This window comes from Rutilus rutilus (genome assembly GCF_951802725.1).
Source record: "Rutilus rutilus genome assembly, chromosome: 4".
Lineage (NCBI taxonomy): Eukaryota > Metazoa > Chordata > Actinopteri > Cypriniformes > Leuciscidae > Rutilus > Rutilus rutilus.
In genome coordinates this window covers 27385686-27457774 of record NC_140212.1, presented here as the reverse complement: position 1 = coordinate 27457774, position 72089 = coordinate 27385686, and the positions used below count along the sequence as shown (strand labels likewise).

The 72089-nt window shown below is 40.7% G+C and overlaps 1 protein-coding gene across 2 annotated transcripts; it reads left to right on the top strand.

The window, feature by feature from the left end:
* Positions 1-37119: 37119 nt before the first annotated feature.
* On the top strand, positions 37120-65646 carry LOC311289189 (piggyBac transposable element-derived protein 2-like). 2 transcript variants are annotated; one of them, XM_084406993.1, is made up of 4 exons: positions 41339-41464; positions 45994-46049; positions 46236-46475; positions 46773-50072. In XM_084406993.1, the coding sequence occupies exon 4, from the start codon at positions 46779-46781 to the stop codon at positions 47769-47771; it is 993 nt and encodes a 330-aa protein (XP_084263119.1). In that variant the 5' UTR covers positions 41339-41464; positions 45994-46049; positions 46236-46475; positions 46773-46778; the 3' UTR covers positions 47772-50072. The 2 variants fall into 2 exon arrangements, with proteins under 2 accessions (XP_084263118.1, XP_084263119.1); XM_084406992.1 differs by lacking the exons at positions 45994-46049; positions 46236-46475; positions 46773-50072 and adding exons at positions 37120-37201; positions 64421-65646 and having other exon boundaries at positions 41340-41464.
* The last annotated feature ends 6443 nt before the right edge of the window (positions 65647-72089 follow it).

Genomic DNA, 72089 nt, shown 5'->3' with positions numbered 1-72089 from the left:
AGGTTCCAGCCTTCGTCACCCCGTGACACAAGTGTCAAGCTTTTTTTTAAAAGATGCAAAATAATCACAAAATGATCCCAATGCGACACCTTGTATTTTCCAAGTGTTCTTGGGATATACGATATGTAATTTAATGTATTATTTACCACAAACCCTGACCCTGAACATTGACGACTGCATGTTCATGAGACTCAACTGACGCTGCAATTCAATCTACCTCACACGAACATGCAGTCGAGCACGGTAGACCAACGGTCAAGGTCAGGGTTTTTGTTAAATAGTTCATTAAGTGTCATTTGACTCTGAGTGGGACATTTTTTTCATTTACATTTACAATTATGCATTTAGCAGACGCTTTTCAGTCCCTCCAGGATTTCACGATTTTTTTGTGTGATTTTTGCGATCAAAATGACTGATTTTGTGGTGGTAATTTCCAGAAATGTGTGAAAAAATTTGCGATTTTTATATTTTATAATTAGGACATCACATTTACCATAATAGTATTATGTCAGATGCACAATAGTCATACATGACACAAATCACAAACAAAATGCATAAAGCTTGTTTATTTTGGTCTAATCAAATTCTCAAATTAACTTTTAAAACAACCTGTGGGCAATTTTTCTACCTGACCTATTAACAGCAGGTGTAGTAATTTATACTGTAGAACTTTGTGTAAATCAAATTCATACATTTGCAAAAAATAGGTGACATTAAAATCGATCTGTAATTCACTGACCAAAACCAAAACTTTATCATAAACTCATACTACAAACAAATAAAATGCAAACATTTGCCATTCTAATATATTAACATATACAGTGAGGAAAATAAGTATTTGAACACCCTGCTATTTTGCAAGTTCTCCCACTTGGAAATCATGGAGGGGTCTGAAATTGTCATCGTAGGTGCATGTCCACTGTGAGAGACATAATCTAAAAAAAAAATCCAGAAATCACAATATATGATTTTTTAACTATTTATTTGTATGATACAGCTGCAAATAAGTATTTGAACACCTGTCTATCAGCTAGAATTCTGACCCTCAAAGACCTGTTAGTCTGCCTTTAAAATGTCCACCTCCACTCCATTTATTATCCTAAATTAGATGCACCTGTTTGAGGTCGTTAGCTGCATAAAGACACCTGTCCACCCCATACAATCAGTAAGAATCCAACTACTAACATGGCCAAGACCAAAGAGCTGTCCAAAGACACTAGAGACAAAATTGTACACCTCCACAAGGCTGGAAAGGGCTACGGGGAAATTGCCAAGCAGCTTGGTGAAAAAAGGTCCACTGTTGGAGCAATCATTAGAAAATGGAAGAAGCTAAACATGACTGTCAATCTCCCTCGGACTGGGGCAAAAAAAAATGTGACTATGGAAAAGGGAATGATCAGATTATAGGGTAAGATCCCAGTAATTCCATGGAAATAAACAAGGCTTCATTTTACTGTACAGTTGCACTTTACTTACTGAGTAAATTGTAAAAACATTTGCAAGAACATACCCAGTATTTAAGATGTGCCATGACATTAGGGAAAACTGTTCCTGCGGGGTAGTTACCAGGTAAGTGTAAGGTAAATTATTTGATAAACCCTCTATAAATGGGTGTAGCAATCTGCCCTACAAAGGCAAAAGACCTTAAGTCGCTAGAGTGTGGAACTGAGAAAAATGACTTTAAAGATTTTTAGTTGTCCCGTCAAATTAATTATAGGTAGGACACTGGAAATCTGGCAAATAGATGTTTTAGTAATGGAAATTATATACATAAAAAAAAATTGAGCTCAAACTTGACTTTTGACCACTATTTTAAAGTTACTGTACTCTGCCTTTGTATTGTCAGCAAAAAGTGAGAAGTCATGCCAAGGCAAAAGGCAGTAACTTCCACATTATCAGTATTTAGTTGCTGATCACCATTAACAAAATCATTATAGTAACACCTGTATAAAATCTAGTGATCATGGCATTTATTTTGTATGATGTACAATTATTTATAGCTATCTACTTATTGCTATCCTGTGCTTTGGTTGCATTCTGATGGCATTATTAATACATTTGACATGACAAAATACCTCCATAGATATATTAGTCCAGCATTGGCTCGACCGCGTTGGGGCGGGGCTGAAGGCGACGACGAAGTTTTGGCAATCTGCCAGCTAGATGCATGAAGTTTTGGCAATCTGCCAGCTAGATGCATGAGTGTTTCAACCAGGTCCTGTACCCGAACTGAGTGAGGCGGGGCTTTAATTCTTGGTTGCATTCATCTGATACGGCAATGCGTAACGTTTTTCTGTCAACTCTGCATAATCCTTCGCGATCGATATCGCACGTTTGTTGACGGCGGGTTCAGACCATACTAAATGTTCTGACCGCAGTTGTGCAGGACAAAGCTCTGAGGACATCAGAAGTTAGAGGGACTGATGGCAGCTGTACAAAGTACACAGGCTACACCGTAATTTTAACATTAAAACAAAGGCAGGTAACCGTACAATCTGGTAGGTAGCATTATTTGATAGAACACCGGCACAGTAACTTCATATTGACGCGCGGCTAAACAAAGGCAGAGCACCGTAACTCAATTTCGAGCGTTCCAAAACAAAGCCAAAGAGCGGTAACTGATGTTACGGTGTTCTGCCTTTGTTTCTCATGGGCTTTTGGAAGTTACTGTTAAGACAATTCATTATTTTCTCGAAAAAACAACGGAATTGATTTAAGATACTTATCCACATGATAAAGGAGGTCTTGAATGTGCCAAAAATATAAATAACTCATTTTCGACCAAAAACGAAGTTACGGTCTTTTGCCTTTGCACGGCAGCAATGAACAACAACTATGTAAGACAAGGTAATTTATTGGAAACTACCGTCTTAATTTCAAGATAGTAATAAATAAACATGGACTGTTACCAACATAACCCTAGGATAACTACAAACCTAACTTGCATTGATGGGTAATACTGGAGGTGTTTCTAAAAATTGGCTGCCTACATTCTGAGGAAGTACACAATTAAATCTGAGTTATTACCAGCCTAAACAGGTAACAAGTACACAGTACTTTGCTGAGTTGATATTTAACAGTGGTGTGTTTTTCCCCTGGTAGTTTCTCTGTAATTGCATACTAATCACCTTAAGTAATTACACACTAAAATACTATAATTTACCATATGCTTACCCGGTAAATACCTAGTAATTAGTTTGTAGTTTCTCTGCATTTACATGCTTGTTACCTGTGGTAATTACCAATAACCAACTATACATTTACCATACCAGAACGGGGTGGTTCGGTTCTGATTAATTCAGTTCGGGAGTATAGATAAAAGCCCGCCCGCACTGACAATTGATTGGTTGGGTCCTTACATGCGCTTCGTGAGGAACACACGCACACTAGCACACACACGCAAGGTCTCTCGCTCCCTCTCTCTGCCATGTATGCGCGCTCTTGCTCGCTCGCTCGCTCTAGATTCCGGGAGATTTTAACTAATTTGCGGGCATCAGGGAGCCGCGATCAACATGCGGGAGACTCCCGAAACTTCCGGGAGACTTGGGATGTCTGTGATCAATTAAAATAAATATACAAAAATAAATATACAAATCACATCACATTACAAGTTAAAATTTTAATAAAAAAAATAAATATATTACCTTCAATCTCAAAGTTGTGCGCTTTTTTTGTAATGTGTTTTTCTCTGTCTTGCTCAAGCCATCAGGGTATGTCCCATGGCACTTGTAGGAAAGCATTTCTTTGTAAATCCCAGGATCCATTGGACAAAAAACAACGTGATAATTCAAAGTGTGCAAACAGGTTAAATCAGGATGCTGATGAGTCTCTGACCGACGCACTGCAAAACTTGCATAAGAGAAATGAAGCCTAGCGCAAGTTCTGCCAGGAAGACTCAATCGTTCACGTCATGTATTACCTTCTCATCTATCCAATCATATCCTAATAGTCAGTATAAAAGGGTGGTACTTACACATGTCTGAGTTCGCAGATGCTGTCGCTTCAACCACCTCCATCCTCCCCACCCACCACCAAGACGGGACTTTTCCTTCATCTCCCTAACATTTCTATGCTGGGTCCTCCCCCCTGAAGACGAAGGCAGGGGCGCAGCTCACCCCCTGCGAAGTAAGGAAGGGGGCCATCTGGTGGTGGTGGGGTGGAAGGAGGAGAGGACATCCTGGCCTCTTCTGGGTAGAGGGGAGAGCCCGTGAGAGCCCGTACCCTCGGAATGCGAGTTACGGAATTCTACGCCAAAGAATTTGATTGTTTGCTGAGCTCTTAAATAAATGTTCATTGTCACAGTATTAATTCTCCCGAGTCTTTCTGGTAGAACTGCTTCCTGGTGTTACGTAGTCTCTTCTGTTTACAAACTGCATCTATGTTAAGTTCCTCACAGAGATCTTTTGTAGTTGATTGTGCTGCTGCAAAGCCAGAGGCCATATACTGTGAGAGTGCTGCGTTGGCGGAAGTAATCAGGTTTGAAGCAACATCCAATTGCACTGGAAAAGCTTATTGACCAGGGCCCGTATGTATAAAACTAAGAAATGCTCTTAAGAATAGTCTTAAGCTTTGACTTAACCCTCTGGGGACCAAGCTGTTTTTGGGGCCCTTGAGATGTTCTGACATGCTCTGACATTTGTGCTTTTTTCAGTTATTTATAAACATGTTAATGGCAAAGGTGTAAATTCACTCTATATAGCACAAACAGGCCTACCATAATATGCGAGCAACATGTATGTAGATGTTTGTATTTTTAAGAGAATAATGTTTATGCGTGGTTATTTAAAAAAATAAAAATGAAAGTTGCTGAAATAAGACCACAAAACTCATACAAAATATGTGCCCACAAGACTTTTGACTAATGGATGTTGTCTCTTCGAGTTCTAGCTTCAAAATTATGTGAAAATAGTCTTGCTTTATCGTTCACAAAAAAAAATACATTGATTTAAATGGTGTAAAACAGGTTTTGCTTGGAAAGCCAATATGCGAGGGGGAGGAGTAGTTTACACCTTAGTCCCACCCACTCTGCATAATGACTCTGCATAATTAGCCATTCATTCAGGTGTGACACTGACTGAACCACAATGCAAGGACAAAATATATATTTTGAAGAAGACTTATATTGACCATTTAAGATTTTGCTTACATCTATCTTGTAAATATGTTTTGCTATTTTATTAAAAAGGTTACAATTACAACAATAATTACAATTTCAGCAATATTTCTGCAAAAAAGTACTCTTTCTTTGTAAAAAAAAAAAAAAGATTATAGGCCTACATTTTATCATATGTATTCATTAGTTTGAATATAGCCAACATTGGAACATCTTAGTCAATGACTTTATTTTTGACAAAATAGTATTTTATATATATGAGCAGAAAAGCTTATTTGATGTGACAGTATATTCTACAGTAAAAACTGTACCCAAATCTAGTCAACAAAATATTGTCTTTCATACTTCGCCTGACTGTAACGTTGTTTTTATGAAATATTAGGGCATAGCCTATAAATGTTAATTTGCAGTTTAATACGTTGCTTATACAAATACATTTTATTTCAACATATTTCAGTCGATTTTTACTCATCTCAGTAGGCTATAGCAAAGCAGTTTATTCTTTCACACACAGACGCGCGATTCATATTTAGGCTAAACAGTCTTTACAAATATGTACCCTTCATTCATCTCACAGAAACGCGATTCATATTTAGGCTAAACAGTCTTTACAAATATGTACCCTTCATTCATCTCACAGAAACGCGATTCATATTATAGAAACGCGATTCATCTTTTTGTTTACATAGGCCTACACTAACGTTATATTATTCCACATTAACACTTGAGAAAGGATAACTTAGCCTACCTCACTCCTCAGCGGGATCTGCTCCTCATATTGCTCCTCATATCAGCACGGAAACTTTTCTCCATAAGGTAGGCTTACTAGGCTATATTATGCCTCTTTGTTTACAGCTGATGTGGGGGCGTTTCACAGACTGAAATGGTTCTCAGAATTTGCGTTTGAATAGCACGCGCTCTCCGGGGCGTGGTCAAATTACTTTTGAATGGCTCGTAATGAGCTCGACTGGAGTCGCTCTCTTTTTATACAGATTACAGAAGCTGATAATATTTGTTTTTTATATAAATTACTTCATTTAAAAGCTGCGATCTCAAGCTTTATGCCCGTGGGTCTGTTTGCCTGTTTGACTGAATTTTCGCGGAGTTATAGATCATTTTCGAACGCGTTTCAAATGGGAGTTTACTGACAGAGAGAAGGCAGAAATAGCATCATGTTAGTTTTTCTTTATTTGTCAAAAAGCAAAACACTTTATTTTTATTGTGAGTATACAGAAAAAAATAGAAACTGAACAGGATCGATTGATGTATTACACGAAAATGAAAGATCAAAATTAACAGAGCATTTTGTGTTTATTTTTCATTGCTAAAAAAAAAACGAGCAAAACGCGCGGGCGCGTTTTTGGTCCCCAGAGGGTTAAAGGAACACTCCACTGTTTTTTGAAATAGGGCTTATTCACCGTCTTTCCTACATCAGTGCATGCATTGTTTTAGTTTGGCAGCGCCGCCGCTAGCTTAGCTTAGCATAATGAATGGAATCCTTTGTTGCCAGCTAGCATGTCGTGAGTAAAAGTGATCAAAACATAAAAAAAAAAAAAAAAAAACGAATTACTTCTTGTGGTCTTCATTTTCACAATGAGTACAAATAGCAGTGCAGATTAAAGGGCACCTATAATGAAAGGGTGTGAGAGAGAGTTTATGGATAAGACTTTAATGCTCACTTCTTATACTGTGTTTATTCAGCTCTTACTGTGATTCTCTGGAGTAAAACTAACGCTTCATCTTTTGTGTGATGTACAATAAACTTCATTGAACTCATCAGTATATTTTGGTCATCATTCGGACAGGGTCTGCTACAGCAGGCTTGTATTAATAGTGGATAAAAGCAGATGACAAATAAGTTATAACCATAATTAAACTAAACTATACCTGTTCTATCTCCATATAGCATATATTCTCTGGCTCTGTAGGCATTATTGTCCGACTCCAAGTCGAAATGAACACCACAACTGAGAGTTTCTGTTCTGATATTATCAGATGAGATTGTCCTGGCTCTGAGCGCGAGCTCGTGATGCTCCGCCCCCTGTGCCGTGCAGCAGCAGCTTATTTGCATTTAAAGGGCACACAATAAAACAGCGTGTTTTTCTGAGCCCCAAAAAATGACAATTTATACATGCTGTAAAAAATTATCTGTTGGGTATTTTGAGCTAAAACTTCACATACACACTCTGGGGACATCAGAGACTTATTTTACATCTTGTGAAAAGAGTCATAAGAGGTGCCCTTTAAGACTAGGCGATTTCCTAGGCAGATATTTACTTGGGACTATATAGGCCTATGTCACACTTCCTGCTTCCGGAACGCGGAGTAGGGATTCAGAACTTCCGGTCAACAGTATTTCTCCATAAGGATTTAGATTATCAGCCATAATGTCTAAACCATCCGAGGTAGACTGACCACGAGCTATGAGGTTGTGAAACGAATGTTTTTGCTCCTGTAGAAGCTATACGTTCGTATGAAATCAACCCTGTTTTAAGAAAAACATGTTTTATCCGCGATCTTATGAAAAAAAACTACACTACCCACAATCCTAAGCGTAGCAGCAACGTCTGCTGATTGGTCCAACTCGCTGTTACCATAGAAACGTTTACCTTACTGACGAACAGCCCGCCGCTGTTGTTGTAGTGTACCGGGTTGCTCTGCGTCAGGACGTAGACAGCCATTCCTCAGCTTTCACGCTTTTCCACTTGAGAGTTTTCATTTACCATCCGAACCACATCGTCATATGTGACTTCAGGCAGGTTGCGGAGATATTTGGTCCAGCAGTATCTATCGGACTCCGCCATTGTAAAAAGCTAACCGGAAGAGCCGTATCCCTACTAAAAGACGTACTTCCGGTCTTCAATTTTTTCGTGACATAGGCCTATTGGGGTGAAGCACAGGCAAAGCACTGCTACTTGGGCGCAGAGATATCACTCCCTGGATAGTTTTTGGCTCCGTTAAACAGCAGAGGCGGCGTAGGAAGAGGAAGCAGAAGCGGGGCTGCAGAGTCGGACTACTGGCCAGGCTACGGAAACAACCGTACAAGCCACCGCTACCAAGAATATTTCTCTCCAACGCTGGGTGCTTGGTCAACAAAATGGACGAGATGGAACTACAGCTGGCGAAAAACAACTGTTTGCGGGACTGCTGTGTGCTAGTGATAGCGAAAACCTGGCTCCACCCGGCTATCCCCGACGCTGCGGTACAGTTAGCGGGCCGCACAACGCACCGACAGGACCGCAGCAAAGACTCCGGTAAGACAAGTGGAGGAGGACTGTGTGTATACGTGCACAACGCTTAGGGTTCGAGCAGCAGAATCATACATAGCTATTGTTCCCCTGACATAGAGGCTCTGTCAGTCATGTGTAGACCGTTTTATCTACCTAGAGAGCTGACGGTTGTGATTGTCACGGCTGTATACATACCCCCAGATGCTAATGTTAGCTCAGCACTAGTCCACCTGCACTCCACTATAAATAGACAGCTGCAGGCTCACCCTGACGGTGTCCACATCATAGCTGGAGACTTTAACCAGGCACGTTTAGGGACTGTACTACCAGAATTCACCCAGTATGTGAAATGTGCCACCAGAGGCATTCAAATATTAAGCATGCATACAGTGCAGTTCCCTTGCCACACTTAGGACTCTCAGACCATATTTCACTGCTCCTTATCCCAGCATATACATCCCTTAGGAAGAGAGCTAGGCCTGACGTAAAGTCTATTAAAACCTGGCCAGAGGGGGCTCTTGCACAGCTACAAGACTGCTTCGAGCACACTGTGTGGGACATATTTGGACAACCAGACTTGGATGAATACACCCAAACTGTGCTGTTCTACATCACAGCTTTGTTGGACACAGTCACTGTGAACAAGAAAGTCAGCGTTTTTCCTAACTGTAACCCCTCCTACCCCAGCAACACCATCATAAAGTTTGCCGACGACACCACACTTGTCGGACTCATTTCAGGGGGAGATGAGCCGGCCTACAGAGCAGAGGTCCATAGACTGGTCACATGGTGCACAGAAAACAACTTGACTCTCAACATCGGGAAAACCAAATAACTAATTATAGACTTCAGGAAGTGCCGTGCCGACCACCTCCCTCTTTCCATCAATGGGTACCTAGTGGAGAGGGTTCACAATTTTAAATTCCTGGGAACCCTCATCTCGGACCGACTCACACGGACGGACAATACCACAGCAGTGGTAAAGGAGGCACAACAGCGTTTGTATTTTCTCAGACTTCTTAAAAAAACAAACATCTGTCTGAGAAGCTGTTGGTGCTTTTCTACCGTTCCTCCATAGAGAGCATCCTGGTGTACTGTGTGACTGTGTGGTACGCTGGATGCTCTGCAGCAGACAAGAAAAGAATACAGAGAGTGATCAACACAGCACAGAAGATCATCGGTTGTCCTCTTCCCTCACTAGAGGAAATTGCCAATTCAAGACTGCTTTCAAAAGCCACCCAATTTTTTTTTTTACTTTAATGATGCAGTTTGCACAGTTACTCAGCACTTTATCATATTGGGTAAATTGTGTTTTTTATGTTTTGTGTTATGGTTAGGGTGTGCTTGAGATGTACTCGGTGTGTGTGTTGTGAAATTAGTTTTTATATACTGTATATGTGTTATAATGATGCACCTTACTAGAGTGGCTCTATAATCTCGTTGTATTTAAATGCAATGACAATAAAGGCATTCATTAAGAGTTGCTGTCTGTTTGTCAAATGCTGAATGTCATCTTGTAGAATGGCTCGTAACTCTAGCACACGCTAGTATTTTAAAATGTTTAACCAAATTGTTTTCATCTGATGTGCATTTTCTACGAGGCCAATAATCTATAAAAGCACAAACCTACGGGTGGAGATACCAGCAAAATGGCTGAACCAAAAAAAACAAAGAAAAGACATTTCTCCAAAAGAGGAGATTAATGTATTTTTAGAGGAGGTGGAGCTATACAAACATATTATGGGCAGTCATACAAATAAACAAAAACTAAAAATCTCTGAGTCACTGGGAAGAGTCACTGGGAGGATTTTGCTAGAAAACTGGTTGCAACTATGGGCATTAAAATATCAGGGAAGGAGGTCAGGAAGAAGTTGCAGGACTTTGCCAGCCTTGCTAAAAGGAAAAGGGCTCTGCAGAGGACACAATTTAATAAAACAGGTGGTGAGCCCAATGATTCCCCCATTCTCACAGCAGAGGAAGAAAAGGCCTTGTCACTACTTGGCACAAGTGCTTCAGATGACATTTGTGGTGGTATTGACATCCATGGAGGAGTAGGGGTAACTCAACCTGAGTCTGAGTCAGATTCCTTCATGCTCAGAAGTACTATCAGTTTCATCTGCCATCTCTCAGCACCTACCATCTAATAGTCCTCTAAACAACCTTCCCAGGCCTCAGCCTCCATCTTCTGTTGTCCAGACTGCAGCCACAACACCTCAGCAGTTTGAGAATGTTTGTAGTTGTAGTCAGGACATATGAGAGTGTCCTTACTAAACAGGGAGGAAGATGAAGAGGTGGTGGAGGAGGAGGAGGAAGACAAAGATGACATGGGACTACATGATGGCCAACCAAGAAATGCCCAAAACATGGCTGGTTTTCGTGCACATCAGAATTTTTTTTTAGTTCATCCCTATTTTACCCACTCTTTGAAGCAGATTAGATATTTTATTTTATTTTTGTTCATTAATTTAATTAAAATTATTAGATAAAATTATTTCTATTTTGTCTTTTTAATTATTTCATTTATATATTCATTTAACCAAAAATCAAGTAATAAAGTGTACAATAAAGTACAATCAAAACCTTATATTATAATCACATTGCACTTGAATAAAGTTAAAGGTGTAATCTGCCGGTCAAATGTCCTGGAGGTGACCTCATAACTCTGTCTTCTTACAATGCACTTGGGGATTTACAATTACTCCAGAGCACTCGTAGATCTACAATGATTTTCAAGTGCTACTTAAGTTATGATGCTTTTGGGAAACAGACCGTAATATTAAGATCAGTTGTAGGATCGTTTTCACAATCTACTTAGGCTTACGATGCTTTTGGGAAACGCAACCCTGGTTGACAAGTGTCAGAATGTCACACCACACAACAGAACAAATCAAAAAGTGATAAGACCCCAATTCTTCAGCAAGAGCTTGGGCCTCCACTTAAGAAACGGGGTCAGACAAACTCTGCTCTCCCACCTTGTGTCACTCCATGATTTAACATGGAATGCAATCGTACAATCGCACTGGTGTGATCAGTCTTGGCTGGTCCCTGGAGCGTACGATCACACCGGTGTGATTAGAACGTTCAGTGCGTCATGTGATAAAATGCTAAATTCAAAATGTCAAATCTGCTTTCGCGCTTTGACTGGGACTGAGCCAGAGATGGACGCGCTCAGCGCTTGTCATTTATCATAACTGTTCAGTGTATTTTAATGTTTATTTTAGGTTTCATACACTTTAAATGACATTACACAATAACAAAGATACTTGTAAGAAATATAGTTTGTTATTGCACACTAATATCTATAACAGTGTAACGAATGTGCAAGAATCATGATTCTTTTTTCCCTGCACACAAAACTCCAGAAGCCTTGTCATTATAAATTTTGGGAAAACTTTTAACATTTAACCTGTAAATGTAACTCATATCCTTGGAGTCGCTAGGTCTGCCTTGTGGCAACTTTTACGGCTCCCCCGACACTTTATGGCACATTACCAGAACAACATACACACACACACGCAAGCCTCAAAGAGATAAGGACTCTCTCTCTCTATGTGACATTCCAGACACAGAGCATTCCACACACACACACACACACACACACACACACACACACAAACGTTTCTTTACATTCATCATGTAAGTCATTACTAAGATGATGTATTAAGGCCTGCATGTTTGGTTAGCCCTTTCATGCCATAGTTATGATTTTCTGATTTGTAACTCGGAAGTGTTTCTCCTAAGTAATGTTCTCAAATAGAAACATGGTCTTGTAACCTGACCCCCCTGCTATAGGATAACAGTCTACAACACCCCCGGGAGACTGAGGAGTCATCCCACACACACACACACACACACACACACACACACCTTTGTGTGTAACTTAGGATAGAAATACCCTTTTAATATATGTACAATTCCATTATGCATGTGTGATTAGTTTTTGCTTTATAATAGAGGTGTAGTTTTCTAATGTGTAATCTTGAATCAAAAGTATTTTAGTTTAAGAATGTCACCAACATTCTCTGGCAATTGCCTTCCCCCCACTTTGTTTTCATTGCCCTAACGGAATGTCAAGCAAGCTGAGATTCTAGGAGAGGAGTAGGAATAAAGTGTTAATCCTACATTTTCTATAGGTGTAACCACTTAAGAAATGTATAAACAAGGATTTGATTTTCCCATATCAAATTTGTGTATCTGCAATTTTATCGTGTGTTAATCAAAACTTTAAATGTGTGTAATTCTGCATATGAATGTAACTTTATGTTTCTTCTACCTTTACCTGCCATTCTTGGTCTCTCTTTAACCGTCTTGTTTTGACTGAACCACTCATACATAGGAGATTACAGTAAAATGTATTGTTCTATGTGTACAATCTTTCTGGGTAGAAATGACGAAATTTTATACCATCATAAACTATGCAAAGAAGTTCTTCTGACAAGACAAAGAAAAAATCTTCCCGCCCGAGATGCTCTAAGATGATTGGTCCGCGTACGCAGAGTAGGCGTGAACCCATCTTCTCCATAAGAGACTGACACCGAAGTTTCTCGGTGAGCACTTTTCCTGTGAGAGGTTTTCAAGATCCATGGCTCCTTCGGGAGCTTTTCTCCGTTTCTCTTTTATTTTTATTTAAGTCTTTTCTTTATTTTCGTCTTTGCACTCTCCCTACGTTCAGTGAAGCGAACGCAGCCGGCAACTTCAACTCAAAGAAAAGAACTATATTTGCCTCTCCCTCCCCGAGGGAGATGAACTCTGAATTGTTTCGTTGGTAACTTCACGTTCAGTGAACCTTTAAATCTTCCCGCGAGTCTGCTCGCCCTAAAGACACGATGGAACACGCCCAGCTCTAAAAGCCACCACACAAGCTTTCTTTCCTCAGCAAATACAAAGAGAACCATACGCAAGTATTGATTTTGATTTGATGGATGTGATTTCTTGTTGTCTCTCTTAAAGGTTACCTGGTCGGTGATTTTTGCCATACTGCGATCTCTGATCGCACATTTTGCTTTCACTTTCTCTCTCTCTCATCTCTCTCATTTTCGGATCTCTCTCTCTCTCATTTTCGTGATTCGTTTAGTCTTGTATTTGTTTACGTGTTCTGTATATACATACATATATTCTGTGTGAATTGTAGTTCGATGTATTATTAGTTCAATTACTAAAATTCCATATATCCTTGATTGCATCTGTCTTAAATGCCCATATTACGAGTCAATGAAATGTTCGATCTTAAGCTACAAAGCTGATTTGTTACTTTTCAGTAACCTAAATTTTATAAGGACAGGATAATAGTTTCATGGCCAGAAACTATTCTTCCTGAAATTATAAGAAGTGATAACTTTATTGAGAAGTTGATAAGTTAATCTTACGGCCGTTTTGCTGGACAAACAACTGTTTGATAATTACATTAATTTCCATTAAGGGTTATCTCATAAAATCGATCTGAAATAAGGCTATTGATATATGAATAAGGAATTATAATTCGTTGTGATTGATTATTCATACATACAATCGATCTATTTTCAACTTCGATAATTTAATGTAACTGTAATATGCAATATATTAATCACATTCATGATTAATTATTAAAATTCCCTATAGATCATTTGAGCTAATGTTAATGTGCTACCCAGTGCGGTTACAACAGCAAGATAACCTTTTAAACATCACGTAATATTATTTTAGTCTTTATTCGAAAAAGTCTTTTTTCCCCGCTGACAAGTGATGTAAAGCTAACGTCATGGTTACCTCACACTCGCCTTTGTTCTAATTTGAGACACAACTTTACTAAAATTCACCAGTTTTGAACTTCTTCAGAGAAAATGACAGACAATTTATTTAAAAGAAGACAATTAACAAATGAGGAAATTGTGGAAACTGTTTAAAATTCTGATGAGGAGAATTTTGATGGCGAGGCAGAGAGTGACAGCGATGAGGACCTTCCCCCAAACCTTGAAGCTCTTGACAGCATTGAAGGTGAATAGACTTCATCCATAACACCAGTCCATGTTTTACCCATGTCAAGTAAGGCATATGAGGTAAACTCGTCATCATGGAAGGTAACCAACCTTTTTAATCCTCCTAGCCCACGCATATTTGACAATCAACTGTGTGGTGTGCAAAATCCCCCAGTGAGGTCAATTGAAGAGTTCGGTTGCAAAACGCGATAAACGCCATTTTTTGACATTTGGATTTTATTATTGGAAATCACTGTTCAGATGTACCTTAATCTATGTGTGAATTGCTGCCATTAATAAGATTTAAAAATGTACATTTTAAGCCTACTACAAAATGTATTTTTTCACAAAACGCGATATCCGCCAGCCCAGTTTCTTTACAAAGTGCGATATAACGGTTTAGGCTATAGAACGTTCAGGATGCTGCGCGAGCTCAGGATGTCACGCGAGGAGAGAGTCACCGCCGGTGAAGTGCTCCGAGTTTGCTCAGTGATTTAACGATAATATCAAAACAAAAAACATATATTTTTTAAAAGAGGATTCAATAGGCTAACTAAAAAACGTTTACCATTTAATTGTTTATACTGTAGGCGAGCTGTCAGTCACGTAGGCTACGTCACTGATCAACAGCTGTCTGTCAGTCAGAATCAAAGCTTCAGAGTCAAGCTAACGTTATGGATTTCGATGACGGATTGTAGCCGGTCATTCCAGCTGCTGTTGGGAGAAAGAGGAAGGCATCTAAAGAAAATCATCAAAGGGAGAAGACCAAACGGGCAAGGCATTCAGGGGAGGGAAAACATCCAAAGATTAATTGTGGTCATCGTGCGACTGCGAGTAATGTTGGTCTGTGTCATGCCGACAAACTGTCAGATGAAGATGTAGCCTTCAACTTCACAAAAATTTATAAAAACGCTACAAAAGTGGACCAGGATAAAATACTCCTGCGTCTGTCAACAATAAACAAATGCAGCAGGGAACGAGTCTCCGCTGATGTCAAGAAGAAAGCCAGGGAGGTTACAGTGAAATACTGCCTTTTGTCCTGCGCTCCTCCCCATCACAAGATACCTGTCTGCAAGGCTACATTTCTAAGTGTCCTTGGTAAGTTTATTTTTTAAATAATTTCTTACATGTAGCTGAGTAGCCTATCAGAAGATTTATTTATGCGGTTGCACCTATTATTTATAGCCTAAAACCTCACGTTAATTCTTGTTGTTGTTGATTTATTATAAGGGATAATACAGGGTTCCCGTGGGGTCTTAAAAAGTCTTAAAATGTCTTAAATTCTGAACTTTAAATTTAAGGCCTTAAAACGTCTTAAAACCAGCCAGATTTTCGTCCGCGGTCTTAAATTTCATTTAGTCAGGTCTTAAAAAAGATTTTACCCTCGTTCATTTCCAGAAACGCTGGCCGCAGAAAGTTATTACAAAGTAGCTCGCCAAGAGGCAGTTCACATATCGCGTCTTTTTCGCGCTCAAGTTCATTCAAATGTAGGCGCGCGGAAAGCGCGCTTATAATTGAAGCGACGCGCTCGTTTTTTTTCCAGGCGCAGCAACATGAAAAAAGACATGAAGGATGGGGGTGCACCCAAACACTACGGGTGTTTTTCTCTTCTCCGTAAATAAATCTTGTAACAGAGCTACAGCAAGCGTTTTTCGGTGGTGGAAATCCATTAGCCACTAAAACTTTAAACTTTGTTTTTTAAACAACCAATAAACTCTATAAGCTATTATTATTATTATTACAGTGAAATAATTAATTAAATATGACGGGGCGAGGCGAGCAATTGTGTCACGGACTCGGTGCAACAGAGACAAGAACTGTGACATCGCGGCTCCGCCCGCTCTTATCATACAGGTTTGGTTTTCAGCAGCGGTGTGGAAGGAGCCTCCACTCTTTCTGTAACAAGCTACAAGTCGTTTATCTAACTAACTTAATCTTACTTATCTAAATTGTAACTAATCACAAATAGTCCGAAGCTGTTTAAGGATGGTTGAAACGATAAACATCCTGCAGTTTGTTTGCTCTGACAGCTCAGCTAGCCAGGCAGCGCAACGGTGCCTTTTTTTTTTTTTTTTTTTTTTTTTTTAATGCCCACTGTCCCTATGTGAAGCACAAGCACACAGACGTCCGTACGTTGTTATCTGACCTTTTCATTCAGGGACTGCCCTGGATTACTGGCACATGCCATAGTCACGTTTATTATGGCATTATGTTTTTGAATATTATGAATATTTACGATTAATTGATAAATTATTGTTAATTTTCCCACTGATGATCCAAAAGATTTCTTCAAATGCCCATCCTTAACCCAGGTGCTATAAACATAGTCTAAGATGGCCTGTTCAATCTTGGGTAAGCCAGAGGTGTAGCCTTTTATTCAATTAATTTATGATTTTCAGGTTCCAGAAAAAAACACAGACAACCTTATTAATACCTTTTCTGTACTCCACAGGTGTTAGTAAAGACAGAGTCTCCAGAGTGGTGAAATACTTCAGTCAACATGGTGAAGCCAGACCAGAGTGCAGGGGTGGAACCAGAAATGTTGATGTGAAGATGGAGAACAGGCAGGCAGTAGTTCAGCATGTGTCCTCATTCATGTGCAAGGCCAGCCACTACGCTCGTCGTGGTGCACCTGGACGGAAGTACCTCCCAAGTGACATGTCAGTAACCAAAATGCACCAGCTGTTCCAGGAGCAGAACCACAGGGACATCAGCTACTCCCTGTATTACAATGTTTTCTGCACCTCATTCAACTTGGGATTTGGGCATCCAGCAAAGGACTGCTGTGCCACCTGTATGAGCTCGAGACTCCGTATGAAAGATCCTCACCTTACTGAGGAAGAGAGGAAGGCAGAGATCGTGTCTGTCATGCTCCACCGACGCAGAGCCCGGGTGTTCTACACATTGCTAAATGCAGTGGAGGACACAGTTACTGTCTGCTTTGACATGATGCAGAACCTCTCTCTGCCCAAGTCTTCCATTGGCCAGACCTACTACTCTAGGCAGCTTTACATGTATGTGTTTGGTGTTGTGGTCCACCATGGAGAGAGGAGTCTGCAGGCACTGAGTGACCGTCATCTCTACGTGTGGCTTGAAAATCAAAATAGAAAAGACAGCAACATGACCGCCTCTGCCCTGGACCACTGCCTGAGAACCAGTCTAGCCGAAGATGTCCAACAGGCTGGCCATTTGAGGCTCTTCAGCGATTCCTGCTATGGACAGAACAAGAACAGTACAATGGTGGGAATGCTGTCCAGCCTACGAAGCACTATCTTTAAAGATGTGAAAATGGAGTGCTTCTTCCCTGTCCGTGGCCATAGTTTTCTCCCTGTTGACAGAGTTTTTGGAAGAATTGAGCAGGATATTCGTAAGCAGGACACCATCCTCCTGCCAGACAAATACACCAACATCCTGAAGAAGCATGGCTCTGTGTATGTGTACGGGAAGGACTGGGAGAGCTTTGACCACAAAGCTGCAGCCAAGGCTCTCATGCAGTCCACGCGGTCTTACAAGATCAGCGAAGCCCGGGTGCTGGAGATCGATGGCAAAGGGTTGGGGATGAGAACCACCTTCAGCGGTCCCACCTACCAGCACACTCTCCTGAAGAGAGGCAACAACTGGGGCCAGTATAAAGCAGATCCCCTGCCCATGATGACCACAGTGAAGGCTGTGAAGAAGAAGGACATCATCAGCCTGCTTAAAGCCATTGGTGCCCCAGCAAATGTCGAGGCCTTCAACAATCACGCTTTGGCTGTGACCAGTGATGTCCACAGGGGGGAAGAGTAGACTAAAAGGCACACACTGGCATCTGAAGCCCATGTGACACTCAAGAAAATACACACACACACACAAAACATTGATTCACTAGCTTTTCTTAATGGTATTACAGTAGTAGAATATAGCCTAAGGTGGATATGTAGCGTTTTGCAAAAATAAATAAAAATAAATGTTATGTTGTGTATTTTCTGGCCAAAATTAACTCAGAATCTTATTATTATTAATCAATCTTTGTATATACTATTCCATATATTTATGATGTATTGTTTTTTTAACCAATTTAAGATGTTTGACAATGTTAAGATAAATATGTTGCATTTTGGCATGGTTTTTGAACTATATATGGACATAAAATTAAATAAAAAATATCCTGGATTTGAAGAATATTGTGTCCCTGGCCTTCACTGAGCTCAAGTAATAGTTTAATGTACAAAAAATTGTGAATGAACTTGACTGTTGATGTCTTAAATAATAATGTCAAATAACCAACATTTCTCAAAATGGATATATCTCGTTTTGCAACGAAACTCTTCAATTGTTTTAAATTGTTCCTCATAGAAGTCATTGGAGAAATGACTCTGACCTGCAAGAAGGAGAAATGAAAGGAAAACTGGTTAAATGGGTTCCAACAAATATCCATGAAATGTACACATTTTTAGTGTCAGTTCTCCTAATGGGGGTGATCAAAAAAGCATCACTTCGTGATTACTGGAGCACAGACCCCATGCTCTTGACAACATTTTTCGGGTCTTTGTTTTCACAGGACCGCTTCCTTCTGCTCCTCCACTGTCTTCACTTCGCAAACAATGTGACAGCAGTTTTCAACGACTTGCTGAAAAGAAACTGAAATGTATTCACTGCTCTCACCTCCTCCTTTTGTCGCATTTTTCTGTTTTGTGTGAAGTGCTCACTGGTTATGTGCAGGAAATTATCATTTATCACATACTATTCCAGGGGTGGCGAACCTGTTCAGCATGATGAGGCAAAACAAATCCCTCATCACTGCAAAGAGCCACACAACAGATGTGTCTCACAATAACATTACCATTACAATTTATTACTTATTACAATTACTAATTACATAACACACAATAGTTCCCTTTCAAGGGAACTCGAGCTGCGTCGAGATGCGGTGGGAACGCCCTGCGTGATTGCGTCGTGAAGCACGTGTATAATCAGTCCAATGGAAAGACAAGACGTCATAGGCGGGTGACGTCATCGACCAGGAAACTATAAGGCAGCCCCACTGACACAGATCGCGTTAGCTTCTGTGCCTTCAGCAAGCGCTCTCTGTATATCTGTCCCTGTCATATTTATTGTTGTCTGTCAAGTTGCAATATATATATATATTATGGCAAAAAAAGGAGAGCAAGCAAGCGTTGTGTTGTTCCCTGCCCACGTTATATCATGGGTGGGGACACACACTCCAGAGTAAAAGCTTTGTGTTGCTTGTTTGGGAGTGGAGCATGCCAACAGTCAGTTCTCGAGGGGGCTGACTGTGAGCATTGCGAGAAGCTGTCCGTGAGGACGCTCCGCTCCCGCCGGCTGTTCTTCGAGGAGGACGGTTCGGTGCGCGCCCCCCGAGGCGCGGGTCCCGCTGCTGCCGAGGCACGGCGTCGACGCGCATCTTGGGGATCGCAAATGGTTAAACTAACAAACACCTGTTGGATCCAGTGCTTTATCTCGGGGAGAAGCACGCTCTGCGGTTTCTTCTCCCCGGGAGTAGGCATTCATCCTGCGATTTCCAGTTCCGAGGAATTGGTATCGTTAGTGTTTTTGTTTAAAAAATAATTAAATAAATAAAAGAAAAATAAAGCAGATGTTTATGAGTTTTCAATAAATAAATAAAGTCAGCTCATAACTCTGTTGAATAAAGAGGAGCTTATAAAAGGAGGTTTTATCTAGTGCTGTTGCCAAGTTAAATATTACTGGCCAGCCGAACATATATGAGAGTGAAAATATAAGGAAAACTCTATATTTCAAGCCTCCTCGTCGGGGAGTGCCGTTTTTCCCTATCTCCACACTGAGGTGTCGAGATCGTGGAATAAACCGGTTTCTATTTGTGTTTAATCCCTAAACTTTTACTATTGTAATGCTATGGGTATTAAGTATCTTGGTATGACAGTGCCTCGGGTTAAAGAGACGCTTGCGAGCTATCTCTCTCCTGGGTCGGCGTCATCATAACCCCGACGTTACCCACCAGCCATCATAAAATAATAGATAAATATTATTAGGCAGCACTGGTGGGTAAAGTATATAAGGACATGGATGAATGTGAGGATGTCAGCACTGACGCTATTCGAGAATTGCGTTGCGCAACAGATAAACTATACCGGGGAGGGACGGTTTCGAGAAATCGTTTCTCCTCGGCGTCCTCTAAAAAAAAAAAAAAAAAGGGGGGGGCGACTCTCCGAGGAGGGTCGCAGCGCTGCCAGTTCGGTTGTTTCCTGCTGGTGGCCACGGAGTGTTATATTTATAAATATATATATACACATATATATAGTTTTTCTGGTGTAAAGAAAATATAATAAAATATGTCTGTTCTTCTGGATGCCTCGCTTTCAAAATAACGAAGAAATAAAATCTTCAGGGGCGTTCCAGAGGTTTCTTCCTCACCGATATAATGTTCCTGAGACTGCTGGGCGGGAGCAGTCTCAGCCTACTAAAGCTCCTCGCAGCATAGAGTGCGGTTTTGAGAAATCGTTTCTCCTCGGCGCCCTCTGGGGTGCGACTCTCTGAGGAGGGTCGCAGCGCTGCCAGTTCGGTTTCCCTGCCGGTTCGCCGTTTCAGGGCACCGAGGTGTCAGCGTCCCCATACGATCCTCCGAGGAAGGTCGTAGAACGGTCAGTTCGGTTGTTCCCTGCCGGTTCACCGTTTCAGGGCACCGAAATGTCTGTTCAACCAAATCCAGAGGCCAGTCTGGTTCCCCATAGTGGTGGACTCATGGCAGCTGCGTCCAACGTAATTACTTTTGTCCTTCTGTACATGAGACCTCTGCTGTTGTGGCTCAGGACCAAGGGGTTTTCTCCGAGGGGAAATCCGTTTCACATGATTAAGGTCACGCGGCGATGCCTTCGTGCTTTGTTTATGTGGAAGAAACCTTGGTTCCTCGCCCAGTGTTGGGGGGCTTCTTGTCGACGCGTTACGCTTTCGACAGACGCTTCCCTCATGGGGTGGCTCTCTGAGGAGTGTCGCAGCGCTGCCACATCGGTTGTTCCCTGCCGGTTCGCCGCTTCAGGGCACCGAGGTGTCAGCGTCCCCATACGATCCTCCGAGGAGGGTCGTAGAACCGTCAGTTCGGTTGTTCCCTGCCGGTTCGCCGTTTCAGGGCACCGAGATGTCTGTTCAACCAAATCCAGAGGCCAGTCTCGAGAGACTGGTTCCCCTAGTAGAATTTCTGGCAGCGTGGAAACTACTGCCACATATTTCTCAGTGGGTCCTTCACACAATAGAAAAGGGTTTCAGAATTCAGTTCGGTTCTAGTCCGCCCAGATATCTAGGGGTCCTCCCCACAGTGGTGGACCCCGAGCAGGCTCTGCTTATGGAGCAGGAAGTACTGACACTTCTGCAAAAGGAGCTATAGAAGGGGTCCTCCTCCCAGCAGACAGTCAGGGTTTTACAGCCGTTACTTCATTGTTCCGAAAGAGGATGAGGGGATGCGTCCTATTCTAGACCTGCGTCAAATAAACAGCAGGTTTCAGAATCTCAAGTTCAAAGTATGCTTAAGCTAATATGATTGTGTCACAGATTCAGTCCGAGGACTGGTTTGTCACAATAGACTTAAAGGACGCTTACTTATCTATCCATCCTCATCACAGGAGGTTCCTGAGGTTTGCTTTCCGGGTCAAAGCATACCAGTATCGGGTTCTTCCATTCGGCCTTTTTATCACCCCGCACCTTTACAATATGCGTGAATGCAGCTCTGGCTCCTCTGAGACTCCAGGGCATTCACGTATTATACTTTATCGATGATAGGTTGATCCTAGCTCAATCTGAGCAGATGGCAGTTCGGCATCGAGATGTCGTTCTGTCTCATTTAAAGATGTTGGGGTTGCAGCTTCGCGTAACTGGGGTAAAACTAGGCCAGTCACTCACTATGGAACAGTTTCAGACTGTTGGGGCTCATGGCAGCTGCGTCCAACGTAATTACTTTTGGCCTTCTGTACATGAGACCTCTGCACTGGTGGCTCAGGACCAAGGGGTTTTCTCCGAGGGGAAATCCATTTCGCACGATCAAGGTCACGCGGCGATGCCTTCGTGCCTTGGTCATGTGGAAGAAACCTTGGTTCCTCACCCAAGGCCCAGTGCTGGGGGCTTCTTGTCGACGCGTAACGCTTTCAACGGATGCTTCCCTCACGGAATGGCGGGCGGTCATGAGTGGCCGCTCGGCGAAAGGTCTTTGGTAGGACCATTAACGTTCTGGCATATAAATCGGCTAGAAATGATGGCGGTATTTCGAGTTCTCAAATACTTCCTCCCAGACCTGAGAGGTCACCATGTGCTTGTCCTTCCGGACAACACACTGATGGTCTCGTATATCAGAGCAGATATCCTGTTGAGGCAGGGGCTGAGGCCTGGGGAATGGAGATTTCACCCCGAGGTGGTGGAGCTCCTTTGGGAGAACTTCGGTCAAGACTCAAGTCTATCTTTCGCATCGTTTATACAACACTTTGCCCTATGTGATTCTCCCTGACGCATCCAGCTCTGTTTGAACTGGATGCAACGTATGAGGTGTGGTTGAGGCTACACCTGTACGCATTTCTCGAATATCTTTGCTCCTGGGAATTACTCTTATCCGGAGTTATGGATACTGTGGGCTCGGCCTCTGAGGGGGCCCAGCTCATAGATTCAGGTCTCTCGACTGAGGTCGTGGAGACCATACTCCAGTCTAGAGCTCCCTTCACGAGAAGACTGAATATGCATTGAATGGAAACTGTTCTCTGCTTGGTGCGGAGAACGCCTTCAGAATCTTGTTATCTGCCCTATGGTACAGTACTTGATTTCTGCAATGAATGTTTCTTTGCTGGGTTATCTCTGAGGAGAGATCATTATTTCGTCTTCTCCGTGGTACATAGAGGCTAAGGCCTGCATGTACTTGGATTTGCACCTGGTATGGTGATAGTCTTTCTTCACCCCTTGCCGGGTTGTATTCCTAGGTCCCTACTAAATTTGCGGGTCATTTGTGCTGCGGGTCTTCTGTCCTCCACCTTTATACCCCAGATCAGGAAAAACTTAATCTGTTATGCCCTGTCCGGGCTTTGGGTGCTTATATCCACAGAGCTGCCCTGTGGCGTATATATAAAAGCGTATAAAAGCAATTATTTGTCTGCTTCGGGTTACCTACATGTGAGATAGGTTGCCCTGCATCTAAACAGATAATGAGCAAGTGAGTAGTTGAGGCTATCTCACTTGCTTATGAAGTGGCCGGACAGCCTTCACCTTTGACTGTTCGGGCCCATTCTAAGAGGAGTATGGCTGCCTCTACGGCTTTAATTTCGGGAGTTTCCCTTTTTTGACATTTGTAATGCGGCAGGATGGTCTTCTCCGCATACATTTGTGAGATTTTATGACTTGGACCTCTCCACTCCTGGGGTCAAGTTGCTTGCTTCTTAGTATGCGCATGGTACTTCATACAGAACAGGCACATCGTCATTATGGCATAGTGGGTATGGGGTTCCCACCGCGTCTCGACGCAGCTCGAGTTCCCTTGAAAGGGAACGTCTCAGGTTACGTATGTAACCCTGGTTCCCTGAGAGGGAACGAGACGCTGCGTCGCCTTGCCATACTTCCTGCATGCCCTGACCGACATGCTTCAGGCTTTTTCAGAAGCTAACGCGATCTGTGTCAGTGGGGCTGCCTTATAGTTTCCTGGTCGATGACGTCACCCGCCTATGACGTCTTGTCTTTCCATTGGACTGATTATACACGTGCTTCACGACGCAATCACGCAGGGCGTTCCCACCGCGTCTCGAAGCAGCGTCTCGTTCCCTCTCAGGGAACCAGGGTTACATACGTAACCTGAGACGTTTTCATGGATTTTAATGTTTGTCAATGTTTGCCATAGTATCAGCCTACCTAAAAGGTTACATGACTCAGTGGGATACCTGGCACTCCTTGGTTTCCACAATCTTTGTTAAGTCTGGCTTGTATTCAGTTGTGGCTACTCGTAGTAACTCTTTCACATGCGTGTCAGTCAGGACAGAGCGATGCTTTTATTTCACTTGTTTCAGTGTTGAAAAAAGTGATTCACACATGTAAGTTGACCCAAACATTGACAATAGTTTGACTGCAGCCTGTTTGACATTGGGATATCTCTCATTCGGCATAATCTTCCAAAACTCCACGGTTCCTTCCCTCAGAACACTTTTAAGTCTGTCATCCTCAGAAAGTTCAATCATTTCAAGCTGAGATGCTGCTTCATCTTCCACTAAAGGGGCTTTTAAACAGTCTGATTCAGCAGTGAATGGGTTGATAATAAATTAAATTTGTGGTCTTTTTTGGCGTAGGCCGGAGAATCTGTCCTCAAAACTCTTTTCGAGATTTTCAAGCAGTGTTGCATATCGTGCAGTACTCACATTTACAACCTCTGCTGCATGTCCACTTGCCTTTAACAAGGATGATGGCTTTTGTAGATGAGTCTTGAACAGCTTGAGTTTGTTGACAAATGTGAAAATACTCTGCACCAGGTCAGACACCATCTTTGACTTCCCTTGCAGATCCACATTGAGGCCATTCAGATAATGCAGCATGTCGACCAAAAAAGCCAAGTCCGAAATCCACTGGGGATCACGTAGCTCAGGATAGTCCTTATGTTTCTATGCGAGGAACAGCTTCACTGGATTTAAAAGCTCAAAAAAAACGAGAAAGCACATTACCTCTTGAAAGCCATCTTACAGCACAGTGAAGAAGCAGTTCAGATGGAAGATCTTCATCAAGCTCAGCAATGAGATTTTTGAACTGCCTGTGATTGAGAGCATGTGTGCGTATAAAATTGACAATTTCCAGCACAGGTTTCATGATGTGATCCAAGTTCAGCTTTTTAAACACCAAGTGCTCTAGGTGGATAATACAGTGAAATGTCCAAAATTCAGGAAAACGGTCATCGGCTTTACACAGCCCTACAAGGCCTTTCCCAGATCCCAACATGGCTGGTGCTCCGTCAGTGGCTATTGCTGTTAGCTTTGATAACTGCAGATCTGCTTTCTCAATAACAGCCATCAGTGTCTCTTTCAGGTCGATGCCACGGGTTCTGTCTTTCAGTGGCACAATGTCAAGCAGCTCTTCCTTAATTGTGCAGTCTTCTGACACAAATCGTACAAATATTGCCAACTGTGGCTTATCTTGAACGTCACAAGACTCATTCAAAGCAATGCTGAAATACCGGCACTTCTGAAGATCTGAATATAAATGTGTTTCAACTGAGTCATTAATGTCCGAAATTCTCTCTTCAACTGTGTGCTGTGATAGCTGAAGGTCCTTTACTGAACGTTTCAAATTTTCATTTTCGGGACAAAGAATAGCAACAACATCACTAAGGCATTAAGACTCCCCTTCACAATATGTTTTTTTTGCACGAGCAATGTTCCATGCCAGCTGATATGACGCTAATGTCACTGTCTCTGAATGCTTGGTGAATTTCCGAAAAAGCTGACTTTGCATCTCTGACTGACGTTTCAAAGTGTTTACCTTGTGCTTGCGAAGTTCACTGCCTTTGGGAAATTCCCGGGCCACCGTAGAATGGAGGGATGTGAAATGGCCTCAAGATTTGAAGCCTTAAAATGCGATAACGACATCTGGCATATCAAGCAGAATGGTTTTCCATTTTGTTCAACAAAAAAATATAAATCCTCCCATTCAGATAAAAATGTTCTGTGCTCATCTTCATATTTGCACTTAGCTGTATGCTTTGATTCTGCCATGATAATTCTGTCAGGATTCCATCTCCACCACGTTCATCATCACCGCCCTCTCATTCTTGGACGGTCGCATTTGAAGGCCGATTGCGTCACCGCGGCGCGATGAAGGCTGTCCCAATTCAGTTCTGCATCCTCCGAAGGCCGTATTCGAAGGCCGGTTGCGTCATCGCGACGCAACGAAGGCTACCCTGATTCAAAAGCGACGCCAAATGTGCCCTTCGTTTCCCCGTGAAAGGAAGGATACATAAATGGACACTTAGCGGCCTATCCTACCCTATTCTACCCCATAAGTAATAGCATGTCGGTGACGACAGCATTTTTTATTTATTTTTAAAGGCGGCCGAGACTAGAGATCGGTGGTGGACAGCAAATTCACATTTAAATATAAGTAATATTTACTCAAATAGCTAGCGAAACCAGAGTTAAAGTTTCTAATAAACTTCATCTTAACTCCTTCGTCACATTGATTTGATTCGATTGCGTGGCTTCATTTGTCAGGTAGTTTTAGGCAAAACTTGTGCTAATATTAGTTTAACGACCTATTTGTAATATTTGCACTAGTCTATCTCACTTGTGTATTAAAAGAAATATCACTCACCCTATAAAGCCCACAACAATAAGAAAAGCAGTTGATAAGGGAATGGGGTTTCACTTTTATGTGTTTTTGTAGTGCTGTCATGAAAGCTATGTGGTTTTAACCAAATTTGAGTATATACAAATATGATTTCTTAAGTATTTTGTATGCATGTCTTGATGTGTCATATTTTGCAGTGTTAACAATGCACTTAAGATTGCACCCCTGTGTTAAGCTTTTTTAGAGCAATTCAGGAGAAAAAAAATACAAAGTAAGAAAGTTAATACACACGTCTGCTGAAATGTATTGTGCTGTTGTTGTTAACAAGCCATGGTTCATTTGCTCTGCCTTTAGGATTGCAAGTGTCCTGGGACAGGTGAGGGTGTGAGTGGGAAACCCACTGCTGAAACTTGGCCCTGGTTTGTCCTCAGGGCCGAGTTCAGCAGTGGGTGCCCACTGTGAGGAGGAGCCAGCACCAGCACGAAGGCAGAGGCGAGCAGAGTAGGGAGAGGATGGACAGACTGTTTTCTCTTCTTGAAAGAATGATTGAAAATATATATATTTTTTTCTACATATTCTTGTTTAACTTTTTTCACTTTTATTTTTTTTAAAGGAAAGAAAAAATCTGTACATTATTTTTATGCAACTTTAAATGTGTAAATAAAAGAGAATGAATTGTTCTGGACATTGTTTATTTTTTTGACAGTCATAATTTCTACATGAAACAAATTCTTGTATACTTTTTTTTTTCAAATAAAATTGGTAAATGAAAATCATTTGTTCCACGGGCTACATTAAAGTACTTTTTCCAACTATTAACAACATACGTTAAACATATCAAAATCAACAAACATTTACAGTACATAAAATAAGAAAAAAATGATGTAGACTTTTATTCAGCTGAGCAGGGAGACCCTGGAGCTGCTGGACTGGAATGGGCTGCCCCTGGTAAGGCCTCTCTGCTGGTGGGACATCATCTGGGATGGTCTCCAGAGTGTTTGAGTGCTTATTTCCACTATCCACTAAGTTCTCTACCAACAGGTTTGCAGGGCTGACTCAATCAATGGCTGCCATGTCATGCCATGTTTTTTTTTTAAGAGTAATTTCTGAAAAAAGTACTTTTAATAACAAGTTTTTAGTATCAAGAGTAAAACTAGAGGTATGTATTCTGCAGGGGAAAAAACTCCTTGTCAGGGTTTTTTATTATAGTTTTGTATTTATATTATGCTACTACTGCATTTTACTTCTGAATATTTTCAAGGTTGTTACATTATACTTCAGGAGGTTACTTCACATTTGTACGTGAATACTTAAAGAAATATGCAGTTCCGAAAATTAAAGTAACAAAATGTAGGTCTACTGTCACAATATTAACAAATTGTTGCTAACTACAGCTGCGTCCCATATCAAAGGCCGCATCTGAAGTGTTCGGACTGGTCTAGCCACCGGAGGATTGTTCTTGTCGCCTGGCAACTGTGACAGCTGCCGATGACGAGCGCGAGAAATACTGGACTTTATTTATATTCAATTGGGTTTTATATTCAAACAGGGCTAAACCGAAAATACATGATCCGGCAGCGCCGGGGCTGAAACATCCTCATCATGTCCTCCAGTAAAATATAAAACATAAAAATGACAATAGCCAATTCTGGCTCCATAGCTGTTTACTCAAATAGGCTATATCAAATGAATTATCAGGATGGCAGCTGTCCTCTCGCACCGTTGCTTGGCACCAGGAGCGGTGATCAGAAACACCTGGTTGCGCAATTAGGAAATCCTATGAAGGCTACATGGTGCGTCCTTCGAAGGACGCATAGGCTGCATCCTTGAAGTCTTCAGTCCTTCGAAGGATGCAGCCTTCACATTGGGACACAGCTACAGACTCCCTGAACACTTACCTGTTCACTTACCTGAGACGCGATCTTCTTCCATCCGCCTGCCAACCATCTTCACCGATCTTCCATCATCATCTGCAAGAAAGAGAGAAAGAAAGACACTATTACTATTCAGCTAAGCATCTCTGATTATCTGTGTTGTTGTTACTCACCATTTGTCTCCGACTCCGATTCATTCTGCAATTAAAGCATTGAACTTACCATCTTGTCTGTATCATCTGTGATTCCTGACAAATTCCTACTAACGTACTTCACGTTAATCAGACAGCAGCAGCTCCTGTCAGTCAATAATAGGCTAGTCACGTTAAATTGCGTGAGAGTTGAGGTTCTGTTAAAAATTATTTAAAAAATATGAATAATATGTTATTTAAAAAAAGTAAAATTACATTCAGAAAATACATTTAAATTCATTCCTATTTATTTTTAAATAAAATTTAGAAATTCAAAAAAAGTTGAATGAATTGCGATTGTATAGCAGCCTACACAGAACATGTGGAGACTGAACCGAGCCGCAAAAAAAGCAGTCAAAGAGCCGCACGCCACCCCTGTACTATTCTATCCTTTTCCTCACTCCCTGTTATTGTTAGGGCTGGGTAAAAAAATTGATTTCTCGATTTTAATCGATTCTCATGTAGCGTATGGACAAACTCACGATGACTTGTCATTTTAAAATTCAGGAAAAGCTTTTAACCTTTTACTTCGTAGATGTAAATTACAGCTTAGCGCCGTTGAGTCTGGACTGAATTGATCTCTTTTGACATGTCGTTGCCTAGTAAAATTGAACAGAACCCTCTTTACTCCCCTATCTCACACCTTCAAAAAGATTCGTTATCTGTTCTCTCTCTCTCTCTCTCTGTGAGGAAGAACTCCAGGTGGCCCCAGAAGACCTCCGGAATGCCACACACACATACACACACACAAACATTCCTTGCATTTAATTCAGAATATAAGTGATTCAAAATCTGTATATGATGTATTAAAGTATGCATGTATGATTTGCCCTTATATGGACATAGTTGTGTTATTCCTAGTTGTTAGTTGGATTTTTAAACACCTATTTTAAAGAATAAGAATATATCTCTATGTTGTATCTTCCAGATATATCGATTTTGGTCTCTAATTAAACCTCTCGGTGTGCTTAGGCTAAATATATGTATTAGGTTATGATAAAAATTTACCATCATTTGGAGTAGAACTGACAAAATCCTAACACTGCCATAAAACATGCAAATTAACCCTTTCATGCATGAATTATGATATCCTCAGTCAGGATTTTTTTTCATGTGTTTTTATTGTTCTTAGGGCATGAAAAACAATATTTGAACTTTGTTAATTTTTTACACATATTTTTCAAAAAGATATTCAGGTGTCCACTTGAGTGGACTGTATGCATTTAACAAACCAATTTAACATGCATTTAATTTGAGTTAAATTTTAAACATTTAACAAACCAATGAATTAAATGATATGAAATCATTTGAAAACAACATATAAATGTAATGGCTTAAATTATTGCACACACAATTGAGGAACACTATTTCCCTCTCCTGTAGATTCAAACGTCTCTCAACCCATCACTCCCCCAGCACTAGAACACACGCTGAATGATGTTGCTTAGCTTTACTGCAAACACTTCAACTTCTAAACACAACACAACTTCTTCATTTAAACAAGAATTATGTAATGGCTGTGGAATGACAGTTTTCCACCCAAGCAAGCCCATTGACTGTCAAGGCACTCTGGAGAAGACTATTTCGCATGAAACCTGGAGAAGCACCCAGGGCACAAAGCCACAGAACACTGCATGCAGATGTACTTTGTTTTTTGGGTGCATGCAGCATCATGGCACCTGTTTGCATTTTTGGCCTCTGTGAGCTGGGGCCAATGGTTCCCAGGACCAAACCGGATCTCGGAGGGTACCTTGGACACTGCTCGGCGCTTCACCGGAGGTGGGGTGGCATTGGGTCTTCCTCTTGTGCGTATCTTGGTGGAACCTGCATTCAGTAGTGCACGAGCTACCGATGCTTTGAAGTGCAGAAGGTCCTTCTTTTCTAAGCCAGACATTCTGTAGAGGTGCCAGGCATTGATAATGGCAACATCCAAGAAGTGGAAGAACACTCGGATGTACCATCGGTTGTTCTTGCGTCTGTGGGGGTACATTGCCACACACTGATCCATGAGGTCCACTCCGCCCATGTGCTGATTGTACAGATTTACAGAATATGGCCTCTCGATGTTGAGCATCCTCTTTTCTTTTTTGCTCCATCTCTGGGCCACATCCATTGGGGGCTTGCCAGTGCAGGACGAGGCCATGTGGATCACTGAACTATCTAGCCAACGTGTGATGGTGATGTTTTTGACCATTGGTGACGACAGAGCAGGCTCCACTTCCTTCTTTCTTGAGTTGCTTTTCACTCTTTAGTTTCTCTTGTGCTCCATGGAGCCTGTTGATCCTGATTGTGCCGGTGCCATAGATGCCCCAATGTTGCAATGCCACGAGGAGAGGAATGGTGGAAAAGAAGTTGTCAAAAAACACCTTGTGGTTCTTGTGCTGTATGTCATTACAGAGGCGCAAAACTACGTCTGCAGCCATTCCTAGTTGACTGATCTGTCCTCGTCCAGCTAAACCCTGGTAGACTTCAAACCTGTACATGTATCCTGAGGATCCTGCTCTCACCCACACTTTCAAACCCCAGGGTTTGGGTTTTTTGGGAATGTACTGCTTCAAAGACAGTCGGCCCTTGAAGGGAATGATTTGCTCATCTATCGATTGAAATTCTTCAGGATCAACTGCTGAATTGAAGGTTTTCTTGAGTGCATCCAACACTGGTCTAATTTTGAACAGCTTATCAGCATTTACGGCCTCCTGTGAATAGTTATCAACAAAGTGGATGTACCTCAGAATCTCCTCAAATCGGTTCACTGCCATGGCATTTGCTATCAAATCTAGACGAAGACCTTCCTCTGATGACCAGTACATTCTTGATCTTGGGTATCTGAGGTATGACATGACCATATTTATTCCTAGGAACGTCTTCGTTTCAACATTTGTCAAGGCCAGATTTTCCTTTCCTTTTTGGAGTGCATACAGGTTTGTATTGTGCACAATCTCATCAATCAGATATTCTGGAAATAGGTGAATAAAGAAATCTATTGGTTCTGTTCCCTGGACATTCACTTTCCACTCTCCTAAAAAAGGAGGCAACTCTCCCTCAAACTGGTTGTCTTTGGCTTTCCAGATAAGTCTGCTTTTGTTTTCTGCCTTTCTCCCTTGACCTCTGTTAAGTGACACATAATTGGCTCCATCCTTGGCTCCTTCATCCTCATCTCCCTCATCCTCAGATCCCTCAGTATCCTCGTCTCCACTGTCACTACTGCTAGCATTAGCTAATCCTCCTCTTTTTGGATGCCATTCCTCTTCACTACCACTAGAATCATCCTCACTTGAATCACTTGATGGTATTTCCTCTACTATCCTGTAGGTCTTTCTATCATGCCCTGCTCTTGAGCTCTACACATGCAAAAAATAATTGCAAATTATGTTCTAATGTCACAAAAACATTTATTTATATCCACAAAAAAAGTTACTAAAGATTGTATTTTCAAAAACAACAGTCACAGTAATAGTATGAATTTGAGCTGAAATATAGCTAGTGATGCATGATGTCCAATTTAGTGGACAGATGATTAATTTGAGTTTCCTCACAATCTAAAATCAAAACTTGGAAAATGTTACCATGACATGACTCTTTAGATGTTACTTGATGTTGCAATATTTTTTTTACCTGCATGAGTTTCCTAGAATAGTAGGATCTGACCGTTATTCCAGAGGAACTTGGCATTTCTGGCTGGCTGTCAGCCATCTTGGTTTGGAGTAAAAAAAAATCCACATACAAGGGCTTGCCACTGGGTTGCAATGTATAGGATGATGCACAAGAGTCTACTCTAGAGGTTGATGTACAACTTTGGCAAAAAAATCCATGCATTTGAAAAAAAAATGCTTTTTGAATAGCTGTCCACTGTAGTGACCACTATGTGTGAAAGGGTTAAGCTGCGAGCTGAGACAAAGAAACTTTTTCCTGCTCAGAATGTCTTGTTCCGATTGGTCTGACTCCACAGGAAAGGAGTGGACTTTGAAACTCTTTAAAGAAGGAGACACACACCGGAATCTTTGCTTTAGCCTTTTTGTCCATGTATGAGTCTCGTCTCTTCTTCTCTCCGTTTTGTTTTGTGTTTTACTTTGTTTTTGTATTAGTCGTATCTCCGACTTCTTGCCTCATTTAGTCTTGTGCTCATTCAGTTCCAACTACGAGTGAAACGAACTTTAAACTAAGTTTCTAGCAACTCTTACAAGCAGACTGTTTGAACTTCCCGCAACTGCACGAGTTCCGGAAGAACCGCAAGGACACTTCCAGCTAAACGGACACGCACCGAGAAGGACACGCACATGTTCAGATGCAAAGAGCCATGCAAGGATTCTTTTACCAAGATTTAAATGCGTGAATGTTATCTGCCTCTGTTTAAGGTGATTGTGGTTTCTTTGCTGGTTCTCCAAGGTTCATTATTCGTTATTTGTTTGCCACGCTGTGATCTGTTTTCTTTCTTTCTTTATGTACTTTCGTTATTATCATATATGTATTCTTTGTTAGATGTAGTTATACATTTATAGTTTCATTTATTAAAACCCCATTATACGCTTGATTGTCTCTGTTTGCTGCTCACGGAACAAAAGCCTCTTAAATGTGTACGATCTTAGCTACAAGCTGTATGTATTGTGATTAGCCTGCAAGTTAGTAATCTTATGGAACAGGAAAGTTATTTTTTTATGGCCAGAAGAATAACCTTTCTTGACAGTTTATAAGAAGAATCCTCCTTGAGAGTCGATAAGAAATCGCATGATTCGTTTGGCGGACAAACAAATTATTCGATGTAATATTAGGAATTCACAAATTTGATATATAGCCCATCTGTATATTCATAATTAATTGTAATTCGTTGTGGTTAATTGTTTATATATAGAGATACAAATATAGGGGCTTTGTATTCCCTTTTTGGGCAATTTAAAGTGTGTAAGTGATAACCAGTATTATTGGTTATTGATTATTAATAATTAATAATTGATAATTACTAATCAATAATTGTCCATTCCCCTCATTTGAGCTGGTGTCGCTACACTCATTTTTACGAACCGATATCGATTCTTAAATCCCAAGAATTGATTAGTCATCCTGTTTTCAGCTGATGAATGAATATAACATTGTAGCGCACATCCCATCCAATAAATCACAACAATCTTTGTGCTTTGTTACTACTGATATGAAACAAAGTCTCAGATTTCAAATGACGTCCAATTTCTTATGAAATTCAAAAACATAAATACCGTTTTGGCGCTGTGGCGTGAGATCGCTCTGGCGCAGCTCAGCTCGAGCAGCAGCAGCGCGGAGCACACATGATCTTCTCTTCCGCCTTAATAATACCAGTTACCGTGCGAAATAAACATGAATGAGCATCTGAAAGTATGTTAAAAGGTAGAGTACAACTTATCGAAATTCGTATCATGTGACATAGAATCGCTCAGTGTTTCAACCGTGGAAAGACGTCAGTAAATCAGCTTGTGAACAATGTCATGTAAAGTCACATTTACCTCAGAAAAACCATATCCCGTGACCATAAACTCGTTAGTCAGCTAGAAAAAAATCGAAATCTCGCCCGGTCGAAATCTCTCTTCATTTCGGCGGATAGTGCGTCGAATGAGGCGCAGCATCGGTCTTGGTTCTCCCACACCGCCGTTCCCCACAATGCCGATCGCCCCATGAGCAGAGTAAGCACGAATGCCACATTGGATTCCTCCGTCTCGAACGTCTGGTAAGAAAGGCCCTGCAGAATTTCAGCTCACCAGCGTAGCTCTCTGGAACGGGTAGATGTGGCTCAGGTCGATGATTCGGCTCCGGTGCTCGGGGGGGGGGAACAGGCGGTGTGGGCGGCGCAGTGGGAATACTCAGGAGTTGGATCTGCTGGGTGAGCTCGGACGCCTGCGTCACGAACGCTTGCACTGCGCGTCCTGTGTTGGAAATGCTCTCCTGCTGCTGGTCCATACGGGAGACGCTGTGATTAATAAACTCCGTCAGCGATACCGATCTTGCTGCTTCCATGATTGGTCAGATCGTTCTGTAACGTTAAAATACAGACGGAACCAATTGCAAGTAAAATGATGGTTTATTAGAACAAAGTTCACTCAGGAAGAAACTCAGGAAGGTAAATGTTCACTCAGGAGGAAACTCAGGAAACCACGGACATCAGGTGGTAGATAGTCGATCACATGTAGCAGACAGCAGAAGAGCGGTGACGCAGGGACTGAGATGGACGATCCTGAAGAGTGCTGAGTGAAGTGAAGTGGTGAGACCGTGAGTGAAGCAATCCAGTGCATACGGGAAACACGAGGAACACAGGAACAGGCACAGACACAGGAAGCTAGACAACGATCTGACAAACACAAGACGAAAGACAAGGCATTAAGTAGGCTGGCTAGATGGTATGCAGCTTCCGCTGATGAGGATCAATCAGCGGTAATGTCCACATGAAACAATCAGCAGCGCAAACGAGACAAACCCACATATATACATAGACATGAGTGAGATAACAGATCTAACAACCGTGACACATATTACATATTCATTATAATTTTTAATGTTCTTAAATGCATGTTTGAATAAATCTGGCAGGTTTTTATGACAGCCACGATTTAAATGTTTATATTTCATATAACTTTATTATTATAAAAATAAATAAAAGTGTAATTTAAGTGTTTGTATACAAATCAGTTAATTTTTACCTTCAATATTATAGTAGGCTAATGAAGCCTATAGGCTACAACTGACTCCCATAGTTTACAGCATTAGTTAAGAGATTTGTTTTCCTTGAGAAAATTTGCCATGTATTGTACCTGATATATCCAAAATAATCAATATTGAATAGAATCGGATTGGAATCGAAATCGAATCGAATTGCAAGCTTGTGAATCGAAATCGAATCGAAATTTGTTTCAATACCCAGCCCTAGTTATTGTGCTCTGCTATGAGTAGGAAAGGAAATCACCTCGCTGCAATTCAGGACGAACCTGATGAGAGGGCTGTTAGAGGATTACAGCACATTGCGGTGTCCAACCAAAGGAGGGCGTCCTGCCTTAGGCACTCCTCTGCGCCTTACAGCCAGGCATTTCCCATATCAAAGTAACTCATTCTGACAGACTGTTGTTTAACTGTCATCCACTTGCTATAACTCTGCCATTTCATGATTACTACATGCCTGCATACTTGCGTCTTGTGAGATAAATGTCTTGTGTTTTGAGTTCTCTAACATCCTCATGTCTGAGTCTCTGTAGCAATAGTCGCACGTTTTTTCAATAAAAATTCCAAATTCTATACAAATGATCTCTGTTGCAGTCACAGCTGTGTCTATTTGTGTGTGTGTGTGTGTGTGTGTGTGTGTGTGTGTGTGTGTGTGTGTGAGTGAGCGAGTGAGCATGTTTGTTTCATATTGCATTTGTGCTCTAGAACCAGGCATTAATTTTTGTGTGGAAATTCAGATTTCAAATTTCAGATACTTAAAGTGTGACAAAATCTCATGCCATTGATATGTGAGGAACCATGTTTTTTATTTAAGGTGAGTTAAAATGCAGGGTTTAACTGACCCCAAATACTTCACTTACTTTTGCTTAACTTTTATGTAAACATCCTCTAAAAAGTGTGAAACAAGTGCAATTAAATGTGTGCAATTAATATTTAATGTTGACAGTATCTACAGTTTCTCACTTCTTTTTACATCTCTTGTTTCTCACCTGCTGGTTTATATAAATACAAAAATATCAACGAGTTGTTTCATGTTGTACCCACATAGTGTATGATGAGTTGTTCTTATTATAAGCTTTTTAAAGTTTAATTCTTCTCTCAAGCTATACCCACCCTGCCTTTCCATTAACATTTTTGTAAATTTCGCGGAAGTCGATTATTTCTTGCTTTGAACATTACTTGTGCCGCCTTCAGTTTAACCATATCAATGAACTTCAATATATGTGACTTTAAGAATAATAAATTGGTCTGTTCCTGATATCCAACATTATAATGATTCTGATTGCTCTCTTTTGTAATGTGCATAATGACTGTAGGCTGGTTTTGTAATTGTTTCCCAGATTTCCACACAGTAACTCAAATATGGTAGTATAAGTGTATTATACAGAATATGCATTGATTTATTATCCAAAATATATCTTGATTTATTCAATATTGCTATGGTCTTTGCCAGTTTTGCTTTAACGTGTTTTATGTGTGGTTTCCAGCAGATTTTTAATTAAATTGAACTCTATTCATATTTTTTTCATATTGAATTACATTTATATTTATACTGGTTCTTTGAAGATCATATTTTTTTCTAAATGTTCTACTTAACACACCTACTCTTATATGCACTTAAATGTTGACACTTGTATAACATTCTTTATGAACTTCTACACTATTTGTAATACATTTTTGTATTTTAAAATTGGCCAAGATGTAGTCTCACTGTCTTTTATTAGTAGTTTTACATTTTCCCATCACATCATGGACAACAATAATTTAAATAGTTATTTCACCAAGAATTCTCCATTCGCGCTTTAGGATTACAGGACTTTAATTTTAGTTTGGAGATATGACGTCATAAGACCGTGCCGCGCTCCTGCCTCTGTTGTGATTCGGCTGAATAAAGGTTTGTAATTTTTAAACGTTTTAAAGTATATAAATCAATTCTAGCTGTCCAGACAATTGTATACTTTTTGCAAGTGATTTAGAAATGATTCATTATTATTAAAAGTAACATTTGAATGATTTATCTACATTAATGTTCACCCACACATCAGTAACAGAAAAGGTGCGTCTCATTTCGCTCCCTATATCGTCAATAAGTTTATTGTAAAATCGATTTCGGCCTCTGACGAGTGCAGATGGAGAAATGGAGCTTTTGAAACCCCGAGTCAATCGAATCAAATGTTTAGCGAAATGATTCAGTGATTTGAATCGCCGCCCGCTGATCAAAACCATAGATTTAATAAATACATACTCCCATCGGCCGCTTTGGACCTTTGCTGCGATACGTCAACGAGTCCGCCATATTGATCAGGGCAAGACCGCTCTATAAACAACTACAAGTAAACGGGGAGCTGCGGCTTTTCTGGACAAAAAGCACAATAACGTTTAGATTTCTCAGCCGATGTCAATGGTTTAGGACCTGCGTGTACAATACAAGAAAGGTTTTGTCTCCAGTTATATTTATCAATTATATAATTTATTTATAGTTTTCCTCCTAACCTATCTTGCAGTTTAACACACAGGTTTTTGTTTTATCATTCATACCTAAACAATATATCTTTATATACATTTTATAATACAGGGAAAAAGAAATAAAATGTGTCTTTTATTTAAAAATAACAAATTTGAAAATGTGTTAAAAATGTGTGAATGCAGTGGGAGTAATGGAGGTCACAGCTCTTGGAAATAAGCAGATTCTCAGTCTGTGTGTGTTTTTTTTCATAGCCCTGTACATTTAATTATCTATAAGCGTTTTACTGATTTTTAATGTCAGTAATATGTCAGTGTTATACAACTACACCCCGTTTCACACATACTCCGTTTACGCGCTATAATGCTTTCACATATGCTGCGTTTGCAGTGCGTAACTGATCCACGGCTGTACCACAAACACATTTACTCACTATTTGTATTTCAAATCTAGAAGTTATCAGCAACTTTTATTTAAAAAAAGTTTTGTCACCAGTGCGATTCTCTTTGTACACATACACTCTTTAATAGACGTTTTCAAGTTTAAACACAATTTAAAAAACGTATTATTCAATGCATTACTTCTATATATAGATTATATATTAAGTTGCTCAAGCAATTGGTAACATATTTAACCATGTAGGCTACTTATATTCAAATTGCAAACATTTTAAATTAAAACTTAAAATTGACAAAACCAGCAGACTCATACCTTTTCTTTTGCATAATTTAAATCTGTATACATTAAATCTTGCATGTCACAAAGAACTTGTTTCTCCACCTCCACGAATGAGACGAGTGTCGTTGATCGCCTTGTTGAAGTAAATGTTGTTTTCCTTGCTTTACCCAGGTCTTAAAGTCAAAAGATGACTGTGAAAAATAGTAGTATTTAATTAAATGCATTTATGGTGGGATTACATTGTAGTAATTTGTAATATTAAAATATAAAAAATGTAGAATATTACAAAGTAATACCGCATCCGTGTGCAGTGTGAACGCTCTAACCTGTTAACATTGGTACGGAAAAAATACGCACCGCATACGCACTGCAAACGGAGTATGTGTGAAAAGGGCACTACTGTCATGGTTATACAAATTAACTAAATGCATTTATTTCCATTCAAATGGATGTAAACCTATAGAAAAGGATTGGGCTTAAACGATTCTTTATCATGTGGCTTCCTCTAGTGGGCAACATTAAAGGTGCTATAAGCGATCTCGGTTGGCGTAACCCTTTTGTTGATGTTTGAATTATTATCAAACAAAACGGAGGCTAGCTAGACCCTCCCTCCTCCTCATCAACGCACTAACCCCCGAACCCCACCCCCACATCATTCTTGTTGGTTATTGGCTGGAACAGTTTGTTATGTTTCGTGGTGCGGGTCGCTCTGTTTGTTTTTGCTGCAGTTTGTGGAGCGTGGGCTGTCTGCAGAGACGTGTTTTTTTACAGTGTGTTCAGGGGACAGGCAGCTAGCGGATAGTGAGGAGATGTTTGTGAAAAAAAATGTTTTAGCCTAAAAAACGCGTGAGATCGCTTATAGCACCTTTAATATCACAGCTTGAACCCCTAATTATAAGATTGTCCTTATGGATCCAGTAAAACATGCTACAACCATATAACATGTATGTGATATATAAATAAAGAATAGTACAACTACGCTACAGTATACATTTCATGAGATATAAGTGTAATATAAGATCAGATGTAATAGTTTGCATATTATTATTACTATTGTTAGCCTTAAAATACAATTGAGTATATTAAATTCATATTTTTCTCACACCATCGCATGGTTTCGCTTCAGAAGGCCTTTATTAACCCCCCGGAGCCGTGGAGCACTTTAATCATGGATAGATGAACAGAAACAGCCATTCACTGCCATTACAAAGCTTGGAAGAGCCAGGAATTTTTTTTATTTAACTCCGACTGTATTCGTATGATAGAAGAAAGTCATATACACCTAGGATGACTTGAGGGTGAGTAAATCATGGGCTAATTTTCATTTTCGGGTGAACTATCCCTTTAAGTATGATATAGGCCTAGAAGTTATATAACTGAATAAAATAGTATAGCTTAAATTGTAAAATAATATAGTCAGTAAAATAAAAATAGTAAATAAAATAGTGAGTTGTGATTTGTACAATAATATACAAGTATAAGTGGTAAAGTAATAATAGGCAGCAGAAGTCTCTTGAGCCCCTTTCACACAGCGCGATGATCCCGGCAAATTGCCAGAACGCCTTCTGTGTGAACGCAAACACAACTCGGGATTGATGCCGGCCTCGATGCGGACCTAGTAACATTGCTGTGTTCAGTCCCGGAAAGCGCTGTGTGAATAAAAGCCGTTATAATGCCGTGTCGTAGTGATGACGCTGAAGCCGGGATCGTTCGCCAGCTAGTGAAACGGTACGTAATGCGCAAGTTTATGATCGAATCAGAGGAAAAAAATGCCCAAGCATGGTTTCTCACATCGATGTCACGTGTCTTTACGGGATTTTTACGGGTTGTGTGTGAACGCACTCTCTGATTCCGGAAAATCACTGGCAGTGGGAATGAACCAAAATCAAACGAACCCGGGTCACTTTATCCGTGTATTTTCCGGAATCTCTGTGTGAAAGGGGCTTTGGAAATGCAGAGAACAGTCTTTCTCCAGCCTTCCTTGAGGTTTGTGTTGTCCTGGTTCCACTGGCTAAAATGGGGGAAATATATAAATGAGCCACGATTAGATGACAAGCAATCAAAACACCTCACTCTTTGGAGAGATGAGTCGGTTTAGCTCTATCTGTAATTCTGTCCTGTCAGTCATCTGATCACTGGATTGCACTGAAGACTTGCCATTTACATTAGTTCATAATATAAACAATAAAATAAGCTCAGACTTCAATAGAATTGTGTGAACATTATATTATCGCTTATAAAGTCTAATTTTTCATAACTAAATAGCGTTATTGCTAGCTATTAATAGACTTTGGTGGCCAACTAGCTGTCATCATAATGTTATAATGAACAAATACATCAAAACAACTGTTCAGTCTGACCTGTGAAAGCTAATTCCCCGAGATCTGGTCTGGATAGTAGGACGGTTTGTAAAACCTCAAAATAGTCAGGCACCTTTTCTTCAGTCTACTTATGAGAGTTATGACAAGTTGCCCGGCAAATATGGCGGCGCCGTTGACGTACGATCCAGCAGCCAATGGGGATTCTAGATATATTTATTATGTCTATGGTCAAAAAAGTGTTGATGCAAGGAGAACATAAACATGTAATGACAACTTTAACAAACCAATTTGTATGAAAGTTTCTAGAATCTACAAGACAGTAAATACCACATGTAAATACTAAATGCCTTAATATTAAGTATCTGTATAGTGTGTGTTCTTTTATTAACATCATTTTTTATTAAGTTATTTTTTATTGTTTGTCTAATCAGGTGATTTAAGTCCATTAACTCACTCTGACTGACTCTCTTAACACTGAACTAGAGCTGATTGAGACGCACCCAGAGATTTAGTTTGGATTTATTTTTCCTTTCTGTTAATTATTCTCATCTTATCGTCCAAACACACAGAAAAAGACACTATTGTAAATAGTGACACACTATTATAAAGATGGCGTTTATTAAAGAGGAGAGTGAAGACATGAAGATTGAAGAAACATTCAGTGTGAAACAAGAAGATACTGAGGAACAAACAGGTTGGTGTCATTCTCAAAGCTGAACTCAGTCATTTGATCCTTATTAAAATGTCTACAGACACTACAGAAATTAATGATATTTTTGAAGAATGTCATATTAGTGTGTAACATTAAACCCAATATCTGAACTGGAACAAGGAAAACCATTTATGCCTATCACTAAATTATGCAACATTAACAAAGCATGGACGTAACAGTAACTAAAATCCAGAGGGTCAAAACATTTTACACATTACCATAATAAATATATTAACCCCTTAAAGGGGTCATATAATGCCATTTTTGTACAAGCTAATATGATTCTTTAGGGTCTAAATTAAAAGTTTGTAATATACTTTAATTAAAAATTATTAAACAGTATTGTAAGAAAACACTCATTTTACCTGGTCAAAAACAGCTGTTTTCAGCACGCCGTTTAAGTGCATGTGTCTTTAAATGATAATGAGCTTTGCTCACCCCGCCCCTCTGTTCTGTGGGGCGTTTTGCCACAACAACACAGAGTGTTGCCTTGACAACAGTTGAGGGTAACGTTATATTTTGAAGAATGGCAGCGGGAGTCTCTGAGGACACTGTGCAACCGTATCAATTTGAACCCGAGTTGGAAAACAGGACGTTTCTGAATGGTTGGTTAACGTAATGTCACTTTGATCTATCTTTGTATGTACTGGCAGGGTAGAGTAGTGAGATACGAACGCTATGTGTTTACTGATGTATACGTTAGTTCATTGACAGATTGATGTTACAGCTAATGGTCATGAAAAACTTTTTTTCGGTAAATGTAGGCTTATCCGTGATGCGTAACGTTATCTATGCAGTGTTGTTAGGCACAACTGTCAGGGCTGAAGCACTAACATTTTACTGATCTGTTAAAAAAATAACCAGTCTGTGAGACTATGACAGTCATTAGGCACATAAACAACACATACTCAGACAGGAGCTAATACCTTTTTCAATGTTCTCGTTTATGAAGCAGTCTGGTGTATGAAATGATTCGCGCAAACATGAAAGCATTGATGTTGATCGTGGGGAATATTCCATTCGAAAACAAACTCAGCAACTGCGTCTTCAGCGGTTCGGATTTAGGAACATCAAAATGACTGCTGTGTTCCTTATTACTAGGGTTGGGTATTGGTTGGGTTTTATCCAATACCAGTACCTACTCGATATTTTTTAAACGGTTCCAGTGCTTAAACGGTTCTTGAACCGGTACTTAAGAAAACGAAACCGCACACAGTTTATCAAAAAAATAATACCTCTCTGTGTGTGTGTGTGTGTGTGTGTCCGTGTCCAAACTGGACACAATATTAAAGATTTTCTGATTAAATGAAAAATTGCGCCGTTTAATAGGCTACTGTATGTAGCCTAAAACACTTAAGTTAAGATAAAAAATTTGTCTTCTCATATTCTGACTTTTATTTTAAAACAGAGAAATATCTGACACTGAGCATATCTATATGCAAGATTTGCAGTTGGCATTAAAATACTAGACTTACCATGTCCACAACGACACTGGCAGCTGAACTTGAACTTTGGTCAGGCGTGTCAGAGGTTTTGGGTTCTAATCCGCATTCGTACTCGTACAGTTTTTTTTTTTTTTTTTGATTATGCTCATCAGTGGTTGTATATCAAGCAGGGACACGTTTGTGTGCATTATGTTTTGTGTTTTCACCAGAACGAATAGAGTCTCCGCAACGTATTGAAGCGCGCGTCCGAGCGGTGTGCGCGAGCCACAAAAGAAAACACTGTATCCGCGTCACTGATCGCAGCGGCAACGAGCACTTTGATCACTTGATTTAGAAAACACATTTCAGCGCTAGATCGTCTCTTATCTAACAAACGAACGAAATGAATGCTCTGCTGGTTAACTGGAGATGTTTTATTATTGGAACATTCGTGCCGTGAGATGTTTTATAGGGGGCGGTAAAAAAAAGTCAGGCACCGAAATCAGGCACCGAAAGTTTCGTTCTTATTCGGTCTCGTTACTACCATTTACGTTGGAACCGGTTCCCTATTGGAACCGGGTTTCGGTACCCAACCCTACTTATTACACCCAAGAACAGAACACCACAATCGCTTAGATGCCATTCTGCTCATAGACAGTGCTCCAGCATATCAACAATGACGCGCGGACTATGATGACAGACAGCTCGCTCATGAGCGAGGGCGGGTCTGTGTTGAAACGCTGCTGTCAATCAACATGCATGTACCATTATACCAGTATATGACCCCTTTAACGCTGACTATCGCGAATTCGCATCAAACCCCTTCCATTCAGACTGCAGGCGAGATGGCGTGTGTATTCCCCCAATGCCTGTTTGTGCACATTCAATACATACCTAGGAACCTTTTGCACGCACTGGCATGGTTGCCACAGTAGCGGTTTTCCCGCACAATTGGGCTATTTTAAAAAAGGAGTCGCGGGAAAAATTACGGAGTCACGGGTTGCGTTTTTTTGGGCTACATTTATAATGTACCGTGGCCAAAAAAAAAAAAAAAAAATTGTAGACAAAGATAAAATGAAAAGGGAACCTTTTATTAGTGGGTGTTGATCCCGGGAATGAATACTTGGCAACAACCGCTGCTACTCGCGAGACGCGAGTAAGCGTGTCACATGTGCTTTTGACTCAACATCACAAATCAAGCATCATCACGAACAATGAACAAGCAGCATTCTAAAATGTCGGGTAAATGGGGAAAGTATGGAAAGAAGTATCGCAAAGAATGGGAATCAGAGAAAGGATTAAAGGAGTGGATTCGAAGTGTTCCAAATGATGATAGAAAAGCGTTCTGCAAATATTGCAAATGTGAAGTAAGAGCTCACCACAGTGATAATTCTTTGCTAAATATGAGGATTCGAGCTTACATGCAAAGAAGAAACATATGCTGCCATGAATTTAAACCATCACCACGGATGCTTTCTCTCTCTTTACTGCTGAAATCTATTCAGCACCACCTGAGAAGGGTGGGGAAGAGAGCACAAATGTCTAAAATAAAACAGCCCTGAGATTGTATATAGTTCTGTTCAAAGCTGTAATCAAAATGAGGCTGCACAGTTAGACCATCTAAGAAGAAAATGTTGTGAAAAGTTTTGGAAAAAGAGAAGACAAACAACAAAAAAAAAAAAAGGGACAAGTGTTCAAGTTCACCCAGTAAGCATTTTGGTAATAATATTGATAAAAGTTTAGTTTTACAGCGTGTTAATTAGGGGCCAAGCACCAAAGGTGCGGAGGCACCTATTGTATCTGTTCCCATTCTTATTCTTCTTTTTCTTCCGACTGGGAGTCTATGGCAGCCCATAGAACCGCTTGCGGGAAAGTTATGAAATTTGCCACATTGATAAAGGACAGTCTGAAAAGTCACCATAGCAAATTTGGAGTCTCCAATTCAATCCCTCTAGCGCCACCAACTGTCCAAAGTTTTACTCATGTTTATGCTAATAACTTTTGAACTGTAAAGGTGATGATACACAGGGCAACTTTTTGAGCAATGTTGCTGGGCAATCTTGCCGAGCGATTGTTGCTTGGGCACTTTCCCATTGAAAATGGGCAATAAATATCTAGCTGGATAATTTAGATTGGTCGTGGGCCCTGTGTCTCATCTGGTTGCCCGTTGATGGCAACATTGCCCAGCAACATTGCTCAAAAAGTTGCCCTGTGTATCATCACCTTAATGGCTAGAAACAAAGCCGAGGGGCAACATGCCGAGTCGACTGATATCCAATTTTACCATATCGGCCATTTTGGCTGTCGGCCATTTTGAATTTTGTGCTAAAATGCTGTATTTTAAGAACGCATGAACGGATCGTTACGAAACTTGGTATGGGTCATCAGCGCGATGCCCTGAAGGAGCATGAGAAGGAGATTCGGACCAGCGCCACCTTGTGGTCAAAAGTTATAACAAAATTCCCAAAACTGCTAATAACTTTTGAATAAATCTGCCTATCGTTATGACACTGTTCTTAATAGATTCCTTGGGTCAAGCCAATAATATAGATACCAAGTTTTCCTTATATGGCCTAACTTCCTGTCCGCCATCTTGATTTTCATTCAATGCATACTTTTTCGAACTCCTCCTAGACCGTTTGTCTGATTTCCACCAAAATCGAATCGTATCATCTCCAGACTGTGCTTACTAAAAGTTATGGATTTCGTGTCGATAGACAAAACCATTTTCATATACCGCAGCAGCAAAGCATTATTCAGGCTTTATCTCTGCAATGCCTTGACATATTGACACCAAACTTTGTATGTGTCATTGTTACTTCACTCTGACCACATCACATCAGTTTTGTAACTGCGCCACCTATTGGTCGAAAGTGATAATCATATTAAATCATATTTTTTATTACTGTTTTTATGATTTTTCAGCCATTTCGCCTAAAATCCTCTTTAAATGTCTTTAATTGCTCATTGTTGTAGTTGGTCTGACACTTTCAGCAATGTTGGCATGTCTTGTCGTCTTATTCTGCTTGGCCCCGGTAATTGCTGCTTGCAGCTATATTTTTTATATTGATGCTTGTGTGTAAACAGAACAACCGGAGATCTGGAGAGAAAAGCATCAGAGAGAAGTGCTGAGAAGAGAAAAAGTACGTACAAGTTAGTACTTCTGACTAGGAGGGTCAGAAAATATCAGAGAGGACATATTCTTATTTGACCTTTATTGTATGAGATTGTGTATAAAAAAAAAAACAGTGTGTGATTTTATGAATTTGGGTAAGACAAAAGGCCAAAACTTTAAACTTAAACTTATACATATATACATTTATTTTAAGGCCCTTTGTGGGAATCCAGCCGTTGTCTAATCTGATTGGACACTGGAAAATTGGGCTGGATTTCATTCCATTTGGGCGGGTTTTGAGTTGTCATTGGGCTGGAAATATTTCTGGGACCTGGCAACCCTTCTCGTAGGACCGTTCGGAGTGGGAACTACATCCGGTTCACGGAAGCTAATATTTTGGTTAGCAAAATCCACATATCAAGGCCGCAAATGTGGAGAAATTGCCCAAAATGAGGTAAGTTGTGCTAAGATAAAAATATGTACCAGCTTATTGATTGCTTCTATAGCTATGTTATTCAAATAGACTTCATGTGACGAATATTTTTTACGTACTTTGTAGATTTCTGTTTGTAGCGAATTCGCGACATTCGTCCATAACGGCTGGATTCGGCTATAATGGCTACCTATAATAATGCTGTATTTAGATGGCTTTCAGCACTATGCATTTTATTTAGGCAGATTATTTCTATAATCATTACAAAAATAGCATGTTAGGATATAAAAGCAATTCCTGTCCTTTGTTTTAACACAGAACATAATGAATGCAACAACGTTCTATGGGAAGCGACCAAGCGGACTTAAAATCAGGATTCCATCAGTCGAAAGTGACGACAGCTGTCTCAGTGACAGTGGTGATAGTGATGAAGACTACACTCCTACACCAGGTGATGAAAGCAGCGATGAAAGCAGCGATGGTGAGAGTACCGACAACAACAATGATGAAGACTCTGATGGAAATCGTGATGTACATCCTAGCACCAGTGCTACTGCTGCAAGAGGGAAATCAGCTACCACTACAAAAAGAAAAAGACAAAAGGTAGTATGGAAGACAGTGAAGCAAAATAAGTCTGCAAAAGACATTCCAATTTGTCAAGGTGCTCTTCCAGATGCTGATGCAATCAGATTGCCCATTCAATACTTCAGAGACTTTTTTGATTCTGATCTTTTGGATACTATTGTGGAACAAAGCAATCTTTATTGCACACAACAAAATCCAAATGATGCCCTCAAATTGGATCAGAATGAACTGGAGCAGTTTATTGGCACTGTAGTGTACATGAGTGTTTTCCATTTACCGAGGTCAAGAATGTACTGGTCCAGTGCATGTCGAGTACCGCATGTTGCTGATGTGATGTCCCGAGACAGATGGGAAGAAATAAAACATTTCATTCATTTCAATGACAACATGGCACCCAACAACAGTGATAGACTTTTCAAAGTCAGGTCACTTATTGATTCACTCCTCCCCAAATTTCAGGCTCTCCCTCAAGACCAAATGTTGTCTATTGATGAACAAATGGTGCCATTCAAAGGAAAAGAAAAAGGTCTCAAACAATATATCCCCAATAAGCCATACAAATATGGATACAAGATCTTTGTGCTTTGTGACACAAAAGGCCTGGTGCATTCATTTGACATCTTTGCAGGGAAAATTGAGCCTGTACCACGACTACCAGACATTGGGGCAAGTGGAAACATTGTGCTAAAGCTTGCACAAGTTATCCATGGTGATGTCAATTATCTGGTGTAATTTGACAACTGGTTTTCCTCCTTGGATTTGTTTGTTGCTCTTGCAAACAATGGGATACCAGCTCTTGGGACTGTACGGCAGTGTCGCCTGCGAGGGTGCACTTTCAGTGCAGACACAGAAATGAAGAAGAAGGGAAGAGGCACATTTGAAGAGCAACAGGTTGTTGTTGACAATGTGGAAATAAGAGCAGTCAAATGGTTTGACAACAGAGGGATGATCGTTGCAAGCACTTTTGCCAGTGCACAGCCTGTTTCCAACATTGAAAGATGGGATAAAAATCTGAAACAGAAAGTGACTGTGGAATGCCCAAGCATCATCAGCCTGTACAACAAGTTCATGGGCGGCGTTGATGCTCTTGATGCACTGATTGCATATTACCGCATCCACATAAGGTAAAAAAAAGTACTACCATAGACTCTTTTTTCACTTTGTGGACATGGTCATTGTCAACAGCTGGTTGTTGTATCGGCGGGGCTGTGAGTCACTAACAGTCCCAAGAAAGAAGCAGAAGGATTTGCTTGCTTTCTGAACATCTATTGCACAGGCACTCTGCATGCAAGGCAAGGATCTGTCAAAGAAGAAGAGGGGGCGGCCTTCATTGGATGTTGAAAGGGAGTTTGAGAAGAAGAAACATCGAGGTCCAGCTACGGTTATGCCGACACAGGAAGTCCGTTCAGATGCTGTGGGTCACTGGCCAGTGGTTGAAAGTGAGCGACAACGCTGCAAACTCCCACATTGCAAGGGCCAGACTGTAATCAAATGTGCAAAGTGCACCGTTCACCTGTGCCTTAACAAAAACAAGGGCTGCTTTCGTGAATTCCACAAGTAAGACTGTTTTATGCAAAGACACTTCAAGTGACATGGTCACTTTCCACATGACCCAGTTTCACATGACAGATGAAAAGTTCAGTAATTGTTTGTATCCTGAGAACTTTGAAATCTAAAAGCAGGCCAGTAAAGTTTGACAAACCCTGCCCAGGTGACTCATACATACACTAACTGTTTCATGTATCTGCTAAACATATCAATCTCACAATAAGCACATTAGGCAATCTGAACGTGCACATTAGGCAACACTTTAAATCATCCACCCTCTCTCTAGAGCTGTTAATTTACATATTAAATAGTGTGTTCTTTTGTTCACTATGCACAGGAGAAACAAGGACAGAGTTAAGGCCTGTCCGCCAACGTTTAACGCCTCGTGACTAAACAAAGGGCGCCAATGTGAGTGTGCACACCGATGCGAAAAACGCCACGCGTAAAAGCGTCATTTTTTAAAAAACGCCTCTGGTTCGTCTTTTTGGTTTGACGCACCGCGTCAAAAACTATCCGACCAATGAGATTGGCACTTTTGCTCACGTGTCTGGAGCTTCTGAAGTTACAGTAAAACACAACTTGGGGGCGCTCAAACACAAAATGGTCTTGCCGAGCACACATACGTAACGGCGAAGAAGATATACGCCAAGTAGCGTCTACACTGCCGGGAAGAAATAAGACGAGGAAGATGCAAGGCAAGATGAATGTAGAGCTGCTGGTCTCGTTGGTGTCGGAACATAAAGAACTATATGACAAACGCGACAGCGGGGTATTTCTGTTTTACATTAAGCGCCATCTAATGTCAGGGAATGAATTTGCATGTTCACTCGGCTCATCGTCAGCGAAAATCGCTTGGGTGTGAACACAAAAAACATGTTGAAAAACGCTGGCGAATAACGCGCGCCGATATTCGTCCCGGTGTGTACTGGGTGACCTTTAAACTGACAGAGTGTAATTTACTTATTATAGTGTGTTTTTTTGTTCACTTGTGCACTGGAGAAACAAGGACAGAGTTAAACAGAGTGTAACATGGAATGTATAAAAACTACTGTCAATGTTAGGGAGTAGGAGAGTGTTTTGTTTCTTGCTATTGTCAAGATTCATTAATTTGTCAAGTCAAGTTTAGAAGTTCTAACAACTTTGTGACATGAATAAAATCTACATACCTGAGATGGGAAAATGTGTTTTATTAATTGTACCATTTTGGAATTTTTTTTTACCATAAATGCCTGTTGTCGCTAATTTGCATCATACCTAAATTTTTAGCTATTCTATATGCTATAGACAAATGAACAATCTCAACTTAATTTAGCATCAGCTTGGAGCCAGAAACACACATAATACATTTTTTTTTATATAATTGTAAATAAATTCAGGCGTCAAGGGGTTAACATACCTGAACATAATAGCAATATTTGATGACTCAAACCATAAGCCATTTTTTTTTTTCAACTCCTCTCAAAAGAGCTCACTATACAACTAGTGACCTGTAAAAAAAAAAAAAAAAAAAAAAAAAAAACTTACCTGTCCTAGAAGAAAATATTTTTTTCCAGCCAGTTTGATTGAAAACCTGGAGGCATCAATATTTAACATTGACATAATACTTACTAGGAAATATTTGGGTGGCAGTGGAAGATTCAACTATAAATGTTGGTAACACTTTACAATAAGGTTCATTAGTTAGCAATAGTTAACTACATTAATTGGCACAAACTAATAATGAACTGCACTTATACAGCATTTATTAATCTTTGTTAATGTTAATTTCAACATTTACTAATACATTATTAAAATCTTGTTAACATTAGTTAATGCACTGTGAACTAACTCGAAAAAAACAATGAACAGCTGTATTTTTATTAGCTAGCGTTAAAGATTAACAGATACAGTAACAAATGTATTGCTCATGGTTAGTTCATGTTAGTTAATACATTAACTAATATGCACCTTATTGTAAAGTGTTACCTAAATGTTTATTTAGAAAGAAATGCAATGAATGCTATTTTTTTCTCCTTTTGTGTGATGATGCACATGGAAGAGTATAATATTTAGATCCTCTTAAAATTCAGAGGGCCAAAAAATGCTTAATTTACAACCAGCAAATAAGTTAACAAAATACAAACAAAACATTTGTACATTTGTATTTTTTACAAGGTTTGATGAGCAAATATAACAGCTAGTTATTTTATAACAAACTAACAATAGATGTCTTAAAACTGTTAAAATATTTGTAGTTAAGCCATGGTAAATAAACAAATGTTTTCTGTAAACTGTAGACTGATTTAAAGGGCATATTGCAGTTTTTTATTTTTTATTAATATATAACATAGGCCTACATTATATGAAAATACCATATGAGAAGTTAATGCCGGATTTAAAATAGTTTTGCAAGACATAAGGACACAAATTTTGTAGAAAATGTGACAAGTTTCCGTGTTGAAAAAACGCTTCTTTTTTTCATCATTACGTCATATTACGTCACGAGAGGGAGTCGTTTGCCGGGCTCTGCGTTTGCTCAGTGCAGAGTATGTTGGTATTCAGTAGGAGCGGTTGTGATTCAGTGTGTTTTGGTGATTATTGTATTTCAATTAATCATCGTCATGGTAAATCATTGTGAATTATGGCCTGTCAGGACATCGAGTCCACAGCTTCCCGAACAAGAACAAAGACGGTGCCTGGGTGCGTTATGTGCAGGGTAAGAGACGTACCCGGTGAGAGGGTTCAACACCCACACTTTTTCTGCAGTTTTTCCGCAGTTTTGCACAAACGCCTTACTACAGTTGCTCCTCCGTTTCTCTGGCCGCTCTGTGTCTACGCTCGCTGCGGCTGCCTCCTCTCCCCCTCCCTCTTAAACATCACACCGGCTTTGAGTGTGACCGGCTGATGATTGGCTGTTCTGCCTTAAGTCCCGCCTCTCTTGGTGTGTTAGATTTATCCATAGACAGTAAAATAAATGGACACAGTGACCCCATTGGATTCAACGGAGAAAAGTGAGGTCAATTAGAAGCACTCTTTTCCTGGTGGCTGAGCGTACTACGCAGACTCAAACTGTGCTTGACGACGTAGATGTGACGTGAGCAACCCGTCTGTCTTCTAGTAGCTGTGCCAAGAGAAATCTGAATCATTCCCTTCCGAAACTTGCAGAGACGGAGAGTGTGAGTAGGAGGTGTCCATGAGCTAGGAGCAGGAGAAACTTTTGCTAAGTATTCTGATTAATTATTTTGTCATTTTGCCTCCACGTCCCCCCGATTGCCCGCAAGCTTCTCCTCCTGTCCATACGGTAATTTCTCTACTGTGCGACAGAGAGTCGCGTGGTTATGATGCAATCGTTAGCCTATTTTTACAAAAACGGCATAACGTAAGATACAAGGTAATGGAGGTAATATACAGGTAATATACATTTTCGTGTTTCTTTAGAAATAAATAATGAACAAATGGAGTCTTTAAACGCCTCAGATGTAAAGTTATTCGCTGTCAAAGTGACGCCAAAATTAATGGGAGTCAATGGAATGCTAACAGCAGGTGATGGTCTGCTAATCAATGGCGGCGCCCGGGGAAGCTTCAATGTTTTCCGAAACATTGGCCCCCTGGATTTATCGGTCAGCTCGTGCTGAGGAGGCGGGAACTTATGGTTATGGTTATTTACATCTCCCTTTTCCAGGTACTTTGATTGAGTGTTTATGCTTTCGAGGTTTTTAAATAAGCTTGGTATGTGTTTGGGAAGATGTTGTTTTGTTGACATGTCGAGTGTTTTCGGTATTATATTTAGTTTTTTAGACTAATGCTAATTGCTAATTGGGATATTGTTCAACAGATAGCTAAATTCGGCTATGTATGTGGCATGCAATGTATAAAGTAACTGTGATGAAGAAGGCAGGGAATTGATGAGGAGGAGGGATAAATTGGGCCCGCCGGCCCAAAGTTGCAAGGGTGATTTTTCGGCTCACAGGCGCTTGGGGGGTGCGAGACGACCACCATTCAACCCGAAAAAAGTCACATAACTATTACAATGACTCCGAAGCTGTTCGGTTAAGGTAAAAAAGTTACTTAGCTCACCTTTAAGATGCAGAAAAGAAAGAGGCAGGAGAAGATTGACACCTTTTTCAAGAGAAATCCTGTAAGTGAAGTTGAAAGCTGAAAGATGAAAAATGTTGACATTAAATAACAGTAGCCTATTGCCATTAGATATTGTTTGCATTTATTTCATGATATTATTTTTCAGTATTCACTGAGGTTTGCTAGTGCCACATCTGTAACTGTTTGACCCTATTCCTTTACCACTGCACCCTTGTTTAGGAAAGGAAGTTGCTGGAGGCATCAGTTTCAGAGAGAGCACAGGAAGGTTCACAGGTGAGCAATGAAATGAATGTTACAGTTTGTGAAAGAGGTCTATGAAGGAAGAGAGGCCATGTGTGTGTGTTTGTGTCATGGGTGGTGCTTATTTCCATCCCAGGTGCACACGTGTGTCTGGTGTGTTCAAATTCACAATTTAATTTCAAACGTTTTGATTAGGGTGTATGTGAGGATGTGGCCAGGAGTGATGAAGAGGGAGGAAAAGGCAGACACGGATCTCAACCAGATCCAAAATTAATTGCTAAACAGTCCTTGCCCAAATATACTCTGAGTTTTCAAACTCCGTGGTACCAGAAATTTCCATGGCTCCATGTGAGTCCTGGTGTTGAGGGTGTATTGTGCTTTTACTGCTCCAAAGCCTTTAACTCTGAGACATCACCTCTTGCCAAGAATGCTGATTCATCTGGGTTTACAATTTGAAAAAAAGCCCTTGAGCGATTTACTGTGCATGAGAGATCTGATAGTCATAAGACAGCCATGACAACGCACATCTATGAAGATCGATCAGTACAGGTTCAGCTATCTAGTGTGAGTGTGAAACAGCAAGAGGAAGCAAGGGGATTTTTTAGACTATGTCTTCTCAAAATCATTGGTGCTGTGCAGATGTTGGCTAGGCAGGGCTTACCTTTTAGGGGCCATGAATGTGGTGAGGGAAATTTTGAACAGGTTCTGAAGTACAAATCAGAGGATGACCCCTCTCTAACCAAGTGGTTGACAGGTGGTAGAAAGGATGTATATACTTCAGCTATGGTTCAAAATGAAATCCTGACTTTGTTCAGCAGCGTGATCATACGCGAAATTGATGAAAACATCAGATCACTTCCACACCTGCAGTACTCTGTGATGATGGATGGGACACAAGACATGTCTGGAAAAGAGCAAGAGGCAGTGTGTTTGAGATATGTTGACAAGGATTTAGTCCCTCATGAAGAATTTATTGGTCTTTATTAGGGATGCACTAATCCGATACTCAGTATCGGTATCTGCTCCGATACTGCCATTTTTGCCGGATCGGGTATCGGTCAGACGAGGCCGATCCAAATCCAATATTGTGCGTATACTATTCTGTGTTATTGTTAAGCCCCACAAAAGGCACACAAACATTATAAAGCACCATAAGTTTTCGTACACAATATTATAAGTGTTCTGATGCCATTATATTCGCTAGTTGCATAACAACGGAAATAGAATTTCCGGGTTATCTGCGGTGAGCTGGACCACTTCCGGTCACTGCTTCCGTCAATAGCGCTCGCTTACTTAACCGACCGTCCAGCGTAGTGTAAAAACAAGTCTTTTTGGTATTAAAGCCGGTAAACATTTGAAACTTCAGCACCAAGAAGACTTCTCTTCTCTGCTGTGTACCGCTGTGTAACAATTCATCGCGGTATAATTCCATCCTGAGTTTCCATCGTTTCCCTGTGGATGAGGAGGTGAACTCTGTGTGGAAAGCAAAGATTCGGCGGGAGAACTTCTCCCCGACTGACAGTACTCGAGTTTGTAGTGTTCATTTTCTACCTGGGGATTTTGAGGGACCGAGATGTTTAAAGAAGGGTGCACTCCCATGTCTGTTCGCCTGGAACAGTTTTTCTCTTCCGGCACCCAGGCTCAATGTCTGGCAACGTCGCCCGAGACCTCCGACCCCAGAGTTACTGCCGGCGGACATGTCTGAAGAAGAGGACAGCGTTCAGCCTATGAAAGTAACCGTTGCCGACCATGATTACTGTCACTTCCAACACCTTCGTGGTAATTTATGAGCTGATGAGGAAAAACGAAAAACTCAGGGGGAGGGTTGAGGAGCTTGAACACCAGCTAGAGACTATGCAGCTGCGGTCTACTTTTGGAATCCAACGCATCGCCGGATCCGACGAGAATATTAGCTTTTATACAAGGTATGTTTATTATACTGACTGCCCCCTGTGTGTGTGTGGGTGTGTCCACAGATCTGTTAATGTTATTTTCTGTTTATTATTATCATTGTTTATTATAACCCAAATGTGTTAAAGTCTTGTTGTTATTCAATTTTATTTCAGATTTGCATCTTACAAATCTTTCCTGGCCTTTTGGAAACAAGTGGAGCCAGCTGCAAACACAAAATTTGTCAGAATCTCCTCAGCAAATGCTGCCTCTGCCAATGCTGCCTCAGGTATCACCCCACACCGAGCTACAAAACTGCTACTCATTGATGAATTGCTGCTATTTCTGATGCATCTTTCTGTGGGTCTGCCTATGAGGGATCTGGCCAATCGCTTTTCGATTCACTGGACCAACGTCAGCAGCATAATAACATCATGGACTCACTTTTTGTATCATCTGCTGGGTTCCATTCGCCTGTGGATACCACCAGAGGGTATCAAAGCATACCTCCCACCAGAATTTGCTGCATTTCCTGACACACAAGTGATCCTGGACTGCACAGAGATATTTTGTCAGACCCCCTCCTCTCTCCTGCAAAGCGAGGTTTATTCTTCATATAAATCTCATACTACCTTCAAAGCTATGATTGGCATCGCACCCCATGGTCCCATCACCTTTGTTTCCCCGCTGTATGCAGTCTCATGAGTGACAGAGAATTTTTTTTAATTGACTAGGATAACCAAATGCCTCACACCAGAAATGGCCATTATGGTGGACGAAAGGTTTACCGACCTGGCTTCCTGGTAAAGGACACCCAGATGTCCAAAGAGGATGTCCAGCGCACTCAGTCCATTGCCTGCCTCAGAGTCCACGTTGAAAGATGCATCAGGAGGGTCAAGGAGAACAAACTGTTTGGAAAGGTCATACCTTTGTCCATGTCTGGGTCTATTGACCAGCTGTTTTCAGTTGCTTGCCTAAATTACCAGTATGGGCCCCTTGTCAAGGCATGGGCAACCCAACAGTGATACGTCTCTATTCAGACTGGCACATCTGTTTGGACTTTTCTTTTTGTGCCTTGACACACTGTATTAATTGTAATTTGTACTGTTTTGTAACCTGTGATATACCTTTAAAAAAATAATCAGATGTTTACTTGATGTTTACCTTGAATTTTATTGCCTCTTATACAGTGGCTGGGCCACAAATACATCAGTCATCATTTTTATAAATAAATAGTTGCATTTGTAAATGAGCTAAACATACAACAGTAACATAAGGCACGATACAGTATATAGGGTTGTACTGATAACTATATGCAGCGGTTAAAGTGGGATTTGGCAGGTGGGGGAACCCTCAAATTTTGTGCTGGTGCAACAGGGAAAAAAGACTCACCGTGGGACAACTTATTGAGTATTGTGGTATACCAATACTTTTTGGGACAGGAGTGTCACTGTGTATTACAATACTTATTTACTTGATATTTTAATGGTTTTATTTTGGTCCATCTACAGCTACACTGATATGATGACGATACTATGTTAAAATTGCAGAACACCACAATATGGAACACAACCTTGTTTTTCACAATGTAAATTCAAACATAAAAATGGCTGAAGACAACTTTAACAGAAATAAATCACAACCACAATTATGTAAATTTTGACATTAGCCTACTTCACCGTTGACTTTTAACTCCACTGCAACATCCACTTGCTCTGGCTAGAATCGCAACTGTCAGGGGCGGACTGGGACATGAATTCAGCCCTGGCACTATAGCCACACCAGCCCACATTACCACTGATAGTCTTTTCATTTTCATCTGTCAGTGAAGATTTTTTGTCTGTGTCAGTGAAGAAAGTAAACATAGGCTCAACTGATATTTATGTTTTATGAATAAAAGCATTCTCAGGTATAAATAGCATTAACGCACGTTGGTAATTTTGAATGAATATTTCATGTCGATATACAATGGTTACATAATGTTAAAACTAATCCTGCTATTGATATCTTTGTAAGACTGCCGACCCTATAGAACAGTGGCAAGGGAAAACAAATGTCCTGCGAATATCGAACCTAAAACTAACTTTACCACGCTCAACCACCATGAGTGCCTTTCACGCATTAGTAATCATTCAGCGGGGAGGGGAGGAAGGACTTTGTCTGCATGCGTGAACCGGCGTAGATGCACTCAAAACAGACAGGAGAACCATGACTGAGAACATAACGTTGGGAAGCGTGTTTGTGAAGGCATTTGTGATATTACGTTTTGATTTGATGCGGAAGGACTCCTTCAAAAGGAGCACCAGGCTGGCTGCAATTTGACGGTGCATGCAACATTTTTTTTTTAAATAAAAACCTACCATCGCGCTATCATTGATATTAATGAATCTAGTTTTTTTTATTTATCTGAGGTGCCGGAACGCAGTTCTGGACCGTTCCGGCCCACTTTAACCCCTGATTATATGCACAAGCATGCTACAGCCATGTATATTTTAGTTATGTTTGTACATACACAACTGTATGTCAGTACTAGATGAACATCATGGGTTTGTAGAGAACTGTTGACATTTAACTGCACAAATCATTGAAATAGAAAATAGCAGCATCTGTTTTTGAGCTGAACACATAACAATAACAAAAGGCACCTTGTATAGGTTTGTACTGATAAATATGTACATAAAGGCACCTTGTATAGGTTTGTACTGATAAATATGTACATAAACAAAGGCACCTTGTATAGGTTTGTAATGATAAATATGTACATAAAGGCACCTTGTATAGGTTTGTAATAGACCTGTAATAGATCTTGGACCTGCCAGTAGTAGCTGTGCTGCTTTTTCAGCTTCATTGAATCATTGTGGAGCTTCAGGTATTTGCAGTCAACATAACTCTTGACATTGGGGCATTTTACCTCCAACAGGCCAAAGGGTGGGTGGTCTGTGGGGTCAAAAACAACACCATCAGGAGAAGATCCTAACCAGGGGGCATCAGGGTGTATGACGAAGCCACAAGGCCAGTAGCTGTTGTTCTTCACTTTACAGTACTCTTGAATAGCCCGTGGCTCCAATGTCAGATCTCTTTTCATGACCGATGTTTGGGTCACACCCCTGAGCATTCTTTCAGCGAGATGTTCTGCTGATGTCTGACCACGAACATGACAAACCTCCCTTAAGTGAGATGATGTTACTCTCATCTTTCTGACCCGATGCCACACCACAGACATACTCTGGTCCCTTGTTGCCACTTCTATTCCCCTTGCCATTTCCAAGTTGGTCTGTAGAGATTGCAGATGCAGTTGCTGGTGGAGACTGCAGACAAACTGGCAACAAGTGGGCTTCAATCTGTAGCCATCCAAGGGCAGAGGTGGGGGTGGAGGAGCTCCAGTGTGTGGAGTGATATGATGCGGCTGACTGGCACTGGCTGCTGATAAGAGATCAGGCTGCCCTCCTGAACTTTGCCCAAAGCTGACTCGACCAGCGGGACATCAGCACTGATGGACATGGTAGTAATAAGGGGTGACATGTCAGGTGAAAAGCCTTCATATGCTTCTGTCACTTTCAATACATCAGGATCAGGCATATCCCCCCGCATCGCCTTGTAGAGAGTGCTCCTATGTAGAATTTTATATCACAATTTAAATTAGTATACATATCTGTGTGACAGATAACCACATTTTCATGATAATTTTTTTAATTACAAGACATAACCTACCTGACACCACTGGCTACTGTCCTTTGTTTGGGCTTGGCAGACAACACAACGATATCTCTGACCCGGCCTGGTTTTACACCCTATCAATCAATGATTAAAGTAAAAAGAAATGGCATCTCAGAGGTGGTTAAATGTAACGTGTCGAAAATGTTGTATTTTATACACAGACAAACTATACCTGTCATATGTGGCTACTGATAATAATAATGCTCTGAAAAATACCATAGTCCTTGGCTTGTGCCAGCGTTGCTCTGTCTCGGTGCAGCTAAGGACTGGGGGTACAGCAAGGAGGCGGAGCTGAGAGTAGGTCGCCGTCTGAAAAAGGAGAGCCACAGTATGGTTGCAAAGTGCTTTGCCAGCAGCACACGAGCACACCGTCTCAAACAGCTGCACTGGGGACGAGTCTTCGAGGACAATCTAGGAAGAAAACAGAAGAAAAAGTTACTACACACACATAACAAACATTAATCCTAGCCAGTGCAGTAAAATGTGATGTGAACTATATCATACTCTCAAGTTGTGAGGTCTCTCCTTTTTCCTCAGGGACCTGTGGCACATAGCTCGCACACTGACTCTCCCTGTGCCTGACACTTTGTTTGATACTGAGTTAGGGATAACATCACATTGATTATCATTTAAGTAACGCATCAAGATCTTTTAGGAATAATTACATGGTACAATCACTCAAAAGTGATATGGCAAGATTTGCTCCAACATGGTGTTAAAGTATAGCCACTTACAGCTATGCACGTGACAGGCAAAATGGCTTTTTAATGCAGAAGTTTTTTTGTTTTTTTTTACAGAATAGCCCTGTTTACATGACACCTTTTTATTTTAAAACCAATTATGATGGGGTCCGATCAAACATCCATTTCTTAACCAGATTGATAGAGGTAGTATGTGTATGTACACATCTATTTGATACGCTATTCCAATCAAGCAGGAAAGTCAGAGCATTATCTGTTCTTCACGTGCACAGTAACTGAAATTTAAAACTGTTAAAAGAAAATGCTGAATAAACTATTGCATAGATAGATACTGTATAATACACTACGCATCAATATGTCTTTTCTTTGTGCTTTAAACTTTTCAATGCGGACTCGACGCGCTACGCGCTGTGACTCATGTTGCTTCAAGCGCATCATTCTGCGCATAAACGCTTTGTGCCGCACTGTATTGGAGCCTTTCATATCATAATACAGTGACGCAATGAAAGATTATTAATAGCCGTTCTTGTTCTGTCCTATCTATCATATGTTGCTACCTCATTAAACAGCTGTGCTATACATTTAAAAAAATTCTCAATTTTATAGTAGGCTATATAAAATAATTTATATTTTTGAATTTTGTTATCTTGTTTTTCATGAATGTATTTTAGAACAATACAAAGAGCAATGTGTAACGTATTACCAGATTTGGTGTTACACTTATTGTCTCTTATTTGTTCCCCACTAAACGGTTTTTTTTTTTTTTTACATAATGTTTAGATTTTATACAATTATTGTGCACTCGTGATTTTTCTAGACTAAATTTTACTGCTGAATTATCCACTAATCTAGTTTATAATAGCATTTATGTCAGATTATGATAATATATTTTTTGTTGTTGTTATTGTTTTTCTTTATAATGAAGTTGTCTGTATTAAGTAGATTGTGTTTAACACACAAAATAGTGATTATCAGTTCAACACAGAGTTATAGAAATTCTACTTAAAAAAAAAAAAAACTGCGCTGGTATCGTCGATTCTCTGAATTTTTGGTATCGGGTCGATTCTGAAAAAATGGTATCGGTGCATCCCTAGTCTTTATGAGGTTTCTTTGACAACAGGAGAAAATCTAGCAAAAGTAGTCATGGATGTTTTGCAGCGCCTAAACTTGCCTATCACTGGGTTGCGTGGCCAAGCATACGATGGGGCCGCAAATATGGCTGGCAAATACAATGGAGCACAGGCCATTGTAAGAAAAATACAACCTCTGGCACCCTATGTTCATTGTGCTGCCCACTGTGTTAACCTAATTACAGAGGTCCTGTACTGCCTCAATATTTATCTGGAATTCTCTGGATTGGGTCAATGAGTTGGGAGTTTGGGCAGTCAGGGAAACTAAAGGACATATTTAAGTGAATTGCAAGGTCTGAGGAGGGTGAGGGTCCATGTCACACTATAAGACCTCTGTGTCCAACAAGGTGGACGGTCCGCACTAGTGCCATCCGCACTGTGCTAAACCAGTACGAGTGCATAATCAAGGCTTTAGCTGAGATGGCAGTGAGTGAGTTTGATGCAGCTAGTAAGGCACAGGGGCTGTATGAGACATTTCAGCAGGGAAATGTTGTCCTTGGTCTTGTGTGTGCTTTGGAGATCACAGGAGAGTTGGAGGTTTTGAATATGTCCCTCCAGAGCAGAACACAGACCCTAGATGGTATGCTTTCAGCTGTTGCCAGTGTTAAGGAAAGTTTCAGCAAAAAGAGAAACACAGAGAGTTTTCAGGCTCTTTATACGAAAGCAACAAGGATGTGTGAGACAACCCACCATCAATCAACCCAGACATCCTCAAAGTTCAACTTGCATTGTTCAGAATGAAGTACAGCTTCCAGTCTAGAACTGAAATTGTTGCTGTTCTTCAAGGGATGACCCCAGAGGTCCGTAGTCTCTTTGACCAAGTCGAAACAGTTGCCCGACTCCTCCTAGTTGTGCCTGTGTCATCAGCAGAGTCAGAAAGGCGTTTCAGCAGCCTCCGGAGGCTGAAAACATGGCTACGCAGCACCATGACCCCAAACCCACCTCAACAGTGTTGCTGTGTGCCATGTACATAAAGACAAGCTGGACAGGGTAAACAGAAAAAAGATTGCTGAACAGTTTGTCTCCTCTAAGGAGGGCAGAAAGAGCACTTTTGGTTCTTTTAAATGAGAGGTAGTTGGTTATATGTTCATTGGTCAGTTTGCATTTACATATATATATATATATATATATATATATATATATATATATATATATATACATATATATATATATATATATATATATATATATATATACATATATACTGTATATACATACAGTCGTGGCCAAAAGTGTTGGCACAAGTGTTGTATTTCTCACAGAAAAGTATTGCAATTACACGTTTTGCTATACACATGTGTATTTCCATTGTGTGTATTGGAACAACACAAAAAAACGGAGGAAAAAAAGCAAATTTTACATAATTTCACACAAAACTCCAAAAATGGGCCGGACAAAATTATTGGCACCCTTTCAAAATTGTGGATAAATAAGTTTGTTTCAAGCATGTGATGCTCCTTTAAACTCACCTGGGGCAAGTAACAGGTGTGGGCAATATAAAAATCACACCTGAAAGCAGATGGCACCACAAGACGTCGTTCACTTGCAGAGCGCAAGTTCCTGGTTGGCATGTAAGTCCGAAGTAAAGAGTTAAAGTAAAAGGGAGCAGAACCAGTGGTTGTTCTGTAGGCAAACGTCAGTGACTTGAATTTGATGCGAGTGGCAACTGGCAACCAGTGCAATTTTGTGAGGAGAGGAGTGACATGTGCCCTTTTCGGCTCGTTAAAGACCACTCTAGCTGCGGCATTCTGGATCAGTTGCAGAGGTTTGACTGTGCAAGCTGGAAGACCAGCCAGGAGAGCGTTACAATAGTCCAGCCTGGATAAAAGTAGCGCTTGGACAAGGAGTTGAGTAGCATGTTCTGATAGGAAGAGCCTGATCCTCCTAATGTTGTACAAGGCAAATCTACATGACCGGGCAGTTCTAGCAATATGGTCTGTGAAGTTCAATTGATCATCAATTACCACACCAAGGTTCCTGGCTCGAGTCTAGCTGAATGGTGAAGTTGTGATGAAGTGTTGGGTTGGCCGGGACCATGAGTAGCTCTGTCTTCGCAAGGTTTAGTTGAAGGTGATGGTCCTTCATCCAGCCAGAAATGTCTGTCAGGCAGGCTGAGATCCGATTGGCTACCTGGATCGTCGGGCTGGAATGAGAGGTAGAGTTGTGTGTCATCAGCGTAGCAGTGATAGGAAAAGCCATGTTTCTGAATCACAGATCCTAGTGATGTCATGTAGATGGAGAAGAGAAGTGGTCCAAGCACTGAGCCCTGAGGCACTCCAGTACCTAAAGGACCTACCTGAGAGGTAAGACTTGAACCATTGGAGTGCGGTTCCCGAGACGCCCTTCATCTTTAGGATTGACAGGAGGATCTGGTGGTTAACTGTGTCAAAGGCAGCAGACAGATCCAGCAGGATGAGATCTGAGGATTTGGAAGCTGTTCTTGCCAGTCTCAGAGCTTCAATTACTGAGAGCAGGGCAGTCTCAGTTGAGTGTCCGCTTTTGAAACCAGACTGATTGTTGTCCAAGAGGTTGTTCTGTGTAAGGAAGGAAGAGATCTGATTGAAAACAACTCGTTCAAGTGTTTTCGCGACGAATGGAAGGAGAGATACCGGTCTGTAATTCTCCAGATGTGCTGGATTTAGAGTGGGTTTCTTAAGCAGTGGGGTTACACAAGCCTGCTTAAATGCTGTGGGAAAGGTACCAGTGTGAAGAGAGGTGTTTATGATGTGTGTGAGTGTAGGTACAACCGAGGATGAAATGGCTTGAAGTAGGTTAGTGGGAATAGGATCAAGCGGACAGGTGGTTGGGCAATTGGAAAGGAGGAGATTGGAGACTTCTGCCTCTGAAAGTAGAGAGAAGGAGGGTAGAAAGGGTGTGTTAGCTGGTAAAGTGTGTGTGTAAGTTTGTGATTTGGTAAATTGGCCGCTGATGGTGGTTGTTTTATTTATAAAGAATGTAGCAAAATCGTCAGCTGTAAGTGTTGGTGAAGGAGGAGGAGGAGGAGGGTTGAGAAGAGAGGAGAAGGTTTTGAAAAGCATGCAAGAGTCTGGAGAATTGTTAATTTTGTTATGATAGTAAGTCATTTTAGCAGTAGAGATATTAGGAGAGAAGGAAGAGAGGAGGGACTGATAAAGACCAAGGTCAGTAGGATCTTTCAATTTGCGCCACTTCCTGTCTGCACCCCTGAGTTTAGAACGATGTTCATGGAGAACATCAAATAGACAGGGGGCAGAGGGTGTGGCGCGGGCTGGCCTGGAGGAAAGGGGGCAGAAGTTGTCCAAGCAGGATGTTAAAGTGGAGAAAAGATTATCAGTTGCACTGTTAGTATCTAGTGTTGAAAGCTGATCAGGTGGAGGAAATGTGGATGAGACCAGAGAGGATAGGCTAGAGGGTGAGAGTGAGCGTAGGTTTCGCCGAAAAGTGACCTGTGGAGGAGTGTGTGTTGTGTTCTGAGGCAGGCTGAGGTTGAGAGTGAGGAGGAAGTGATCTGAGGTGTGCAGTGGAGTAACCAGTGTATGGTCAGTGGAGCAGTAGCGTGTGTAAATAAGGTCCAATTGATTACCTGATTTGTGAGTAGCCTGAATACTCGTTTGAGGTCGAATGAGGCAAGCAGAGTGTGGAAATCAGCAGCCTGAGGTTTTTCTAGGTGGATGTTGAAGTCTCCAAGAACTATGAGAGGAGTACCGTCCTCAGGGAAGGATGAGAGTAGCACATCAGACTCAGTCTCAGTCTTTGCATTGTGTTTCTGTGTGTGCCACAGTAAATAAAAAAAGCTGAATTTATAAAATTAACCCCGTTCAAAAGTTTAAGTACCCCTGATTCATAATACTACGGAGCCCCTAAAGGGACATGGTGATGGGAGAAAAAAATACACCCCATTGTAAAAATATACATTAAAATGAGTGAACAAAAATTAAGGTGAGTTAAACCCCCTATTGCCCAAAGGGGGGGAATTCAGAAATTCTTTCAGTTTTTCTGCAAAACTGAACAGTTGAGAGGACACTTTTCTAATAGGAATGTGGTTGGGAACCCCTGTATTAAACTCAGGTTAACTTGTATTTCTCTTTTTTTGCCTTAGACCTGATGCAGCTGAAAGAAGAGACTGAAGAACTGAATGAAATGGAAGAAAAAGATCAGTATAAGAAACATTGTGATTTCATAAATGGAGAAAAATCTTTAAGTTGCTCACGGATCGAAAAGGCTTCCTCACTAAAAAGAGGTCAAAAGACAGGAGCTAAAAGTAATTTCAAATGCCCTCAGTGTGGAAAGAGTTTTAGTAAACATGGATATATTAAAGTCCACATGAGAATTCACACTGGAGAGAAGCCTTACTCCTGCCAACAATGTGGAAAACGTTTCACTCAAAAAGGAAGCCTTAAAGTCCACATGAGAATTCACACTAGAGAGGAGCCTTACAAGTGCAAACGGTGTGGAAAAGGTTTCACTGAAAACCAAAACCTTAAAGTCCACACGAGAATTCACACTACAGAGAGTCATTACAAGTGCAAACAGTGTGGAAAAAGTTTCACTAAAAAAGGATCCCTTAAACTCCACATGAAAATTCACACTGGAAAGAAGTCTTACACATGCCAACAGTGTGGCAAAGAATTCCTTCGAAAGGGATGCCTTAAAAAGCACATGAAAATTCACACTGGAGAGAAGCCTCACACCTGCAAACTGTGTGAAAAGTGTTTTACACATAAACAAACCCTTGATTTCCACATGAAAACTCACACTGGAGAGAAGCCTTACGCATGCAAACTGTGCAAGAGCAGCTTCTCACGAAAAGATAGTCTTAAGACTCACATGAGAATTCACACTGGAGAAAAGCCGTTTGTATGTGCTCAGTGTGGAAAGAGTTTCAATCGTACAGAAACACTTAATTCCCACATAAGAAGTCACACTGGAGAGAAGCCTTACACTTGCAAACTGTGTGGGAAGAGCTTCTCACAACAAGGAAACCTAAGGACCCACATGAGACGTCATCACACAGGAGAGAAGCCATTCGTATGTGGTCAATGTGGGAAACGTTTCTGCATTAAAGTAAACCTTAATATCCACATGAGGATTCACTCGAGAGAAACTGTTTAAAATGTCATTAGTGTGGAATGAGTTTCAAAAAAAGAAACTCTGTTAAATCTGCGTATATCTATGTTCACACTGCAACTGAATGTTGGCCAAATCTGATCGTCCACCTTACTGAATACTTATTTTATTTGCATTCTTATATTCTTTATACTTTGACTTTAGGCTTTTTATTTTCTTTCTCTTTTCTATAGTCAAGTATTAAACAATTTCAGTTGTATGGCGACTTCACTCCATTCTTGAATATTGACACCTCAAAATCAAAATATTAGTTTTACTATGAAATCCCAAAATATGAATGAAAGGTTGCACATAAAAGGACATAAACTAAAGATAAATTATATAATGCATTGCAATGTTTATCATTTCATTTAGTGAGTGATTGCACAGGTAAGCATATGTTGTCAATCTGAACTTGATCATGACTACTGTTGGGGCTCATCTTTTAAAATCTGGATGCTGGTTTCAGGGCCAAAGTTGCTCATGCCTGATTTATACAATGCAGATTGCAGCTTAAAAAAGGGCCACCATCTCCACAAACACAAAGTTTATTTTTTTGTGTTTGTGTGGTTGATGACACATTTGACCATGGTGGGACAGGGGTTGTAAACAGCAGAATCCCCAGTGATAAATTAACACTACACAGTGTTTATATAATCCACACTCAATAGTGTTAAAAAGTAACATTGAGCAGTGTTGAAGTTAATGAGATAATTAAGTGATAATTGACCATTAGTGAAGACACTTGCTGTAAACAAACAGAATCACTAAAAGAAGGGTAATTTTGCTGTTTTATTTAATTTTATTTGAGACCGGTGTGTTTTATTAGGGTTGGAACTAAAGTCTGCTGGATACTGGCCATTCAAAACTGGAAATGAAGAGCCATGACTTACTGTATCAGATTATCCAAAACACAGGGTACTTGATCAGTGAGATTCCTTGAGCAGATTCAAAAACGCAAGCCAAGTAATAAAGGTGCACAATCCCATAGCTGAGGAGAACTCAGCAGATGTCTGTATAGTTATAGAGCAGGGGTATCCAACCAAAATTTAAAGAGGTCCAGTTAGATAAAATTTTTTAATCAAAGGTCTGAAAGATCATAATGTCTAACTATTTAGTGTGATTTATATTTAAGTAGCCTAGTAGTTGTATCAACATCTGCATGTAATCAATACCTGACTGTCGAATCAAGGGCTGCATTTCAAAATAAGAGAAAATAAATAAAATGTGAACATTGTGAATGTTCAAATAAAGTGCTTAACTTCAGAAAAATAAAGGGAGTTTAAAATTTCCCCTTTTCTGTTTCACATCTTGACTCAACAGTCTCAACCAATTTGAGACCACTTATTTTCTGTGATCTCACTTCAGATTTGAGTAGGTATGCTTGTTCATAACCTTTATGTTTTGCCTCATAATGGCGTTTCACATTGCCACTTTTAATAAGTGCTAGTAATGTGCGATACCACTTAATTCCTATTCGATCCGATACCAAGTAATACCCAGGCTGGTATTGCCGATACCGATACCAATACCAATACTTTTTACGTATTTTATTTGTAGTGTGATGTGACAACTAGTTTAAAGTAAAGTAAAAAAGTAGGCTGTAGGCTTACCAATTCCAAATTATAGCTGCATAATGATAAGACAATAAACTACTCTCATATTATTTAATTATAAAGAAAATCTCAGAGACTTGTAAAACAGGTTGAAAATTACACACAAATAAAAAACATGGACTCTTAACCTTGTCACAAAATATTGCATATCCACTTTTTGCTGTTCTTTACAACACATGTAAATCAGGCACCCTTGAAAATCAGTACCTCAATTTTTTTCTATTTGAACAAACTGCTTTCTGTTAGCTTGTTGTAAGAATGCTGGGATTCCGGGGAACTCCTGAACATTAAAAAACTAAAGACTTAACAGACGTGAATAACTTTCCCACAGTCAGTGATAACGCGACTATCATGCTATCTCTCTGTACCTGGATAACTTCTGCCGCTGCTGCCAAATGACTCACTGATTGAAGTCTGTCTTGCCTAGCACCTTGCGTCTTCTCGCCCTGGACCTCCTCCTCAGACCACCGCTTCATTATATCATCATATTCACTCTTATGACTTAACCTCAGATGTTTAGCGAGGTTTGTAGTGTTACCACTGTATTTCACTGTCTTTTCACACACATCACACACAGCGTCACTGCTGTCTTTACAGCTAAAATACAGCCAGACATGACTCCTTATGCGGTCAGCCATAGTCCCTCTGTGTAGCGGGAAATTAAAGGGCTGCAGAGTCACAGAGCCGCAGTGCACACACAACTGACCGGCGGAAGGAGTAGTAGTTCCTTCCCCTAACCGGATATAATTCGACTTTTCTGGTGACAGCAAGTTACTTATGATAACATAAACACTCACTCCAAATTACTGAGTTTAAATATCGATCTTTTTATATGAGAATCGATGCTAGAGCAGGAGACGTTGGGATCGTAAATATCGATACTTTAATATCGATCCGCACATCACTAATAAGTGCCATGCTTTCTGAACATATGAGACACACTGGTTTAGTGCTCCCAATGGGAAGTATGAACAGAAATGAGTCTGTCCAATGAAATGCTCTATTTTCGCCATCCACTTTTCTTTTTTTGGAGAGCGCCATTTGTACCTTATTTTTATGATTTTGCCGTAATTTATAGATTCTCAGCTTCAACGTCCTTATTCTCGCAAGATCGTACATGACTCACACAGAGAGCAAGAGGGAAGACAAGATGGCCGTTCACCTTGCGTGATTGGTGGGCTAGCTTGCCTGTCTGCATTTTGTGTGAAACCAACCAATAGATGCGGTTGAAATCCCTAAGTACCCTCCCATCTCCTCACAGTGAGGAAAATACCAAGCTGACATGGAGAGAGAAAGAGTAAAAAATCTGCGAAAGAAAAAGTCTGCGAAAAAACATGGCAAAAACATATATAAAGAAGAGAAAAAGTAAGAAGACGAGGAGAGATAATGGCGAAGACATTGGCACTTGCGACGGTTTTGGAGAGCAGCGACGAGGATGAAAGGCGAGTTTCCGAGCCTGATGGATTTTCTTCTGATGAAGATGAGGATTATGATCACAGAAGAGTTCCAGTTGAAGACGGGTAAGCGTATTTATTTTATAAAAACCTTGTTCGCATGGTGCACTTTGTGCCAAAATAAGCTGCGCTGTGCTGCTTTGTGTATCTGAACTTTGAAAAATTGACTGCACCTTTAGCAAAGTGTTTACTTTATGTAAAAGTTATTTTCTTGTGTAAAATAGTACAAATAGTAACGTTGTAGGCTGTTCTTGGTGGTCTCCTTTTGATAACTAATGTAATATTTCTTCACCTCAATTCACAATTTGAATAACATTATCTCTTGTAGTGATGAATTGATATGTTTTGGCCATTGACTATTTTATCATATTGTTTATACTTGTATAGATGTGGCTTGATCTTTCATATCATTTTATTTATTTATGTTTAGTAGGCCTATATTTATACTGAATGTAAAATTGTAAATCTCTGTAGAGTTTTTAAATGGAAAAGACAGTATTCCCACATCTCATTCAGGTGTTATTTGCTGTGATTTGGGGTGGACAGGACAGCTAGCACATGTGATAAATTGGAATAGATAAAGAGAAGATTAGCTGAAGGATATGTCAAACCCTCACACATCCTCCACATTCTTGTTAGGTGTAGATTGATGTGTGTGTGTCTGTCTGTGTGTGTGTGTGTGTGTGTGTGTGTGTGTGTGTGTGTGTGTGTGTGTGTCTGTGTGTGTGTGTGTGTCTGTGTGTGTGTGAGCGGGATCTGGAATGAAGACAAGAGAGGAGGTGTAAAATTAATTTCAATGAAATTGATAATGCAAGTCCTAACTTGTTTGTTTTTGTGTTTTTTCAGAGAGGATTCACAGCTACCAGGGCCCAGTGTAACACAGGCAGCCTCACCTGTGCCTGCCACCAGGTCACCACCAGCCCCTACACCGCAGTCATCATCACCAGCCCGGCCAGCCAAGAGGTCCCATACCCCCCAGCATCAACCAGCACCCCCACCTACACAGCAACCATCATCACCAACCCGGCCAGCCAAGAGGTCCCATACCCCCCAGCATCAACCAGCACCCCCACCTACACAGCAACCATCATCACCAACCCGGCCAGCCAAGAGGTCCCGTAACCCCCAGCATCAACCAGCACCCCCACCTACACAGCAACCATCATCACCAGCCCGGCCAGCCAAGAGGTCCCGTACCCCCCAGCATCAACCAGCACCCCCACCTACACAGCAGCCAGCTCCACTGTCTTGGAAGACGGAAAAAGACCCAGAAATCGCTCCCTCTGTCTCCAGGTTTCAACCAGATCGAACACCAGGGCCACAGCTCAGCTCCACTTCCACATATACACCCCTTGACCTCTTCAAACTTTTCTTCCCTGTACAAACCATACAAACACTGTGACAAAACACAAACAAGCAGGCTGCTAAACAAATGGCACAGGGAAAGAAATATAAATGGTTAGATGTGAACATAGGGGAGTTTTACAAGTACATTGGACTGCTTCTGTACATGGCCATGGTGAAACTCGACAGCGTTGCAGATTGCTGGAGACAGAATCACTTCTTTTCTTTGCCACTTCCAGTACAGATCATGCCACGGGACAGATACAGAGCACTTTCTTGGAACCTTCACCTTAGCGACCCTGAAGAGAATGTCCAGAACGACAAAAAAAGGGCACAGCCGACCATGACAAACTTTTCAGACTGAAACCCCTGATGAACACCATCAAAAATGCCTGCAAGTCATTTTATCATCCTCACAGAGATGTGGCTGTGGATGAAAGAATGGTTGCATCAAAGGCCAAAACTGGGATGACGCAGTATATGAAGGCAAAACCAATAAAGTGGGGATTCAAGTTGTTTGTCTTGGCAGACTCATGGAATGGCTATACAGTGGTCTTTTCCGTTTACACCGGCAAAAGTGACATCCCCTCTGGACATGGCCTTTCTTATGATGTTGTGATGTCCCTGGTACAACCAGGTTACCTTGGCACGGGCTACCACATTTACATGGACAATTTTTATTCTATCCCCAAGTTCTTCAGGGCTCTCCATGAGCAAAGATTTGCTGCCTGTGGGACCTACAGGGAGAACCGCAAGGACTGCTCTCGGACAACAAATAACGCCCTCACAAAGAAATCAGAAAGAGGCTCCATAAGATGGATCCGGGACGGCCCCCTCATCTATGTGAAATGGATGGACACGAGGGAAGTATCAGTCTGCTCCACACCTCACACAGCACACTCTGGTAACGCTGTGCAGAGGAGGGTGAAACAACAAGATGGCTCTTGGACAAAGACATCAATACCCTGTCCCACACCAGTTATGGAGTACAATGAACACATGGGGGGAGTTGATCATTCAGACCAGCTCATTCAGTATTACTCTGCACAACACAAAACATTGCGCTGGTACAGACACCTGTTTTACCACCACCAACAGCTACATCCTCCACAAGGAACTCTGTCTGGCCCAGTAAACAACACCCATGACACACAGAGCTTTCATGGAGGAGCTGACTGTTGAACTCTGTGGTAAGCCTCTCCACACTGCTCCGGTCCCGGTACCTGCAGGTCATATTCCTGTGCCAATTGCCGTTCATGCAGCAGATTCTTCCACAAAAGCCACCACAGGTCGCAGCAGGTGTGAGCATTGCCAAAGCCAAGGCCAGAGAAAGGACACACCTTGGAAATGCAGGGAGTGTGATGTTGCGCTTTGCATGCAGCTGGACAGAAACTGTTTTGCAGCATGGCGTGACAGCTGAAAAACTGAAACATGAAAACATGCACATTGTGTAAATATTGCAAATAGTGGTGGGTTTCTGTGTTAATTCTAATATATAGTTCATCTTTGGTTTGAATTTTTTTTTTGAAAAGTTGACGTAATGTAGACAAGAAAACATGAAAATGTGTACATTTTGTGAATATTGTTAGTAGTGAGTTTTTTTCACAAAGTAAACGGTTTGCTTGAAAGAAAGACCTGTTGTAATGCTACTTTTTCATTTGCACACATCCCATAAAGCTTGATATGTAGTAGGAAGTTATTTTTAGTCCTATTTTATCTCAGTCCCTCTAACATTTGGTGAAGTTAGAGTTACAGACAAAACTTGTACAAAAAACGATTTTTCAAAATGTCACTTTAGGCAATTATTATTCATTATCTACTATTTTATTAATATATTACACTACTTTTGTGACCCTAAGACTTTGGCAAACCCATATCAAGGACCAAAATAATTCGTCCACATGAGTAATGGTATGTTTCCACAAGAGATTTGAAGAATTTCAAAAATCGGACTTATATTTTTCACCTTTTAGAGCCAAATTATCCCTCTCTCTCTCTTTACACAATGCTCTAGGACAAGTGGTGAGCTCATCAGTAAGAGAGCTGGGTTTTCTCTGCACATTTTGATATAAAACACATGGGATTATGTTATGTAATTGCCTTTAAAAGATGAATTTAATAAGATATGTAAAATCGAAGAAAAAGTGAAAAAATGCCCTTAGACCTCAGAGGGTTAATGTTAATAACATAGTTGCACACTAGAGAAGCTTAATGTAGATCAGGGGTTTTCAAAGCCTAAGACAGCGGG

Coding starts and splice junctions, on each gene's coding strand:
- LOC311289189 (XM_084406992.1), top strand. CDS start 41,380: ATGGCGTTTATTAAAGAGGAGAGTGAAGACATGAAGATTGAAGAAACA. Junction 41,465..64,420: donor AGATACTGAGGAACAAACAG/GTTGGTGTCATT, acceptor TTTTTGCCTTAG/ACCTGATGCAGCTGAAAGAA.